Below are 69677 nucleotides of genomic sequence, written 5' to 3' on the forward strand. Positions count from 1 at the left end.
CCCCAGTACTGAGGCAATACCTTTCTAAATACTCTATCCAGCACTCCATTAATTAGGTGATTTTACACTCTGGATTGTGTAAACATGAACTATTTCTGTTCCTGTGTGAATTCTGGGGATTATTCCTCTGCTCCTTTGGAATGTGTCTTCCCTCAGATAAATTACTTTCGTCTGCTGATAAAACACTTATCTGAAGATTTAAGGGCAATTTTGCTGACCTCCTAAGCTTTCTCGGCGTGCAACTCTTTCCTCTTTAGTACTCTGTGAACTCTAGTTCCCTTCGCCCCCCTCAAATTCCCAGCTTTACCACCTCAACTCATAGAGATAGCTGCTCTTCACCAGGTCTCCCTTCCTCCCTTGCTATTTTTGATGGTAAGGGAACTTGGATATGTTCATAGAGGGGGAAAGATCGAGTATAAATTGGAAATGGAAAATCAAAGAAAGAGAAGGGAAAATTAATGGATTAATTTCCTAAAGGAAGTACAAAGGGGAAATAATGAAAAGCTGAGATGGGGTTCAACTTTGGATAGAGATAGAAACACTGCTTATGAAACAGGAAGGTAAGAGGAGAGCAATGGTGATGAAGCAGAGAAATTTAGATGCAGAGTTCATTTGTCAGCTGATATTACTTGAGCTCCTACTATGTAACGTGAATCAATCTCATCTACTTCCTGCGTTGTGGGAGAGGTGATGGAGGAGGGAGAGAGCAAAGTGTGATTCCCAGCACGGCACCCCCATATCACTCTCTTTCCAAAGCCTCATTCCTGAGCTTTCCGTATTCTTGATAGAAGTGAGCGGTGGGTGCCTCAACACTTGGTGTCTCCACTGAACTTTTCAATTTCGTACGCTGTGACACAACACTAGCTAAGGGATATGAGATAAGTGAAAATATAATATCAATTTAGTGAAGCAAGTGTTCTACACGGAGTGAGCACATCAGGTTAGGGAAACACGCTGGGTGGGAGGGGACCCTACATAATCTTCAGTAGCCAGAGAAATGCTGGCATAATGAATTTGCCTTTAGGACCCAAAGGAATTATCCAGAAAACAGATATGGGGTAGGGTGGTAAGAAGAAAGCATGTTCCATTAGGGGGAAGACAATGTGTAAAGGTCTGGAGGCAGGAGAGTTATTGGAACTGTAGGTGGATTAATAGGTCTGGTGGAGGTAAGAGAGTGCATCAGAAGCTATGCCCCAGAAATACCTTGAATGCATTCCAGGGTGTTTGAAATGGACCCTGAGATAGTATGGAGTCCTAGAGAAGTTTTAAGTAGAGGTGTGACTGCAATCAACTTTGTGTTTAGAAATCATTCTGATAGCAGTGTAGAAAATACAAGAGAGGGAAACAAGACTGCTAAAGTATTCATCGTGAGAAGGAATAGCATCCTGAGATAGAGTGAGAACATGGGAATGGAGAGATCTCAATGGATATATCCTGGAGAATAAGATGGTAGGACTGCCAGACCTTATAACTGGTTAAATATGTGACTATCAAGGGAAACACCCAGACGTTTGTGTTGGATAACTGGATCGATGGTCCTGTTTTCAATGCAACAGGATTACTGTTAGATATCCTAAAACTCTTTGTAAAGTAAGAGAAAGTAGGGAAGGTTGGAATGGCTTAGATTTGTTTTCATACATTGAACATATTGTCTACTTGTGCCAAGCTTAGATTTGTTTTCATACATTGAACATATTGTCTACTTGTGCCAAGCACAAAGACAGGCACAGTGAAAGAAGGTATGGGTTAATAAGTGAGAAAAATAGCGGGAAGGGGTGGTGGAGGAAATTGATACCTCAGAATCCTTAAGTCAAGATTAGATAACATGAATTAATAATGGAAACAAAAGTCTTAATTATGACATTTTTTCAGCACCCCTGGGCATTGTGAGAGTAGAATCAAAGAGCATATGCAGATGATGGATTGAATCCATGCTGCAGAATATGGGGCAGTGTGGATAAATTTATAGTAAAGTATAAAATGGGAGGCAATATCTGGGACTATTACAAGCATCTCTAAAATGCATTCTCATAAGCACAGGAATGGATAGAAACCAGAAAAGTCAGAATGGGGTCAGTGAGAGAATTAGGAGGGAATGAAAGGCTGGAGGCCAATGGACTGAGAAAGGAAGAAGAGTTAGATGGACAGAAGATGTCAGCATTCAAGGGAATAGTGCTGGTGAAGTTCCAAGCAATAAGGTGGGTCCAGATGTGATTTCAGCTCATTGAAGGTAGCAAGTGGTTGTAAGGCAAAATTGTTGAAAGTGTCGTGAATAGGAATGATGACATTCCAAAAAATGGGGTCCAAAGGAAGTCTGTGAGCAAGGTAAAGGTCATGTTGAAAGTCAGTAAACCATGGAAACAGGATGGGGAAAGAGCAGAAAAGTGAAACTGTGAAGAGGAAGAGAGAGATATGGGATGAGTGCTTTTCTTTCTTTGATTCCAGAGCTGTTGCCCTCCATTAGAAGGAAATTGGTATCATCAAGAGTGAACAGGTTTTGGTAGTGGTCATGAGAGTGGAAAATCATTCTAGAGGAATACATTTTTATCATTGTAACATTTTTAAATAATATGTTACAATAATAGGAGAGGCCTCAGCGATATTTTTTTATTCCACTGGTCATCGTGGAAGCAGGTAGAAAGCAGGTAGAGTCGGGGATGGTGGGGGATGCATGGTGCAGCAAGGAGGGTGCCGGAAGAGACACAGTGAAGTTTTCCCCTTGGTGGTAATTTTTAAGACACAATTTTTCTGAGTCACTGAGCACTTCTGGGAACTTCAAAGTCATTGTAGGCTTATTCATTGAAATTCTGGGGGTCCATCACTATAGCTGCGCATCTTCAGGGTAAAGAACTTGAAGAGGTCTTCCTTTTGGATGTACTTTGTTTATTGAGAGCTGTTGGGCAGGAAATAAAATAAAATAAAACAATCACGAAAGATCATTCCTTGACAATCTGGATCTAAACACAGAGAGGGTTCATTGATCAACAAATGAAATTTCCTATTAAATAAATACCACACATTAAATGTCAAGAAGTAATGATTTTTAGAGGTGGGGAAGATCAGAGATTTACACAAAACGTTTCACTCACACCCTGTTTTGTGGTATCTACCCTGATGCTGCCACCACACCTATGAGTTTCGCTTATTAAAATAATAAAGAGGTACAATGACTAAAATCTGATGACCAATGCATACAGCTAAACACAGTTCCTCAAAGGCTAAACCTGACAGACAAGATTAGTATTCAGTTTGGAGAATGTCTGGTGATGTTGCCTAATATTTTTTCCAACCTGCTCTACATGTGTATGCTGCTGTGTGTAGTTTTGCTTATTTTCAGCTGATCTTTGAGAAAATTAATCTCATCTCCGTTATTTCACTTATTAAATGTTGACGTTAAAACCAAATATAAAAATGGGGATAAACTGGGGCAGGGAATCCAAACCATACACAGAATCCTTAAAAAAAAAAATCTGCTTTTTAAGCGTTTAAAAGACAACAGCAATTCATAGGTTTCAGACAGGTGAAATCAATAAGTAAAGTTTTATGTGGAAAATATAACCTATGCAACATCATGTGTACACAACAGTGTGATGTGTGCATGTGTAAAAATTAGAAAAATAGTAGTCATCATATCAGCTACCATTTGAGGAGCACTTACTATGAGTTTACTCTTTTTATGTTATGTCATGTAATTCCGATAGCCATACGGAGTAGATAACCTCAGCCCCATTTCACAGATGAGCACGCCCCTGGCGCGCACAGCATTTGGTTACCTGCCTGGCATACACTGCCACTAGATGTTTGAGCTGACCCATCTGACTTCAGTAGGCGACACTGTTCTAGTGGTGTTTTTAAAATCCCACGAGAGTCCCATTTTAAGCTGATCCACTCCACTTTTTGGGTGTGACTGATGACCTTGATTTCACCTTCTGAGTCACAGCTCCAAGACCAGTCTTGCAGTTAAATTGAGGGCAGTGGAGTAGGGGAGCTGTGAGAGTTGGGGGGAGGACAGGTGGAAGAGAATAGGTGGAAACCAGGGGAGGGAAAGAAGGAACAAATAAAGAGCGGAGCGGTGGAGCCGGGCGTCGAGACGCTCCAGGAGCGCTGGCCGCTGGCCGGCAAAGGGGACCAGAAGAGCAGAGCAGGAAGGACCGGGCCAGGTGGCCGCCGCACCTGTGCACGTGACCCGCACTGGCGCCGGGGCGGAGGCGCGCTCACCTGGGCCCACGTGACGGGGCGGGGCCCCGCCTGGCCGAGGACAGCGCTGCCACGCCCCCCTCCCAGGCGGAGCGCCCGGAGCCCGCGGACCCGAGCAGCAGCGGCGGCGGCGGCGGCGGGAGCCCGGGAGGCGGAGGCAGGCGGAGGCGGGCGGAGGGAGGTGGCGGCGGCGCGCGGAGACGCAGTAGTGACAGCGGCAGCATGTCGGCCGGCGGAGCGCCAGTCCCGCCGCCCCCGAATCCCGCCGTGTCCTTCCCGGCGCCACGGATCACCCTGCCCGTCGGCACCGACATCCTGCGGACCTACTCGGGCGCCTTCGTCTGCCTGGAGATTGTAAGTGGGGCAGCCTGGGCGAGGGTCGCGCCCCGGGTGGCGAGAACTGGCAGCGGCATCCTGCCCCCGGGCTGTCTCCTGCTGCGCGGCCCCCAGCTCCCGTCCCCCCGGCGTGGCCTTCTCCTGCACGCCCCCCCCCCCGGGGTCCTCCCGATGCCCAGTGCAGCCCGCACCTGGGCGACGGCGCCACCGCCCTGGCCCTCTCGCCTGGCACCTGTTACGCTGGCACCTGCTCCTCCGCTGGCGACAGAAATGGTCCCGGGAGAGCGAGCAGGAGGCCCCGCGGGGCCGAGGACTGGGGACTTGGAGAGGAGAAGGCTCTTTGGAGTTGGGGTACTGTCAGAGATCCCCGGCGGTTTGGCCAGGGACCGCGCTGGGCTGGAGCGGGAGCCGGCGCTCTCGGCCTCGCCTGATGCTACCTGCCATTTTGTTGGGTGGTGCAAGGTGGAGCCAACGACCGGGTGACCAGGAGGCCGCCAGGATGTGGAAAGAGGGGGCAGGAGGTACCAGGAAGAAGAGGAGGAGGGCTAAAAGACCTGGGCTGTTTGTTTTTTTTTCCTTTTGCCATTATGAGCGCCCTTTGGATTGGGGAGAGGAGCAGGGCTCAGGAGACAGGGCAGGGAAAAGGTGAAGCCCATACGGTGCCCTGGGCAGTGTCTAATCAAGTGGGCTGAGAATGGTAGGGTAAAAGTACAAACGTGGCTGTCACGTTCCTCGCTGCCTGCGTTTGTGCCTTCTCCCTTCCTAGTCTACCTTTGCAACTCCAAACCCTCTCAGCGCACTTTGTTGGGCCTAGGTGACCGTCGGGTCACCCGGCCTGTCGTGCAGCCTTCTTGGGCTGCAGACTTGAACTTTTTAAAAGGCACTTTAATGGAGTTGGGAGGTTTTGAAGCTCGCTGGGGAAAATGTGCAAATATAAATTGGGCAACCTGAGGTTGCATCATGCCCTGAGAATGGCAAATACAGAGTGAACGTTTGCCAGTCAGTGCCTTTCCTGCAGGCTGGCTTTGCTTGCTCGGTTTGGGGTTTTCATATCGTCCCCCTCACCCACACCTTTGAGTTTGCATAACCTGGATTTGGGTCGCTTCGGTTTCACTTTTGTGCTTGTGGGGCTGGAACGCCTTGTGAGCATTGGTTTTCCGCCCCATTATGCTAAGGCACCCTAAGTTAAGTTTAGCTCAGATTTGAATCTGAAAAAGGAGACAAGTGAGTTACAGGCTATGACATCAGTAATCGGATCGTGACTGCGAGGCTAGAAGAAACTGGTTTGAGTCTGAGCCCAGTTCGGAAGCATCTGAATGCTTGGGATGAGGTGCGGGCACCCAGGTGACAAGAGCGGGGAGAGGGTGGCCTTGGGTGGGCAGCCCTACTGTGGGGAGGGAGACAGCCTGAGACCAGTGAAGCCTGGGAAGAAAGATTTTATAGGTTCTGGGCTACATTACTTCCGTGTTCCTCAGACTCCAGTTGTTTGCATACCTCTGTTAGAAGTTTTTGCCGTATTCACCTGTTCTAGAATTTACAGATGGTGCACTTTAAATGCATTCACTTTCTGAGCTTCAGTACCTTACCTTAGCCTCAGCCTAAGCAATAAAAACATGAATTCTCAAATTTGATATGCTGATCATATTTTTCTAATATTTATTCAAATAGGTACTTATATGTTTACATATGTATGTATATATGTAAAAAATGTGACATACATATATGTATATATATATGCAAAGAAGGCCTAGCCATGTGCTATCAAATCAAATGCCATCTCAAGAACCACCCGTGATCATGTGACACTTTTGGAAACTCCACCTAATTCTGAGGAAACAAGTGGAAAGTGGTTTATTCTATTTCCTCCCTCCCACCCCCATATCTCTTTATTTATCTAGCCCATTGGTTAGTTCTCAACTCCTGCTATACTTAATTGCTTGGGCAGCTTTTTAAAATACTGTCGCTAGGCCAGACTAATTAAATCAGACTCTCTGGGGCAGCATCCGAGTTCATTAGGTTTTTTAAAAAGCTCCCGCGAGGTTCTAATGTACAGTCATGTCTGGGAACCACCAAGGGAGGCCTTTTCGGGGCTCTGTGGACAAGACAGCTCTCTCCTGCGAATGTGAACCCTCTCCCTCTGCTAGAACTTCTGCCATGCCCCATCCCAGGAGAAATCCCAGGCTCACAGAAGTATCCAGTCCCTTCCTCTTGTCTCTTCATTTCCTCTGGCTTCTTAGCCCCAAAACACTTCTAGGATCCTTATCTAGATAGAACAGCATCACTTCTGAAAGCCATTTCCGTTTAATTTTCACTTTTTTTGGCCAAATATCTTGATAGATTTCAATCATAGGCCTCCATTACCTTTTACTTGATATCAACCTCCTTCCTCCCCAACCCAACCTGCAAAAAATAAAAGGACCAGAATATTCCAGTGAAACTGGTGACCTTAGAGAAACAAGAGACCACATTAGAGCCAAACTATAGCTCCTTCTTGGCCCTCATCCTTCTGTGCCACTTAGAGCTGTTGGATCATGTGCTTTAAGAGAGCAGAGGTGGAGGCCACCTTGGTCCCCTCTCTCTACCTAGAACAGCCACACGGAGGAGATGCACAGATATAAGCAAAGTAGACACTTTTGAAGCACTTTGGTCCCGGATTTCTTAATATCCCTCTAATTTTCTGATCCCTTGAAATTGTTCAGTCTCCCATGGCTCCTCTTCAGAAATTTCTCTCTGTAAATTAAACGTGAGAATTCACCGGAAGCAGTTCTAAGCTCTGGGTGATGTCCTTTCTGGGGACCCCTTATTTTAGCCTCTGCCAGTGTTTCTGAATATGCCCAAACTCCTTAACTTTGGCTTTCTATCGAATCCATTTGTCCTTGCAATTTCTTTATGTCCCATTGCTGTCTAAAACTGAACACCTGAAAACTGCATCTGACAAAGATGCTGGGCTATCTATAGTTGACTAAGCTAATGAAACCATGATCTTGGAGTTCACTTCTCGCACTAACCAGTAACTTTGCTCAATCATTTAATTTCAATTTGCCTTGTTGTACCACATTCACAATCTCTCAAGTGTCAGGCATTTGTTGGGGAGATGATTCAAAAGATACAGATATTGCCAGCCTCCAAACACCAGGTAAAGTAGTTTATAGCACTGGCTTTATAGGTGGAGATATTGCAACTTCACATGCATGGTGTGGTTTTCTTGAGATAGGTATGTTGTACTGCTAGACACCTAAGTTGTCTACCTCTGGGTTTTTGCACTCAGCTATACTTATCAATGTGTGCTTGCTATGAAGAGTTTAATACTAAGTTAGTTTTGCAAAGTAAAGCCTTTTAGTTTAAGATGGAAAACGTTGCCTTCAAAAGTTATCATTTTCAAAATCTAATGTTTTGATTAAGTGTTTCCTGAATTAATGTTTTGTAAATCATTCATCAGGTGTTTATTGAATACCTGTTGTGCGCCAGACACTATTCTGGGAACAAAGGTATTTAAACTCTGCCTCACTTGAAAGAGCTTATAACCTAGTTGAGAGGATATGCCCCCCAAATAACTACCATTCAGGGAATAAAGACACAACAATGGAAAGTGAACTATAGCTAAAGCACTTTCCAGGCAGGTGTATTATAAGAAAATGACACTGGAACATCTGTACTATTGGGCTAAACAAGCTATCTCTGGTCCTTGTCCTCAATGAGTATTATGCACAAGAAGTTTGGAAGTAACAGTATTAAACATGGAAAAGAATAAAGGTCATTATTGAATTCAGTGTGTTTCACAGTTTCAGTATTTAGGAAACTGTCTACATTCCCCATGATATTCCTGAACGTTTCTCTTTATGGGAGATGGTCTAGGACTCTTATTCACAGGCTTCTAACTGCAGTGTTTTGGATGCGACAGTAATTTTCATTTTTTCAACAAATAATTAATAACCTGGTATGCATCAGGCCTTATCTTATGCCCTGGAAATAGGATAATTAACATAACTCCTGCCCTTAAAAGAAAGTCCTATACGGTAAAGTATAAAGCCAAGAAAGAATTACAGTGCTGCATTTGAAGTGATAAAATTAGTTTATGAAAAGTACTATTGAAAAACAGGGTGGAGTACATCTGGCCACTGGGACGGCCAGGACAGGGCAGCTTTAATGGGATGGTGACATTTGAGTTTAGCCTGAAATGATGAGTAGGGGTTCAGTAGACAAAAGTGGGAAAGAGAATTCCAGGTAGAAACAAGGGCATGTGCAAACCCCAGAGACAAGAAAGACCATGGCATGAAGTTCTGGCAATGGTTGGTGTTTTTCTACATGACTTATGGGAAGGTGGCAGGAGGAGGAAAAAGAGCAGGTAGGGGTCAAGGTGTGGTTTGCTGAGAAATGATAGACCAAGGCATAGCATTTGTTTTCATCTGTGATGGGGAGCTGCTGAAGGACAGGGATAACTTGATCAGACTTGCAGAAATCTTTGAGTAATGAAGTCTGGTTATAAAGCAGAGAGACTGAAGGCAGGAAGGTCAGCTAAAGGGCTTATTGCAGTGGTTTGGATGAGGGGTGGTGAGAACTAGAAGTAGGACAAAGAAAAGAAGCAGAGAAGAGGCACAGATTTGATATTTAGAAGGTCAACCGCATATGTAAAGTTTTGACATGACCTGAAATGATCGTAGACCAAACTTAAGTATAAGATGTAACACAGAGGACTTAACGCCAGAAAAACAAAATGTTAATGAAAGGATGATGGGGAAGGAGGGGCTGTGGAGCAGGCGTGTGCAGTCATGCAGATAGTTCTACGGAAGGGATTTCAGGTTATTTTCAACCTGCAGCTTTGACTGTAGATGGACTAACACATAAATGTTCAGCTGTATAGAGTTCTCTTTTCTCACCCAGAAAATAGATTTCGGTTGCAAAGGGACATTGTGTGTCTGCAGTGGTGAAGAGGGGCTATCTGTGGGTATGTTTTCCCTGCTTCAAAGGGGTTTTAATTCTATAGGTAAAATTTTTACTTTGCGTCTGGGTTAAAAATCTCCACCCATGTGAAAAAAAAGTCTTTAAAACTTCATAAGAAAAAAATGTGCCCCTGCCAAAGATTATTTTCAGCAATCGTTTTCCCTGGCTGGCAGTTCCGTAAGAAATAGGAAGAACTGAAACATGGAAAACTTCAAACCAAGTTGCTGAAAACCTTGACCTTGAGCTCCAAAGGAAAAGGTTAAGGAGAGGAGATTTGTCTTGTGGCGCCTGATAGAAATGTCGTACCCGGTGGTAGGAGCCATGGATGTGGCATATCTGCATTGATATAGCTGAATAGGAAAGACTGTGTAATGACATGGGACAGGAGCGAGGCAATACCACGGACGTTCAGTACTTAACAAATGCTGTGTGATTGTTCTGTAGGACAAACTGAACAGTGTGAAAATATTCTAGAGAAACTGGCTGGAGCGGGGAAGAGCAGCTTTGGAGTACACCCTCTTAAGTCTTGCCCAACTTTTTCTTTTCTTCTAGCATTTTATTTTATTTTTTAACTTTTTATTGAAATATAGTTGATTTGCAATGTTGTGTTAGTTTCACATGTAGAGCAGAGTGATTCAATTATACATATATATGTATATATATGTATTCTTTTTTTTACATTCTCTTCCATTATACGTTATTACATAATACTGAGTATAGTTCCCTGTGCTATACAGTAGGTCCTTGCTGGTTCTCTACTTTATATATAGTAGTGTATATATTTTAATCCCAAACTCCTAATTTATCCCTCTGCCCTTTCCGCTTTGGTAATCATAAGTTTATATTCTATTTCTGTGAGTCTATTTCTGTTTTGTAAATAAGTTCATTTGTATCATTTTTTAGATTAGACATATAAGCTGTATCATATAATATTTGTCTTTGTCTGGCTTACCTCACTTAGTATGATAGTCTCTGGGTCCATCCATGTTGCTGCAGATGGCATTATTTCATTCTTTTTTATGGCTGAGTAATATTCCATGTGTGTATACACTACATCTTCTTTATCCATTCATCTGTCAGTGGACACAGGTGGCTTCCATGTCTTAGCTATTGTAAATAGTGCTGGTATGAACATTGGGGTGCATATATCTTTTCAAATTATGCATTATGTATTATGTATCTTTTCTCTGGATATATGCCCAGGAGTGGGATTGCTGGATTATATTGTAGCTCTATTTTTAGTTTTTTAAAGAGTTTTTTGAGAGGCCCGCGCACCGCGATGAAGAGTGGCCCCCACTCGCCGCAACTAGAGAAAGCCCTCACACAGAAACGAAGACCCAACACAGCCAAAAATAAATATAAAAATAAATAAATAAAAATTTTAAAAAAAGACCTAAAGAAGAAATACATAGAGAATATCTTTTAAAAAAAAAAAGAACCTCCATATTGTTCTCCATAGTGGTTATACCAATTTACATTCCCACCAACAGTGTAGGAGGGTTCCTTTTTCTCCACACGCTCTCCAGCATTTATTATTGCCCAACTTTTAAAATGTCATGACTCCTCTCCAGGAGTTTAAAGTTTGACCTGAATTTCCTGTGTCCTGTTTTATATGAAAAGGCCATGCCCTTTCATAGTCACCATAGATGACATTCCTAACTTTTGTATAATAGCGTTCAGAAGAAGTAAGGTAAAAAGAAAGAAAAGAGGCAATGACTTGTACAGTCCTTGTTGATACTGAAGCATGGGCATGCGTGAACATTTTTAACCTAGGTGATAACTAGTTACCTATAAACATGAAAAGAGGATTTTAAAAATCAAGGGAAATTATAAATGAGAATAAAAGAGGGCCAGAGCATACTTCTCCCCTATAATATGGGCTTTCCATTTTAAGATTAGTATCAGCTTGGTAGCCATAGAAGCACCAAGAGATGGCATCCAGCCAGGGAAGTCTTTCTGGAAGATATAGTACTAGAGTTTAGTTATCCAGCGAAAATTCTGATGGCAGCATGCTGAGCAGAAGCATGGACCAGTGTAACAGACGCTTTGTGTGCAGGGGATGAGGGACAGAGGCTGCAGTGCAGAGATACGGTGGCAGGGAAAGGAGAATTGCAGGGGAGAGGGTGAGCTTGGAGAGGCAGGCAGGAGTATTCACCAGTGCTGTAACCACTGGACTGCAGTCACATCATGAGTGACTTTACACTTTTATGGGCTGCCTTGTAAACACATCTATTCAGCTATTGTATCTGTTGACTGAAGTATGTTCCCACTTAAAAACATTCTTTGGAATACAAGTTGTGTGTAAAATGGAGTTATAGGTAATCTATTCCCTAGAAGATAAATAGTCTGAACATGTTTAACATCCTTTAATCCTATTGTTTCATTTGTAGCACCCATTGAAATAGGAGGGGTGATCAAGAAGATAAGGTATTCTGAACTTTTGGAGGGCCACAAACCCCTTTGTGATTCTGATGAACATTGTAGACTGTGCCCTCAGAAAAATGTATATGCACTTATCTACCCAATTTGATATGATTTTGGAGAATCAACCCTGCCCCTGCCCCAAGCCAATCCATGGCAAAAGTATAGAAACCCTGCTCTAGAATAAACACGAAACTTTGATGGGGACGAACTAACATAATGTTAAGAGCATAAGCTCTGGTAGCCCGTTGCCGGGTTCAAATCCCAGGTCTAACATTTATTAACTGTATAACTTAGAGCAATTTATTAATGGCTCTCTACCTTGATTAACTTCTGTATAAAATGGTAATAATAATAATAGTACTTAGCTCTCAATGTTTAATCTCTCAGTGTTAATCTCAGAGGATTAAATTGGTACAAATAAAACCCTTAGAATAGTGCTTGAACACAAGACCTAGATAAATGCTAGCTCGTATTTCTGTTACCCTCACCAGCTTCGACCTCTTACTCAGATTAACTCTGTAAGCCAGATTGGGAGACATTTTTTTCCTCTAGTCTTTCTGATTTGTTCGTCCTCACTGATATAAAGTGATGAAAAGCCCAATATGTAAGCAGTAGGAGAATTGGAAAGAGAGGTCATATGTTATACACAGAAAGTTCTAAGTATTGAAATGTTTCTCCTTAGGGCAGTCTAACCAGTCCTTTATACCTTCAGCTTCACTTACCTTTCCCTGGTTTCATTCCAAACACTGACTGAAAATAGGTCAGAGTAGGAATTGGCCTGTTTACTTAGTGAATAATAAGAGTATACTAAGATGAAGGTGTCAAAGTGGTTTGAAAATTATTAGCCACGATGTCGGAGGGCATGTTTTAAAAGCACGCTATTAGGAAATAAGTGACAGTTGAAAAGAAAAAGGGTGTTTGCAAAAGGAATCCTTTGGGGACATAGGAAGACCATCCAAATAGGACTCAATCTGAGCAGTCTGTAATCCACGCAGCCAGAATTGCCGCTTGCTCAAGACCGTGGTTTCCCGTGGGGTTACATATTTTTGCCAGTCCACAGTTTCTAGTGAAAACATGTTTTAGCTCCAGCTCTGAGGGTTCAGTTCGGTGTGATGTGTGGATGAATAATACTTCCATGGTGTTCTTATGGGAAGGCGTCAGCCAAGGTACACCCCTTCTGCCCTGCAGGAGCCAAGCTTAAGGGATGAGCATATGCTACAGTAAGCCACCAAGGAGAGCCGTGGCCTTAGGAATGGGTAGCAACTTAATCACGGCAACTCGGGATGTATCTGAGCGCTTGAGGTGTGTGCCAGGTACACCTGAATTTGAGCTCAGGAGGTGAGGGGGTCACAGGGGAAGACTGATATCTACTTGAAGACGTGTTTGCCTTTGCATTACCTGGAAGTAGGGTTGTCTTTTTGTCAGAGCTTGAGATTCAAAGTCATGAGCCCTGACTTGGTTCCTCACAGAAATTTCAAAAGGTGGTGCATTTGGGAGTTTTGTGTGTTATTATCAGACTTTTTAGGACACCAGAGAGTGGTGGAAGGCCGTGATAGACAAGGGGTCAGAGTGTGGATTCAGATCACCGTGGGTGAACAGGGATTCCAGCCTTCTTCAGGGTGTGTGCACTCTGCAGTTGCTACGAAACATTATCAACTAGTCTCCCTCAGATTTTAACCATTTTTGTGCTCTGCGTTTCACTTCTAAAAACAGGCTACCTCCAGAGCCACCTCTACTGAACAGGGATGCTGATAATTAACATGAGTGGTAAATACTCTGAGCTTCGTAATGTGCAGAATTAGGTCAAGGGAATATACTAAGCATTGGTAATGTTATTAAAAGCTCAATTTTTAAAGTTGGAGCCAGATTGGGAAGCTTGGAAGAAAAGGTACCTTTTGGCCAAAAGAAAAGGTAGCTTATCGTGAAGTAGGGAGAAATAACTGTGTCAAGGCCCTAGGGACCCATTCACCAATGTGACCGTCTTGCAACGAGGAAGGTGAATCTCCAGAGTGGGATTATTTCTCTTCTCTGGGCCATCCTCTATGTTCCAAAGCTCCTGTGGTAAGGGCGACTTAAATCTGTATTTCACGGAATCTCTGATCTAGGGATGTAGCGTGTGTGTGTGTGTGTGTGTGTGTGTGTGTGTGTGTGTGTGTGTGTGTGTGTATTTGGGGCGGGGGGGGCATCCATACACCTTCCTGCCTCCCTTACCCCCTTTCCAGCCACACACACACCACAAATGGGGAGGCAAGTCTGTTCTGTTTTCATGTACACACTTAGTTCCCTTTCCAAGCCTTTGAGGTTTGGGAGGGGCTGTAGTTTTGAGTCCGACAAGAAGAGTTCATCTCTACTGTTTCACATTAGCATCCGCTGTGACAGCCCTCGGCTGCCTTGAAAGCCTGCTTCAAAACCTGCCTCCCCTGCCTACCGTCTAGATTCCTGCCGTTCTGTTTCTTCTTCCCTCTCGCAGTCTCTCGGAGCACACAGTGTTGAGCCCTTTTTATAGCACTCGCCACAATCTGCTCCTGAATCAGATTTGATGGTGTCTATTTCTCCCTTATTAGAGCTCCTGGAGATAGAGCCTTGCCTTTTTTTTTTTTTTCTCAGTGTCCTTCTGCAGTGCCTGGCAGCAGATTTGAGGCTGACCAGTTTGAGGTCCAGTTCAGGTTTATTACATGTTATGTTTAATTCCAAGGGATCATATAGCCTCTTCTTCAGAGGTGTGAAATTATCATAATCTTCAATATCATATAATTATGCTTATCTATCCGAGTCTGCCTGTCCCTAATAAACAGTGGCCAATTGTTCTTTATTATTCTTTATACTGGCACCTAGAGTTTCAATAAATGATTCTTGAATTAATAGATGTGTAATAATGATGTATATTTCTTAAACAGTATTTAATGTAGCTTATTTGTGATGGGAGAGTAAGAAAAGTCTACCAAGAAGAGGCTGAGAAAAAAAGAAAAAGTGGAAGATCTTATCAGCTTCAAATATTTATTAAATGGCATGAAAGAGTATAGACTCTTTTACCAGGGACATTATTTCTTTCAGAGCTACTAAGAAGGTTGTGGTTACATTTTTTTAATATGCATTATTACCCATGACTTAGATTTACTTCCTAAAACTTTCTGCGTTGATTGTTCATATTTGATTTAGAATAAGGACTTGAGATATACCACCACTATTATCAATTTATTAGATTGGTGCTTCTGTTATCATTGCTCAAGTGATAATTTATTAGGCTTTCCAAAATGTTTTTCAAAGTACTAATGAATTGTATGGGCCTTTTTTTAAGAAACAAATTAATACTTGTATTTTTAACTTTTAGTGCCTTACATAGTTTGGATATTATCTAGGAAGATTCACACGATTATTGGTTTTTAATATTTGGTGCTCCAGCTGTTCTCATATGGGAACTAGGAGTTTGTTCACTCAGCAAATATCTGAGAGCCTTCCATATGCCAGGCGTACCTGCTATATTGTGTGGGGGGATGGGGGCCGGGGGGGAGGATTGATTCCCACTTGCCTGTCGGTGTCTCCAGGCAGGTGTACCATAGCCTAGGTTTTTGTGTTGCCAAATGTAGCACAGTGCCGGACTGAGAGTTAGGAAAGAATTATTATGTAGATTAATAAATGACATGCGATGCAAGCCATTATAAGGCAGCATGCTGCCAAGAAGATCTAAGAGTACAGTTGGACTGAAAGCCAGGGGCATCAATTACAATGTTTCCCATCGACGTCACAAATCCCTAGTAGGGAGCTTGCCCAGAGGGCAGAGGGGGGCCTGAGCATGGGGTGGAACTCAGGAAGGACCTTTAGGTTGATGTGCTCTTCAGGGTGAGCCGTGCATGGGAGTTTCTCAAATACACACGGGGAAGGAACGACGTTCTGGGCCAGCATATGTCAGGCCACTCAGATGTGAAAGAGCTTTGTCTCTGGACTGTTCATTTCTTTTTCTATAATGTGAGATGTGAGGGGTTTAGTGGCAAGAGACAAGCATGCAAAAGGCAGGTTTGCTCGTAAAGGTCCTGGAATGCCATGCAGAGGGTGTGTAGCCTTTATCTCTCTAGTGGTAGTATGGACGAGGCTATTGCCGTCAGGTTCGTAAAACTGCCTGTGTCTTCGCCCCTCACCACTTCTCCTCCTGTGTCTTCTCACTCACTCCCAGCTGTCCCAGCCAGAAATCTGGGTATTTTCCTTATCTGTTCTTTTGCTGTCATGTCCCACATCTGCTGAGCCACCAACCACCCTCACATCTACTTCTCAGTTTCTCTCTGAGCCACTCACTTCTGTCTGTGCTCAGCTCCTGGAGTCTACTTTACGCTCTGTTGTGGTAACAGTCTCCGCTGTGGTCCCTCAGCCCTCCACCTGTTCCCCTCCAATCCATTGTCACACTCCAGCCAGAGAGAAACTCCTAAGTACAAGCCAGATCATGCTCATTCCTGCTCAAGGTGATCTGAGGCTTCCCATTGCCCTTGGGTGAAGTTCGTCTCCTTGACCTGACCTTCAGGACCCTCCAGCTCCGCCTCCAGCTCGCACCTCTGGCCGTTCTGCACATGGTGCCCGCTGCTCCTGCCACCCTGAGCTCTGCCCTTCAGCTCTGCCAGCCTGTTTCTCAGCTTCCCCAGACCATCTCAAGACGCACCCCCCTGCCCTGGAACAGCCTTCTCTGCCCTCTGCTACTCTCCCTGACCCTGTCCTTTGGATTGTTGCTTCTAGAGAGTGTTTCCTGACTTTTCAAATCTGGATTTAGAGCCCTCATTGTGTGGACTTGCAGTGCCCAGTGTTTGCCCAGTTGTGACTTGTGTGAAGCAGCATTTTAGCGACTTGCTTAATTTTCTCTTTTCTGTAAGAGACTGTGAATTATGTGATGGTGGAGACCATCGTTTACCGTTTTATTCCTAGCACCTGGCACAATGCCTGACAGTAGGTATTTATTGAATATTAGATCTGTGAATATCTCAAGTACCTATTCTCATGCCCAGCACATAGAAGAGTGTCAGTAAATGATGGAAGATTTTATTGTTTACTGTCATGTACAATAGCTGCTATTCTGTATATAGGCAATAATCTCACCTGTACAAGTAGGTCATGATAAGGACTGAAACATGGCCATTAGAAGTGACAAGTTAGGACGTAATGGCTGATCTTTGTTAATAGCCCCTCTGAGAAATGGTGAAAGCAGAAGCCAGTGGACAGTGGTTTGAAGAGTAACAGCAAGGAGAGGAGGCGGAGGCCTAGCAAAGATGAATTTGTAAAAATGGTGAACTGAAAAAGGAAATCCTTAGAGAGGGCAGTAGTTAGAGAGGCAGCAGGGTCAACGGAAAATACTTTATTTATTTTTTTTAATTTTTATTTTCTATTAGAGCATAATTGATTAACAATGTTGTGTTAGTTTCAGGCGTACAGCAAAGTGATGCAGTTATACATATACATGTATCTATTCTTTTTCAAGTTCTTTTAAAGGAAAATGCTTTTAGATGGTGAAAGAATACTGAACCTGGCCATGGGCTGAGGATGAGAGTCCAACAGGAAGGCAGGTGTGCAGAAATAGGCGTGGAGTCAGATCAGGTCCCAGAGTAGCAGTGCTGGCCTACACCTGAGAGAAGAAAGCTCTCCAGTAACGATAGAGACAAGTCGCTGGCGGGGTTGCAGGAACACGTGCAGAAGTCTGGGGAGGAGCAAAGGCAGTGATAAACCCGATGCAAGCATGTTCAGTTCTGTGGCCCAAACCTATTACCGTGTTTCGTTTTCCCTTTAGGTGTTCGGGGGACTCGTGTGGATCCTGGTCGCCTCCTCCAACGTTCCTCTACCTCTGCTGCAAGGATGGGTCATGTTCGTGTCTGTGACGGCTTTCATCTGTTCCCTCCTCTTCCTGGGCGTGTTCCTGTCTGGCGTGGTGACTCAGATTAATGCCAATTGGAACTTCCTGGTAAGGGATATTTAAGTCTCTTTCAGGAAAATGTGAGAAATTTATATATATCTCATTCTGTCCTGAAATGCTGGATGCCCTGTTCTATCTGTTGCCTCTAGCGGGAGAGAAAAGGTCAGAGCACAGAGGCCGCTGTGCTGCCATGTGGCCGGCCTTGCTGGACAGCAGGGTCCCAGTTCGTTCAGATCCTGTGGTGACGGAGCCGAGCCATCTCTCTGTTATTCCTTTATGAGTTAGATGACCTTTCCGCAAAGACTGTTTTATTTCATACAACAAATGAATCACATTACAGTTATTGAACTATTGAACAGATGCCTTTGGGAGATGGATACTGTGCCATATATCTTAAAATTTTCCATTGATTCCTGCTTCAGATACTAAATACATATATTCTTTTCAGAAAACAAGTAGCTCTATATTTTACTCTCCAAATACTTAGAAAAGGAAAGAGGATATTTTATATTTATTTTCAATGCCTGTCCTAGACTAGCAAGAATTGCTACGTTTTAAGAAATGAATTTCCGATCGACACCATTTTAAAAATTATGCCACCATTAAATTGGGTCAACTTACTTTCCCTTTTTCTCGTATAATATAGGGAGCCTCTTTCACGTTTGTGGTTATTCATTCTCTGGGACTGTCTCAAAATGGTCCCCAGTGGAGCATGAATTGCAATGCCTGGTGGACAGTGCTTTAATGAAGTTCATGAAGAATCACCATTAGGTTTCCTTCACACTTTGGTGGTTAGGAACTTAAATCAGACCTTCAGTCGGGCTTTATGTATGTTCCTTTCCGGTGTGGTAGTATTTTATTCAGCAGCAAGGATGATATTTGTTCTTGTCTTATTTATAGACCATAAAGAGAACCATCATCCCAAATGTTATCAGCAGTGAAGTCTAAGCAAACGTGGCTGTCCATTCAATCGGCCCGGGGCAGATGGCAGGGGTTAGTGTAGAGCTGAGGAGGAAGAGTGTAGTGTGGTGGTTATACTGATGCACAGGCTTTGAGGTTAGTCTGGTTTGCTTACTAACCATGTAGCCTTGGGCAAAATATTGAACCTCATTTCTTCCTCTGTAAAAACAGTAATAATAATACCAACCTCACCAGATACTGTCAAGGAATAATGGAATTCATGTAGGATAAAGTGCTCAGCTTTGTGTCTGATTTATCGTAAGTGATCAGTAATCATCATAAGTCCTTAAACACGCTGAGGCTCGCAGTTTGAAACTTCGAAAAGTCCTATTTCTTAGGTTGCTGATACAACGTATTTCTGCATGTTTGCCTTGATTTCTCGTTAACGATGAGAAGATATTTCTAATAATTACTCAAGTGACGAAGATCAAAAATCCCTATTTAAGTTACAAATAGATGCTTAATCTCCTTTTTCTAAATGCCTGGCTCTCCTAAAATAATGCATGAATGAATCAGTCAATCCCTAATGTTGATGAATGCCACCAGGCTCTTTTAATATCAGGCTTGAAGATGGTATTTGGCCAGTATGTACCAGTAGTATAGCCCTACTGGTACTTTGGTACTGGTTAATACGTAGCCATTTCCCCAGTCTACTGCCTCTTCCTAAGTGCTTTGCTCCCTCTCACCCTGGCCCTTTCTTTGAGACCTTCCTGGACCTCCTAATAGCCCAGCAACTAAAGAGTTAATATCTGGAAAAGTAGTGAGTCTCCAGGATCCTGCAGTGCTCAACGTTCTGTCTAACTGGTTGATGCACACGCCTTACCAATGTTTAAATATTTTTCCAATATCACTCCTGGTTTTATTAGACTTATGTCCATACCCTCTTCTTTCCTTTTGCTTATATTGAGTCTTATCTTCGATATTGAGTACAAGCATTAATATTAGGTTTCCTAAATTTATTAGGTTTAATTAGGTTTTCCAAATTTGTATTTCTTTCCAATGTGTAGCATTGTATCTGATGTTCAGACAATAAAACGTTGGGGTTTTTTGTTTGTTTTTTTTTTAAATTAAACCACTTTATGAAAGGGACAATTGAAACTGCCAATCTGTTCCATAGGTCACCTGCAAAGTTTATCTTACGGCTTTCTAGCTGGAGTAATCTACTCTTACTGAGGGAAAAATGGGGACAGCGACACACAGGACACAGTACAGTGGCTGTTAGTACACAATCTTGTCATATGGTGGACATACTTTCAAAGAGCCAACTCTGGCCTTCAAGGACTTTGCTTATACGCTAACATTGTATTTAGAAAGGGCTCCCTTTTTTTCCCTATTCTTTTGTGATTTTCTGCATACTTAGTCATTTTTGACCGCGTGGCTGCTTTTGATAGATTTTTAAATTTATCTTGTATACTCTCAGCCGGGTAAATTTTTGAGCCATGCATATCATGGAGTTGTCACCAGATGGTAACAAGTTTTAATTGCTGCATTCTGGAATTGTTAGACATTAATTGCTCAAAAAATTATTGCTTCCCACCCATGCCGTGATAACAGTTTAATGTCGCCTGTATGCCATGCGTGAAGGAAGAATGCGTGTTGAATTTATTTTCTAGAAGTATTCATTGTGAGATTACCTACAGTATGTATAGCTCCTAGTTTTTGTTGATCATGAGATTAAATTAGTATTCATGGTTGATGTCCTCAGTATTTTTTCCCAAGCTTTCTAGTGTTGGTGTAAATGGTGAAATAAAAATATGATATGTAATAACACATATTAAGTGCTAAAAACTTGCCCCCTTCTAATTTGAGGAAAGCAGCAGATTTTAATTTTGAGATGCTTTTTCTTCATTGTTTTTATATGGACTGGCAATAATACCATTTCACCTAACTTTAAACAGATGTCATATTTATTTTTCCCTTTTTGGAAGATGGAGTGTTAAGGAAAGAAATATGTTAGAGAAATAAAAGATACCAAAAAAAAAAAAAGGCCTTGTACAATTAAACATGTTTCTTCCCTTTCTTCCCCCAAAGTGTAGCTGGCACACGTGACCATCTGCCTAGTGTGGAAATCACTTAATATTTTAAAAATGTCCTGAGCTATGTTTTCTGTCCCCACATTCATTTACCTATTTGACCTTACGGAAAACGATGGTTGTCCTCATTTTTACAAATCAGAAGACTACAGCTCAGAGGGACTATTATCTCTTTTTCATGTTGCCATTGTGTAAAACAGGATCCCCCTATATACAGCGTGGCTTTTTTTTTTTTTTTTTTTTTTAAATAGTTAGTGAAAGTTTGACCTTGAGCTGAGAAGCAGAACATGGGCTGGAGATAAGAATGTGGGAAAGAGTTACCTGCTGCTGAAAATATTCAAGGCATGCTTGAGGCTGAGTTTACTTGAGGTGACGACAGGTGGGCTGCACTCGGGGGTGCGTGAGTGTTGGGAAGATTGGCAGAAAAGCAAGAGCATGTGACGGAGACTCAGAAAGGGGAAGGGGTCCTCTGCTAACGGGGGAGGGCCAAGGGCTTCGGACAGGTGGTCCACAAAGGGTGGTCCCTGCCCTGCAGCACCAGCATCGCAGGGGAACTTGTTAAGAATGCAGATTCTCAGATTTCACCCAGACACATAGAGTCAGAAACTCTGGGGTTGGTGCCCAGTAGTCTGTGTTTTAACAAGCTCTTCAGGTGCTTCTGATACACACTAACCTTTGAGAACCTCTGGCTTAGAGCAAATAATCTGCATTGTCCAAAACAATGAGTGAAATTGTGAGTGAGGAAGACCTTTGTGCACACATCCCACACATAGCAGGAATTAGAATAAGATGTCCAGGGCAGCCAAATGTCAATGTGGGTGTAGCTCTCCAGTGATGGGGGATATTTAATGAGCACCTAGTATATGCTTGATCCTATGTTAAGACCTAGAAATACAATGGTGTACAAGACAGGCCTGGTAGTGGCTCTCAAAGAGTTTGTTGGAGTAGACAGTGGCAGTGAGGAAACGATTACACAACTGGCAGAACAATTATAATTATGTTAATGGCCAAGAAGGGAATAAGAAGAGCGTACGTATCCTGTCTGGGCCACTGGGAGGCAGACTCTAAGACGGATTTAGAAGTATAAGAGATTTTTTTTTTTTTTTTGAGGGAAAGGGGAGGAAATAACACCTTCAAAAGAGGGAGGATGTAGGATAAAGCAAAAAAGTCTTAGAGAGTGATAAAGTCCTGGCCAAATTAGTGAGAAGCTCCAGAGCACAGCCTTCCCTTTAAGACTCTTGTGTTGGGGGAAAGTGGCCAAGCACCAGTAACCGCACTGGGCCATCACTGGCTGAGGGCGGCCCAGGAAGAATGTGACCTTAGTTCAAACACAGCAGCAGATCTCAAATCCACTGAAGCCAAAGCTGTCAGCTAACTCTGCTCCTCACAGCAGAATGCCAGGTTCTTTCTGGAAGGGACACGTGTGCAGTGCGTGCCGTGGATGCTCTAGGCCTCTTCTTGCACCACGTGGTTCCACTTCGCCATACGTGTTTGTGGCCTCGCTGCTCCAGGGTTCCAGGGTGCCTCTCTTCCTGAAGCAGAAATTAAAAGAGAGAGGCTAGAGGGACAAACGGCAGCCCCTCTGACAGGAGTTGGTCTCAGAGCCACAGCTGCTCTTGGTCACCGCCCTCCTGCACTGACCATTTTAAACTCCTCTTGTTCAGCACTCATGTCTGCTGGTCTCCGAGGTTTACCTGATAGTGTCATGCAAACCCTCCCTCGTGAGAGAGTGTAAGCCCCCTGGTAACTTTATCCTTTCAGGCCAGTATTGCTGCAGTTCTCCATTTTAGTCACAGTTGGGCAAGAGAGTTCTAACAGGGCCCCAAGTAGATCACCCGAGTTCCACATTGACTCCTTCCTGCCCTCCTGTGTGTCAGCAACCCTACCTTCTCTTGTCAAGATGGTGACTCCTCCTCTTGCCTTTTGATCCCTGAGCACAAAGAATCCAAAGTACACAGGCAGCAGCCATAGCTCATAGTTCAAGGGGATGCTTGCTGTATCCTCTAGCAAGAGTACATGCCCCGGGGACCAGGACCTCTGATCATGCAGAGCCCAGAGTTGTGGGGACAGCAGTCACAGTCTTTCATCAGGTCAGTGGGAGTGATGACGGTAAGAGGAGAAACTCCTTCCCCCCCTGGTTCTCACTCTTGCAATGAGGACACAACACCATACTGAAAACTCTTTTTCACTGTGTGTATCGCATCCCGAAAGATGGCCACACATCCTCACAGGGTGGTGCCTCCAGGGGTGCCTTCAGCCAGCCATGCTGTCGTGCTGTCAGGCCAGCGAGTTCTAGATGGTGCAGCATACAAGGCAACTCATGGTCGTGGGCCCATTCCCACTCCTCCTCTGCTGAGAAGTTGGTCCCTTGGTCAGGTGCTGTGTTGAGTAGACGCCTATAAATCAGGCATTCTGTTAAGTCCCTGGATAGTCTTGGAGGCTGAGGTTCTGCAGGGAAGAAAAGCAAATCCATACTCAGAATGAGTGTCTGTTTTGTGAGAATGAACCATTATGTCTCCCAGGGAGGTGGGAACTGAGTTCCGTCAATTTGGTACCAGGTGCGAATAGTGCCATATCAGGCTCTCAGAGTCAGTCTCTGTTGCTGGCAGGTTCAGCATTAAGAAAAGGCGGTAGCTAGGTCAGCTTTGGCAATTGGGAGTCCGTGCTATTGGGCCTCGACATAGCCTCCTCCTCCCAGCCATGGCCACTCTGTTCTTGTACCCATAATGCCACTGACTGGGTAGCTGGTGACAAAGGCTGGTTGCATCAGCTGGCCAGGTCATTTTCTCTACGTGCCATCCCATGGTGGATGCTTCTGGTGGGCGTGACCATGTAACAGAAAGGTCACACTTCACACTGTATGCTTAATCCCATATGTCCATCTCCCTGCTCCATACTTCCTTGTCTCTAAACTTGTAGCCTCTTATTCTCCACGGCCCTGACTAGCCTGCCAGACCATTCACCACTGACCACAAGTCTCTGTATGTTCTTACCTTGGGCCGCTTTGCTTTCTTAACAAAGTGTATGACATGCTGCACCACTCATCGTTCCATCCACTGGGAAAATATCCCCTAACCTCTGTCTTTCAAAGCCAACCCTGAATGTGGCTATAATGCACGTGTAATGCAGCTGCTGTCCCTTTTCACCTTGCAACAGCATAGCGTGCCATCAGAAACAAGTACAGGTGTTTCCTTTCTCCTTCATCTGGACCTAAGGGCTCCTCCCCCATGTGGCCATAGGTGTGGGCTGAGGAAGGAGGGCAGTCCCATCCTGGTGGGTGACACGGGGGCCTGCGCTACCTGCTCGCGCAGCAGACCTGTGCCCTCTAGCCCAGCTCAGCTTGGTCGCTGCTGTGCCCTTCCCATCTGAAGAAGCGTTGCTATGACTTTATGAGTTGGTGGCTTTGATAGAACTCCATTCATAATGAGCAGTTCCAGATACTTAGTCACTTGGTGTCTCAAGATCAAGTGTTTCTTCTCTCCAAGGGCCCAGGAGGACACCGGGAGCTGCTTTTCCAAGATGTGTAATTCCCCAGTACAACTTACATGCCTGACTTTAGAACCCCAGGAGCCTACATAGTGATTTTGTCACCACCATTGCCATGAGTTCCTTACTACGTCTTTTCCTCCATCTCTCTAGAGCGCATAGGACCCTAAGGCTAGTAAGGATAGCTGGATAGTATGACCCAAGCCATACAGAGCTGGACGTGTAAGAAGCTTATTGGATGGTAACACCTATGAAAGCTGAAGGGGGAGGAAACAGGACTGGACAGGGAAAGCCTTCAGCACAACTCAGTTGTGATACTCCTGTAAAGGAGGAAGGAGGCAAAACTAGGCAGGAATAGAAAGGTGGTATTATTGGGGGGGATGGTGTGGAGGGCTGGGGGACAGGTAATTGGTTGTGGGAAGACTCTTTCTGGTCAGAGACGCTACCATGCGTAAAGAGTATCAGCCCTGAGGTACAGAGTGATTCCTGGGGACCAAGATGAGACCAGAGTGGCTGACGTTCAAAGGGGAAAGAGGGTGGCATCAGCTGAGGCTGGTGAAGAAGGCACATCATACCGAGAGTCGCAGGCCATGTCACCAGACGTTTCCCGTTCCTTTTAAGATGACAGCTTCAAATGGAAATAACAAATGGTGATTGTAAGGTGTATAACAATAAATGGTAAGTACCTGCTGTAGGAACTGTTAACAAAAATACACAGCGGTGTGTTGATGGTATATTAACTCACGTAAGACGATGTGAATTTTGAGTTGTGTGTCACATCAATGCAGCGAGAGATAAATAACTTAATCACAACTGAGTTTTGTATGAAAATTTCCTCTGCTTTTTGTAGAAGTATATGTTTGTTTTGTTTTTTAGAGTATCGGGAGATATGGTATTGAATTCAGTGATTTCGTAGGCCCGTAGTGTATGGGCTGACAATCTAATGGATAAAAATAATAATTGCTCAAAAATAAAATGATTATAGAATGTGTATATAATTATATAACTATATAATATACAATAATAAAATAGATATTATAACTCTAACAAGATGTAATTTAAATGCTATTTTACTTGAATTTTAAGGGCAGGAATTCTATGGTACCTTAGTCTAAACTGAAATTATATATTTTATTCTAAAATTCAGTGGATCTGAAGGTTTGCCACTGTGCCAATTACAACGGGTCAGTTGATTTTCACTGGTATTCTAACAGCTTGACATTGCTGAGGGAGCCAAAAGAAATGGCAAATGCAGTTAAAGACTGTTGAAGTGTTCTAATTTTCCTGAATGTAAACTTCATTTCAAATAAGGAACGGAAGAAAAATCTCTTCTTTTTCACTGTAGCCGTCTCCCTTTTCCACCCTCTTTCAGGATCTCGCTTACCATTTTACAGTGTTCGTCTTCTACTTTGGAGCCTTTTTGCTGCAAGCAGCTGCCACATCGCTGCACGATCTACGTTGCAATCGAACCATGGCTGTGCAGCCGCTCTTGAACGATGACAAGTATAACATCAACGTGGCGGCCACAGTAAGTGTTTGATGAATACAGTTTACCAGCGCTTCCCCTCCCCTGTCAAGGTCTCCAAGAAAGTCCTCCGGCAACAATAGTTTTCTTTAATAATAGCCATCAGCATTAGACATATAATAGCTGATTATCCGTACAATAACCTTATGAGCCAAGTTGTTACCCCAGTGCTGTGGATGATGAAACTGAAGCACCAGGAGGCTGACATTCATGTAAGATCATACCTGTCAGCAGTAGTAGTTGACCTTGCACAACAAAGTCTACTTTGTGAAAAGAATTAATTGTGCTTTCTACTTGGTGTAACTTCAGACATGGTTAGGGAGATTTGTCCTTCCCTTTCTCTGTCTAAGTGAAGCTGCCCTAGTAAACCTCTACATGCTTCAAGTTCTACATTAATCCCCATTTCATCCATACACTCCAGTAGAAGTAAATCTTTAGTTTCTGAGTTTTAATGACAGAAACTAAATGCATGAGCCATTCATTTGTGACATTCCATTGAGTCCCTCACTTTTCTTTTTATTTCAGTATACCTTAGAGAGAGGAAAACTCCTTTTCCCTAGTAATAGGTATCAAAAGTGGTCATTCATGCAGGGGCCAGGCCAGCCCAGTGTGGGTGAGTGAAATCAGCTGAGCTGACTCACAACAGGGGAACAACCTCGCTGATCAGATCATCGGATGAACAAAAGCATAAGCGAATTCCTAGTCAAAACAGAAACTCTCTCCTTTCGGGTGTATACTCAACATATAATTAAAAATGCACCAGGCTTTTTTTTTTTCTTTTTTTGATGGGAGTCATTAGAGATGGAATTTATCAGAATTCCTGTGCTTATAAGGCACAAACTAGAGCAGTACTATAAACAGAACTAGGGGGGAGCCATGTGTATGTAGCCCCCCAGGATTCTGATATCACTGAGGGTAACATAAATTCATAATCTGCCACTGCAGAGAAGACATGGAGGACAATTGTAACTACATATGAGCAACTCAGAGTGTAGTTAAGATTTACACTTTGAGATTTATCATTTAAGGGTATCATTGCTCAAGAAATTTTGAAATGTCCTGAAATTTTATAAATCGTGTATGAAATGTGATAGAGGGTTTCCCAAATTTGACAGACCTACACAGTTTGCATGTCATTACAAATACGGTATAAAACTGAAATAAACTTTTCTAAGTTATTGAAATAAAACAAATTTTGATCAACCATGGAAGAAGAAATACTAGATTTTCTCCAAGATTACGAAATCTCTCTAATGCCGTTGTCTCATGAAGAGCACACTGTCTTGTGAAAAGGATATCGAAGAAAGTGGGTTTCCAAAACTAAGATGTATCAGGCAGGTCATAAAACAAAAATATTGTTGTTTTAGATTTGGGAATATTTGTGACATTTGTCAGCTTTTCAGAATTCATGGTTGTTGTGATTTCTTGTTCTAATTAAATATTCACATTTGTACTTTAAAGTGGTCATTCTCATGCAACAGAAAATGCCTAGATCAGAGATGTATCAGAGAGACAACCAGGAGAAGAAGGGTGGGGAAAATAGCAGAATGGTAATTATGCTGTAAAAATGTTCTGTAGGTGGATCTGATATTCCTTCTCAGAGCTCTGGTTTCCTTGTAAAGGATTCCTGTACTACATCATAATGTTTTAACATATTTAACTGCTCTGGTAGTTTTCTATGAATCATAAACCCCAAAAGGGTGAGGATAATACCTATTATTTGTTTATATGTACCAAATGTACCGATGTATGCATAGTTGGTGCTAAAGAAATCCTTGTTGAATATAAAGGACAGTGATTCAGAGCTAAGTACAGACTTGAGGACTGTCTCCCACGCCAATCTGATGATTCATTTCTGTGGATTTTCTCTCTTCAGCTCTAAGGTCACTTTCCATTGTCACAGAAATGATTTGTTACATCCTCAAGTCCTGACAGCTGCACTTTGCTTGGCTGTGAGATCACTGTGCAAATAGACGTCTCATGGTGAAGTTTTGAATATGTACCATGTTAGGGGTTTCACCACTGCTTAACAAGCGAGTCCAGTACGGGAAAAAAGGCTCAACCTAAGGCTGTCCACAAATGAGAAAATTATTAGGGGCTAGAACGTTTAAAAGAAAGGTTAATGGTGTGAGGGGATAAAATCATCAAGAAAAGAGAGGAATATAAACGATTTTCATTAGCGTTGAAGTATCTTTAAGTAGGCTGGTCAGTCTTCAGACAGTTGTTCCTTTGGACGAATGTTTTCTTAAAGTCAGGGTTATAAATCTGATGTGAATTGTTGTTTCTTTTTTCTTAGATTTTTGCCTTTGTGACGACAGCTTGTTACGGTTGCAGTTTGGGTCTGGCTTTACGACGATGGCGACCGTAACACCCCTTACAAACTCACTGCCTGTGTGTTAGTTTCATTTGTGTACTCTTTATGTCTGATCAATTTGGAGACCATTTTGTCCAGATATAACAGCATCCGCAAGGTAATTTGTTTAGTATATGGAGAGAATTTAAGTATAAATTTTGGTTCATTTCATGGATGGAATTTTAATTTTAGTATGATGTTAAACAGAGAAATAGCCTTTAGTTTTACATCTGTCTCTTTCTCTTTTTTTTTTCTTCTTATTTTAAAGAAAATTTCCCTTCACATCCATAAAATACACAGATATCGTTCGTGAAAAAAGGGGTATCTCTTGTGTTTAGTTACTGAGTTACCTGAACCTTAACTTTAATAGGTAACTCAAACTCCTGAAGAAAAACACATTTCAAATAAACTTCCCACTGAACTCTGTTTTAGTGTAAAACGGAGATCGACACTCTTTAAAGGTCCAGATAGTAAATATTTTAGGCTTTGTGGGCCATTCAGTCTCTGTCACAACTACTCACCTCTGCTGTTACTACATGAAAGCAGCCATAGACAGTAAGTAAACGAGTGAGTGTAGCTGTGTTCCAATAAATTTTTATTTACAAAAACCGGCAGCAGGCTGGATTTGGCCTGTGGGCTGCAGGGTATCGTTTGCTGACCTCTGGTGTAAAACCTTGGTTATGGGTTCTGCATTTTATTGAACTGATCCTGAAAGGTAGAAAGCGAATTAGACAAGCCACATAGTATTTAGTCTTATGCAGTAATCACATTGCCTTTAGGTTAATGGTCACATACCCTTGAAGGGGCTATAGTTTCTCAAGCTAATTCAAGCAGAGTCTTGGGTACAGGAAAAAGTAATTTATGAAGTGAACCCTAGTTGCTTAATCCACCTAAGTGTTTCCTAACAACTGAGCAAAATGCTCATCTGGCATCCTTAAAATGAGAGCCCCAGAGACCACTAACCACTCCTGGAACTGGTATCTAGCTCCTGATGTCTTACTTTGGGTTTATTTATGCTTCAAATACAGCTGTTTACCCTGTGCGTGAATATACAAATATTTATGTGTGGATATGTGAGGCTTTACCCAATAGAGCTCCCCAAAGGGTGCACTTTTTACTTCTAATTCTTTTACATGACTCTGAGTTAAATTTGAATAGAGTATGAAATATAACTTAAAGTTGTATATCCTCACATGTTTAGAGAACAGTCCTGACATCTATTGAATATGAATAGCACAGAAAAGTATTTTAACCCACCTCAGAGACCCTGGTCGTGGTAACATGCCAAAATGGCTTGAAGGGGAGAACAAGTTAGAGTTAGGCCCGCAGCTCACACCACCCGTCCAAACAAGATACTTATCTCTTGCCTCAAGAGGGCTACCTCTGGGAAAAGAGGGCTTTTGAATATTTTATACTTTCAACCGTTTGCTTTTTGGGTGAATCATCCACTACAAGTGCCATGTATAAGCTGGGCTGTTAGATTTCATGGAACATAGAACAATCCTGAATGAGTAGCATAATCAATGCTCAATGATCAAATCCTGTTTATGTGATAATCCCTTAGAAAGAAGAATCTGATTAGGGTTCGGTTTGTGATGTAATTACAGAGATAAAAGGTGTATTTACTATGCGGCAAGAGGATATCAGTCTTGTGACTTTATACTGATGTCATAGCTTTTCTATAATATCCAACTTCCCTGGTTTTTCTAGCTCCATGCCACACTCTTAACCCTGAATTATGAATTGTATATTACAGAGTCATATATGTGCCATAAGGATATATTGTCCATTCCGGCTGGAATTGTTAAAAGTTAGTCTGCTAGATTTAGTTGTGAGATTGTATTTTTGTTTCCAAGGTATAACAGGTCCATGCTTGGTGGCATTAAATTAAATGATTTCATGAATCTGCTTTGGTGACACTTTTCTAAATGGATTGCTTCTAGAACATTAAGAACCAAGCCTAAAACTCATCTAACTGTGAATACTTAGAATTGTAAATTAATCACGATCTAGATTTGTGAGTTGACTGACAAAGCACTTGAACAAAAATTATGGCATTTGAGAATTTCTTTATATATCTTAGCTGTAAAAATGAGGACGTGTTGGTTGGTTTTAAGATCTGGTAACTCCATGATGAAAAGAAATTTATTTTATAAGTGTTATGACTCTAATAAAGTATTCATTTGATAATCTTTTGGGGTCATCTATTTTTTATACAATTTACTTTGAAATTCAGTTAAAGGTTTGATATAAACTTGACAGATTTGGAGCTTCTAGACTCATAATATATAAGAGTTCTGCTTTAAACATATCTATGTAAAAGACAGTCTCTCAGGAAATGCCAGTAAATCTTTTTTCTTTGGTGAAGGTTCAGGAGGTGAGTCTTTGGAGGTAATATTATAAAAGAAGTTTAAATGTACTCTATTTTATTTAAAAAGCATTTATATAGGCATAATATATGCCAGGCAGTGTTCTAAGCATTTTTTCAAATATTAACTCACTTAATCGTCATCGTGACAACTGTATGGAATAGGTATTATTGTTGCATTTTAAAGACGAGGGAACCAAAACACAGACCTTAAGAACACCCAGGGTCACGTACCTAGCAAGTAGGAAAGCGGGGATTTAGACCTCAGCAGTCTGGCTGTAAAGTCCAGGCTCTTCACGGTTGTGTATCACTCAGTTCTCCCTGGTTTTACGTATTTTATATAGCCAAAAATATGACCCTTTTCTCCCAAAGAAGTTTTTAGAAGAATGTTGAATACACAAAACTGTTGATGACAGATGTCATCTTTTAGAACTTCTTTTTTATCACAACCAAGGTCTCATGAGTTTAGCTGTAAGAACTTAGGCGAAACCTGCATGATAGGGAAAAAGTTAGGTCGCTTTGGTCTGCAAAGTTCTCCAGAGCGCTTAGCTGCCTGAATTATTTCTCTGGTCCATTAATTCTGGTTATGGACCATGTGGCTTCAGTCTGCTCCATTGCCTTGCATCAGGCCAGTCCTTTCCTGAATGGGCTTGGCTTTCTGATCACCCCCTGGAACTGACATCAGAAGGGTTCTCTAGTCTGAGATATACCATTAGACCTTTACCCATAGAGTATGAATTTACACCTCTGCATATGTCAGAATCTGGAATTCTGGGTCATAATCACAAAGGTTCTATCCTCAACGTCATGTTTCAAGTTTGTGACTAAGTGAACCAGTGTCTTAGGTGGCAGCTTAATGTATTCATGGGGGAGGGGTCCAGGGTTTTGGAGAGAGGTGATCATCTTTAGAACATACGTGTGTGTGTGTGCGTGTGTGCGTGCGTGTGTGTGTGTGTATTTTAATGTTCGGAAAGCTCAGCTTTTTAGAGTGAGCGTGTATTAAGCTGTGCCCCGGGCAATAGGTCAATACAAGTTCCTCTCTCCAGAGCCCTGTTTTCTCGAGTCTTTCATGGCTTGCTTCCTCACCCTGTTTGGGTCTCAAGTCAGTTGTTGCCATTGCAGGGAGGCCCTCCCTGAGAACTGAGTTTAAACTTGAACCTCACACCAGCACTCCCTGTTCTTATTTTCTGCATTTTCTCCATGGCACTTATGACATATATTTTCAATATAGCATATATAACATATATATTTTGTTTATCCTCTTCTCCACTGGAGTGTAAGACTTATAGAAAGGAATTATTTGTTTGGTTTACAGCTTTATCCTCAGTGCCTAGAATAGAGCATGGCAAATAGCAGGTACTCAGTAATTATCTATTGAATTAGAGAATGAATGAATATTAATGACAGTACCTTACTCTTGTGTTCCAATCAATATATTCCATAAAAATTGATCTTATCAGCACTTGAAAATTTCTGGTATAAAATGGCTAGGTGTTTTTCACCTAGCTCTGAATCTATTTCAAGTGAATCTTAACCTTACATGTTGTCTACTAATTAAATGTATGTATCACTATATTACAAAAATATTATATAATCAGTCTTCTGTAGCAGAGAAAATAATACATATAAAAATTAAACATTCCATGTAAACTCATTAGGTCTTTATTCAAACATTTTCAAAGATGTCACTGTGCACTCAACTGACTTAGATAATCCTGAAAGCATCATGAGAACTAAGAACTAATTGTCAAAGACTGTCATTTTTCTATAATTATGATGGGAGTGGAGGGCTATGGCTAGTAGTTTTGGCCAGAAGTTATGATAGTTACTGTTGTAAACCTAACAAGAGGTGGAGGTATCTATATAATGTGGCATTTTGATTTTTCATGTCTCCCAACCCCAAGCTTTATCCTTGGATATGTATGTATGAGAGATATTCTAGATGAAGGCTATTGTTGAATTCCCTGTATATAGTTTAATGTGCCATTCTAAATAGCCCTGATGTCCTGAGTCAATGTACAGTTTAGCTGAAGCAATGACATTCTGATGCATCAGTATACTGGGCCGCATTGCTTTTTCATGAAATTATGCATGTTATTGATCGTTAACTATGCCATCTTGCTGAATACATTAAAACTTCTGTGTGGAAATTTTTTGAAGTGTGAATAAATTCATTTATTTATATACATAAGCATATAAAATATTTAACAGTGGTTGAATAAAGATTTGCTACTTTTAGGCAATTTATTTTAACAGTTGTCTCAATTTTTGAACTTAATACCCTATTTATGTGTATGAAATGTATGAACTAGTGTTAACCTATATTAAATATTAGTAAAGCATTTTAATTTTAAATCATAAAACATAGTTAAAATATTTTCTTTCATCATTCTGTGTAAGATGTTATCTTCAATATTTCTTAAGGTGCAGATGCTCATTTAAGAGGCCACAGAAATGGATCATTGATTTGGAGGTCAGGAAAGTGGATTTATCTCCTTTCCTAGTTTGACAGATGTGTTAAATAAATGTCTTATTTAGACACTTATTTAGATAAGAGAGAGAAGGTGTCTATTTTAGGGTCTGGCAGCCATAGGCATTGACTTTTCTCAATACCTTTGCTTTGGTTTCCTGGTGAGATGATAGCTACTCCATTTCTTTTGAGTGGAAAAGTTGTCTAAATCTCAAAAATTAACTCTTGGCCAAATAAACTTTTATGGGACAAATAAGTTCTCAGCACATGGATATGCTACGTTCTCTCCCAATGCTAGTTGAGTATGAGTTGCCGCAGACAGTTTTTTTTACAGTTATGCTTTCAGTGTTGATTAGGAAAGTATAATTGGCACATCAAAGGCATAGTTTCATGGATATTATTCAGCATGAAACTAAATAAACATTCAAATAGGAAGATATATTCCATTAAGAGCTGTATGGTTTGAGGTGAGCCCATTTATCCAAGCCTATATCCTCATCGATCAATGGGGAGCATATTTACAGACCTGTGGCAGTAGGTCCTTTGGGAAGAAGAACCCAAGAGAGAGTCAAAACTACAAGCAATTTGTTGGAAGTAATGCCTATGAAAGATAAAGAAGAAAGGGAAAAGGAAGTGATAGTAGGCAGGATGAGTTCCAGACTGGGTTCCAGCTCTGAGAAAGTCTCAACCAAACGCACCACGGAGCTCCAGCGCCAAGGTTACGCATAGAGGAATCCCACACTAGCTAAAAGAGATGAGCCCTTGTACCTACTCCAGGCATTGGCTGTGCATTGCCCAGAAGGAGTAGGACCTCAGCTCACTGGCTTAAAAGCTAAAGGAAGATTGAAGGCACCTGCAACTGGAGGCTGTCAGATACCTGCACTCCTTGTGGTTGGCTCTTTGTTGGAATTCTGAACAGCACCCTTGGTGACTGCCACTTTCCACTCCTTGTGCCAAATAAATCCACTTCTCCATGCATGTCACAGGAACCACTTCTCCAGGGTTCCTGTGGGCCTCTTGTCCTAAGGGAAGAATTAGAACAAGGAAGTCAGACAAACTACTAACCCCAGCACTGCAGGTGGTCTTGGGACCATAACCGATGCTCATAATCTCTCTGTGATTATCCACCTTGAATTCCCCCAGCAGCTATCACCTTCCTCTCCAGGTCTTGGTCATCTCTCCAGTATTGGAACCCAAATCCTCATCCCTGAGGGGTCTGCACCATCCCCTGGGGTTAAGGGATTCTTTCTTATCCAGTCTTATGTTCTTCTTTTCTTGATCAAGCATCCTTCAAATCCAATGCCATTGGTACTCCCCTGGCTCCTGCAAACACATGCTAGTTAATTTTTGCAACTGCTTTGGGGTATAATCTCTTTATTCTTTATCAGACCCAACATGAATTCAGCTGGGCTACCCTGAGGGAGATGTCCAGGAGAAAGGTGGGGACATGTCCTCGGGCAGAGGTCTCTGCAGGGGAAAGTACTAACTTTAAATAAGGAGGGATGAGCCACCTCTGCAGCTCCAAGTATTTCAGGGAATTCAGAGGGCCACAGTCTTTGACAGAATCTGTTCAAACATCCCCATCCCATGTTGCAGTGTCCCAGGCTTTCCTCACCAGGATGCTGACCTCAGTGTTACAGATTTGCCCTAGTGGAGCCTCCTTTGAAGTTCAGTAAACCTGTCAGATCTTGAGTGTGTGCTTTTAGCTGCGTTTTTCTCCCATTGTTTCATTCCATGTGTTATTTCTTCTGTGTTTTCAAAGCCCTGAATTATCATATCGCCCAGAGTATTCCTCTCCATTGGGACATTCTCCTATGTTAGGGAGATTATATTTACCCAATAAGATATTTGTGATTTTTATTTTATCAGCACCACTGACTATTCTTACAGAATTGAATATAAATGTTTAATTGTGCTTGCTACTAATCCAAAAAAGCACTATTTCACTCTAGGGTATCATTGCTAAATTTGCTAAGATTCCAATAACTAACCATAACATGTTTTTAGTCCAGAGATTTGAGTAGATTTGGTTTCCAAACATAGAAAAGAAATCCAGATGACTCGCTAAAACAAAATTGAGGAAAGATGTAAGGGCTTCCCCAAATTAGCATCAGTCTCCTTCAGACAATTCTATGTCACCTGAAACCATTCACTTTTACATCTACTTACGGTATTTGTTCATTTTGTTTTGATAGTGAGAACTCTCATCTTGATAAATTATAAAAGGTCTCCTCCTGCCTCTTTCTTCTCTCTTTTCTTTCTCCTCTTCCACTTTTGAACCTATTGGTTATTTCAGGTAAGTCTGACAAGGGTATTTAAATTGTCTAAATATTTTATGGTGGTTAATTCAGGGGAATGCAAATAAATTGTTAGTATATTGAATGCATTCACTAGCTTTTTAAAAGCTAACCTAGTTTGGTCATTTATGTCATTGACACTGGATTTCTTTTTTGTCATTTGTGTCAGTGGAAAAAGTAGCAGACTGATTTAAGAGACTATTCATTCATCCACTTATTCAACACATATTTATTGCATTCCTTTACATGTCACCTATGGTTCTAGATGCTACAGAGACAGGGAAGAAGGCAATGTCCCTGTCCTCATAGGGTTTACATTTATTTATTTATTTTCTTTCTTTTTAATTTTATTTATTTTTTTTATACAGCACATTTTAATGTGAGGAGAGAGACAATAAACAAATGCAAAGCACATATATGAAATGTTAAGCTATTCATGAGTGCTACGGAGATAAACAAAACAAGGTAAAGAGTATAGGAGGGTCAGAGGAAGCAGAGTTATCGTTTTAAATAAGTTGCGTAGGGAAAGCCTAGCTTAGAGGCAATGAGCAGAATCCTGAAGCTAGGGGAGGGACACAAGCAGGTGTCTAAGGGAAAAGCCCTTAGAGATTTGAACAGTTCCTCCAAAGGACTGAGTTCAGAGCATGTCTGGTGTGATCCAGACTCAGCAAGGAGGGTAGTGGGTCCAGAAAGAAGTGAACAGGAGGAGTGGGGTGAGATGAGGCAGGAAGCAGTGCTGGCGGATGCAGCTTATATAGGGTCTTGTATTCAGATGAAAGGACTCTACCTTTTTCTGTGTTGGTTGCGAAGCCATTGAAGGGTCATGAGCAGAAGGGTGGCATGATCTGACTTAAAGTTTTAACAGGATCACGCTGGCTGCTGGGCTGAGAACGGGCTGTATGGGAACAAGGGTGGAAGCAGGGACACTCGTTAAGGGACTACTGCAATAAACCAGGTGAGAGAGATGCTGATGGTCAGACCAGAGTGGCAGCAGTGGAGGTGGTGATAAGTGGTTGGACTCTAGGCACGCTGTGAAGGTAAAGGCAGCAGAGTGTGTTGATGGATTGGGTTTGGAGTGTGAACAAGAGAGGAAACAAAACTGAGATCAAGGATGAAGTTGCCATCTTCTGCTTTACAAGAGACTATGGGAGCAGTGGTTTGGAACAGAATGAAATGTTAGGTTTGGGCCACTGTATTAGTTTCCTAAGGCTGCTGTATCAGAGTACCACAGACTGGTGGCTTAAAACAGCAGAAATGTATTCACTCACATTCTGGAGTCTAGAAGCTTGAAATCAAGGTGTTGGCAGGACCCTGCCCTCTCTCAGACTCCGATAGAGTTCTTTCTTGCCTCTTCCTAGCTTCTGGTGGTGACTGGCAATCTTGAGGTTCCTTGGCTTGCAATTGCATCACTCCGATCTCTGCCTCTGTCATCTAAAGGCACTCTCTCTGTATTTTTGTCTCTTCTTCTTAAAAAGACACAGTCACGGGGCTTCCCTGGTGGCGCAGTGGTTGAGAGTCTGCCTGCCAATGCAGGGGACATGGGTTCGAGCCCTGGTCCGGGAAGATCCCACATGCCGCGGAGCAACTGGGCCCGTGAGCCACAACTACTGAGCCTGCGCATCTGGAGACTGTGCTCCACAACAAGAGAGGCCGCGATAGTGAGAGGCCCGCGCACCGTGATGAAGAGTGGCCCCCACTTGCCACAACTAGAGAAAGCCCTCGCACGGAAACGAAGACCCAACACAGCCATAAATAAATAAATTAAAAAAAAAAAAAAAAAAAAAAAAAAAGTTACTCAAAAAAAAAAAAAAAAAAAAAAAAAAAAAAAAAAAGACACAGTCACATATATACACTACCAAATGTAAAATAGATAGCTAGTGGGAAGCAGCCACATAGCACAGGGAGATCAGCTCAGTGCTTTGTGACCACCTAGAGGGGTGGGCTAGGGAGGGTGGGAGGGAGACGCAAGAGGGAGGAGATATGGGGATATATGTATACGCATAGCTGATTCACTTTGTTATACAGCAGAAACTAACACAACATTGTAAAGCAATTATACTCAAATAAAGATGTTAAAAAAAAAAAAGACACAGTCACATTGGATTAGGACCCACTTTAATGACCTTGCTTCACTTGATTGCATCTGCAAAGACTCTGTTTCCAAATAAGGTCACATTCACAGGTATACTGGAGGTTAGAACTTCAGCATAATTTTTTTCAGAGGGAGGGACACAATTTAGCCCATACAGACATGTCAAGTTTGTTTTTAAGTTTGAGATTCCTTAGGTATCCATTGTTGAGAAATGGTTGGATATACACGTCTGGAGTTCAGATGCAAGATCCAAGTAAGAAATGGTAAGTGTTGTCAACTCTGGCACCCACTCGTTTACTGAATAAGCCTGGGAAAACGATAAAGCAATCATAATTTCCTCCGCTATGAGATTGGAAAATACAATCCCTGCCTGTAAAGGGCTATTGTGAGAGTCTAATAGGACAGTGAATGTGAAGCCCTCTAAGACGTTTCAAGTACCACCGAGCAAATGAATCAAAGCCCCTCATATTTTGCAGATAGCTCTGCATGCAGCTATCATTAGTTGGAACAAGTATTTTCAGAGTATAACATGCTTTAGTATATCACTGGTTGTATTTGAAGCTAAACTGTCAGCTTGCTTCAGGGCAGCTGTTATATACAAATAATGATAAATTATACATTGGTGGAGACTCTTAAAAATAAAAGAGAAGAAGAATTCTAGAGCAGTTGTTGACTTCAGGGCTTTTAAAGTGTTGACATTTCCTTAAGCAATGCCCAAAGGGTGACCTCACCACTAAGGTAAAATCAACCACCAAGTGAACCTGTCAAGTAGAAATTCTGGATTATTCCTAGGGAAAGTAAGAGAGTCTTTTCAACCATTCAAGATATACATGGAGAACCTATTTTAGGACAGGCATTGTACAAGAGATGAAACTATGATGATGAATAAGACCCAGCAACTGTCCATAAGGAGGGGGAGTCTATAAATAAATGTGCAATAAAGATAGAAAAAGCTAATTTTAGAGATAAGCACAGGATGCTATGGGAGCACGAGAGAAGGCTAACTAACCTGGTTGTGAAGGGGAGAGGTGTTAGAATGCTTCTTGCTGGAAGTGATATACAAGGGATCTGAAGAATGAATTAAGAGTTAGTCGAGAAAGTATCAAGACAATAAGGAGAAGGGCATTCCAGGCAGAAGGACCTGAAGCCAAATCTGGCTTCTGTACCCTGACACCGAATTAAATCTTGGAGACAGAGTTTTGGGTGAAGTAGAAAAGAATAGCTTTAATTGCTTTGCCAGGCAAAGGGGGCCACAGCAGGCTAATGCCCTCAAAAACTGTGTGTCCCAACCTGGAGGGCATAGTGAGGAGTTTTACAGTAAGGGTTCAAAGAGGGCGTGATCAGCTCGTGGACAGTCATCTGATTGGTTGATGGTGAGGTAAGTGGGAGTCAGCATCATCAACCTTCTGGTTCCACCAGGTCTGGGGTCTACATGCTGGTGAGCACCATACCCTTAACTTCTCCCGCCTGGTGGGGTTTCAGTACCTGTAAAACAGCTCAAAGATATCGCTATGTGTATCCCTTGAGGGGGAACCAGGACCCTGACCCAAGGCTGCACTATTGTTTCTTTTGACTGTTCCTCCCCTTTTCTCTGCGTCTTCTCCCTTCCCTAGTTAGTGTCTGTTTGAACCTGCCCTTGGAACTCATGGAAGGTCATGGAGGCTGAATGAAGCCTATTTCCTGTAATCAAGAAATGGGGGATGGAGAAAGGCTTTTGTGCCCTGGAGCCCCACAGGGTCCTGCTCGGTATCAGACTCACTGGTGTAGAGGTCCAACAGAAAAAGAGATGCTGTGTTCAGGAAGCAAAGTGGTTCGGTGTGGAGGCAGCTTGGAATGTGAGATAGTGACGGATGCAGGGATGATGCTGGAGCCGTTAGCCGGCTCCCATTAGGAAGGTCCTGCCGTGTCATGCTAAGGAGTTCGGGCTTTGCCCCAAGAGGCTTAAGCCCACTCTAAACCAAATTGCACCTGCCCAGCTAACTTGTCGTAAAATTCTCTTTCTTCACACATAGAACTTTTTTCTGCTCCAAGCGACTATAGAAATTTTCCCGGTTGCCCTGGAAGAGTTTGTCCAAAAGTCTTGGCTGTACCACGTTAGTCTGAGAATTTTAGTGTTTCATTTCGGAAACGTACAGCAGTGCATCCTCTGGCAATCAGAGATAGCAGGTCCTATTTTTGAAGTCCATCTTCCTTTCTCTTTCTACTAACTCACTCTCCTAATCCCCTGATCGGCTGCCAGCTGTCCGGTGACCTGGTATTCTAACATGGCAACCTCACCTAGCACACAGCTATCCTTTTTTCGTTTCTGAAATGAAGAATGGCCAGAAATCCCTCTCCCTTTTCAATTTTTGCTAACAGGTTCGAGAGCAAAGGTGCACATCTGATATGTGGTATAGTCACGTGCCAAGTCTTCTTTAGTTTAAACTATTGGAATGATGCTAAGACAAAAGGCAAGCACACATGGGGCCACCTTCCTGTCCACGTGTATAAGTGAAGCCCTTGAGCGGTACTTATCGTTGCCTGGCCATTTTTTTTTTTAACGTTTTATTTTATATTGGCGTATGGCCAATGAACAATGTTGTGATAGGTTCAGGTGTACAGCAAAGGGACTCAGCCATACATATACATGTATCCATTCTCCCCCAAACTCCCCTCCCATCCAGGCAGCCACATAACATTGAACAGAGTTCCCTGTGCTCTGCAGTAGGTCCTTGTTGGTTATCCATTTTAAATATAGCAGTGTGTGCATGTCGATCCCTAACTCCCTAACTATCCCTTCCTCCCATCCTTCCCCTCTGGTAACCATAAGTTCGTTCTCTAAGTCTGTGAGTCTGTTTGTGTTTTGTCAATAAGTTCATTTGTATCATTTCTTTTTTAGATTCTGCATATAAGGGATATCATACAATATTTCTCTTTGTCTGACTTACTTCACTCAGTATGACAATCTCTAGGTCCATCCATGTTGCTGCAAATGGCATTATTTCATTCTTTTTAATGGCTGAGTAATATTCCATTATATATATACACCACATCTTCTTTATCCATTCCTCTGTTGATGAACATTTAGATTGTTTCCATGTCTTGGCTATTGTAAACAGTGCTGCAATGAACACTGGGGTGCATGTATCATTTTGGACCATGTTTTTCTCCAGATATATGCCCAGGAGTGGGATTACAGGGTCATATGGTAGCTCTATTTTTAGTTTTTTAAGGAACCTCCATACTATTCTTGATAGTGGCTGTACCAATTTGAATGTGCATTTTTCTTTTTTTTGCTCTCTGAATATTAGACACGTTAATGTCAGGGAATGATTTTATGGCTCCTCTGTGAATGAAGCTTTTAACAGAAGTTCCCTCTCTTTTGACTGTAGAATAATATTAGCAGCTAACATTTATTGAACATTTACTATGTGCTAGTCACTGATCCAAGAATATTGGATGTATCATACTTAACCCTCCAAATACATACCAAGACATACCCTTATGATCACCATTTTCCAGATGTGGAAACTGAGGTCGCTGAAATTTGGGGACTTGTGTAAAGGCATGCAGTCAGGAGCACAGCCACACTTCCAACCCAAGCGATATGGTTCAAGAAGCCAGGAAGTGCTGGTACCTAAGACAGTTTACAATTCTGAATCTAGTGCAATGAGTTGAGTAAATTTATACTTTTTAGATTTTATCATGGCCATGAATTTGGTAGATAAACACTGGAGAAATGCTAGAGCATTTTACAGTGAAACACAGAACTCCAGCCCGATACCAATCTTTTTTTGCACTCCAGCCTGATACCAATCTTTTCATCTGCCATCAGGGTTCAACAAAGGGCACCAGGCTATGAAGTGAACAAATGAATGAAAACAAATGCAACATTGGTGTCCCGAGGCTCCATTGCATCCTGTCCTACAGTTTAGGGGACCTGAGACAAATCTACTCAGAACTCAGATGAGCTCTGGTCACTCACAGTCGATAGCTGTGGGACAACCTTACTGATCCAATGACCCTAAAGCAAGACTTCAGTCCAACACTGGGATGCTTTTTCATGCAATTTGTTGAGTCTGGGTTTATATTTACACTGCAAAGTGACAAGTGAGAATTCTTTTTCTGTCCCATTGTTTTTCTCTCTTGACCACTTGGTAGTTTCCATTTCTATTAAATTCAGATTAATCAAAGAGCATTCAAGGCTGAAACCAATGTTCATCACTTTTCTTTTCGCTGTTCTCCCATCCAACCAGGAGAGGGCAGTCCGAGTACATTTTAGAGACGATAGGCAGCTGCTCAAGGTTGGGAAACTTCAGAAAGATTTTCCATTTTAATATGACACACTCTTGAGTCCCTTGCCTCAAGGTAACGTGTAAACCCACAGTTTCAGGCCATAGGTAACATGCTGTTCTAAGTAAGGGCTGAGAGTTACGGCTCCTTTTGAGTTATTAAGCCAAAACTTAATCATTAAAAACCTAGATAGCAATAAATGTCATCATAATGCCTGTTTCCACTGGGTGGGGGTAGGAGTGTGAGGGGAAACACTGAAAACATCAGTGCCTTTCATGTCCTTGAGACACTCACTATATTACAATTACAAATCATCTTTTTCAACACCTTTCAATATTTTTCGCGGTTAATCAAAATACGATTTGGGAACATATCGAAAAATACGATTTGGGCTCCCCGTTTGCAAATCTTGGTCATTCCTTCTACTGAGGATGGGCACTGCTCTGTCAGCCTTCACTTACAGCCTTAGCGGTGATTGAATTATTAATAACACACATTTAAGGCCAGCACGCATGCTATGTAATAAGCAAAGTAAAAAGAAAAAGTGCTGCATCTTGTCGTAACCTTCTACTTTTGTCTTTGTCCTCTTGATTGAAGTCACAGTTATTTTCACGACCAGCTTGGTTGGGTGGTGCCATGGAAGGAGCACAGAGCTGAGAGCCAGGTAGAACTTGTTTCATATTTTGGCTCAGTCGTGAGATTTGGGGCCAGTCTCGTAATTTCTGGGTCAGTTTTTTCTGCAGTCTGGAAGATGAGCAGTGCTCTGATTTTACTGAGCAGTAAGAATTGAAGCAGGAGCTCCTGCTGCTGTTTTTGCCACTGTTATTCGACCAAACTAGCCGGGTAAAGACCTGCGACGTCCCCTCCAAGGGGTAGTGCAGCCTTTGCATTGTTCTAGTAACACAGACATTAGCCCAAATAAATCTGGCTTTTATCAAATAAGTCAGTTTTCAATATAAAGGAGAAAAATTCAAATCTGTTTTCATGCACCCCAAAATAGTCATATTTCTCAAATTACCTCTTCTCTATAAAATCCCTTTCTTCCGTATGCCTTCTTTCCATTCAAGAATACCAACAGCAAAAGCAACAAGAAATAATAATAAAAAACCTTCTCCGTACTTACTTGCAGTTGACTCTGAGTGTAAGGGTTACTTACATCTTAGAAAGGAACCTAATTTGGTCTTGAAGAAACAATGTTTTCAGCAAATACCACAAATATAAAGAAAATCTTTCTAACATGCTTTGCATATTACACTGTGTTTTATATGTGCAAATTGCAGACAGAAATAAAACTATCAATTTAAACAAGACATTTTCACAAGTGTAATTTATTTACAATAGTCTTCTAAGAAGACAGGTATTATTCACATTCTACCAAGAAATAAACGGATGCTAAGGGATCACACCATTAGCTCTAAATAGGTCTCAGAAGACAGATTTTCAGATTCCTAGTCCAGTAGTCTTGCTTCAGTCTTGCTTGCTTTTTTTTTTTTTTTTTTTTAAAGTTGTGAGTTTATTGCATATGTAACAAAATGAACCTGACTGCCGGGGTCCAGCCTGCTGTACAATCACTGTTTGTTTTGTTTTTATAGCCTGATTTCAGGCAATTTAAGTAAAGGTACATTTATAAACAATCAACAAGCGTCCCACCCCTGTTCTCAGCAAGTGCACCAGTGTGACATCCTTGATCACCTTAATACTACACAGCATATTCAGCAATCCCACTCCTGGGCATATACCTGGAAAAGACAAAAACTCTAACTTGCAAAGATACATGTTCATAGCAGCAATATTTACAATAGCCAAGACACAGAAGCAACCTAAATGTGCATCGACAGATGAATGGATAAAGAAGATGTGGTACAACTTCCCTGGTGGTCCAGTGGTTAAGATTCCAAGCTTCCACTACAGGGAGCACGGGTTTGATCCCTGGTCAGGAAACTAAGATCCGCATGCCGAGAGGCAATAAAAAAATAATTATGATATTGCTTATATGTGGAATCTATAAAAAGGGTACAAATGAACTTATCTACAACAAGAAATAGAGTTACAGATGTAGAAAACAAACTTATGGTTACCAGGAGGTAAGGGGGGGATAAACTGGGAGATTGGGATTGACATATACATACTACTATATATAAAATAGATAACTAATAAGGACCTACTGTATACCACAGGGAACTCTACTCAACACTCTGTAATGGTCTATATAGGAAAAGAATCTAAAAAAGAGTGGATATATGTATATGTATATGTATATGTATATGTATATGTATATGTATAACTGATTCACTTTGCCGTACACCTGAAACTAACATAACATTGTAAATCAACTATACTCCAATAAAAATTTTTAAAAATGTGCAGCTGCAGGTATGAAATAAATGTTAGCCATCCACCAAAAAAAAAAAAAGAATATGTGGTTTTATATATAAATATATATACACATATATATGGGTGTGTGTGTATGTGTATATATATATATATATATATATATATATATATATATATAAACTTATACAACGGAATATTACTCAGCCATAAAAAAGAATGAAATAATGCTACTTGCAGCAACATGGGTGGACCTAGAGATGATCATACTAAGTGAAGTAAGTCAAAGACAAATATCATATGATATCACTTATATGTGGAGTCTAATAAAATGATACAAATGAACTAATTTACAAAACAGAAATAGACCTACAGACATAGAAAACAAACTTATGGTTACCAAAGTGGGAAGGGGGGTAGGGATAAATTAGGAGTTTTGTATTAACAGATAAATACCCTATATATAAAACAGATAAACAACAAGGTCCTACTGTATAGCACAGGGAACTATGTTCAATATCTTGTCATAACCTATAATGGATAAGAATCTAAAAAAGAATATATATGTGTATATATATATACATATACATATATGTATGTATAACTGATCACTTTTCTGTACACCTGAAACATTGTAAATCAACTATACTTCTATTAAAAAAAAATACTACACAGCATAGTGGATTTATAACACTCCATCCCTGGTACCTAAAAACGGCAAATTCTTTGATCTTCAAAATAATAGTAACTCTGAGTGGCTGTTTAACTGTTGGCAGTCACAGCAAAGCTCCACAGGACTGAGGACTATACCCTGCATGCCATCATTTGAAAGATGAGAACTCGAATTATTACCACAAAGAACAGAGTTAGAACTATTTAGTTTTTCCATGTGATTGATGGGCACGTGTGTGTTTGTTACAATGTTCTTTACGCTCAGGGTATCCTAATGAGTGAGGAATGCCACTGGCACACTACACAGGCACAGATAATTAAAAAGAGATTGCTAATGAGAGTGTCATAAAGGTGTCATATGTATTTTTAACCATGTGCCACAATAACATCAAGAGCCCAACCGTATGTCAGGGCAGTGTGCTAGGGGCTTTCCATATATTGTTTCATTCACTCTTAATGACAACCCTAAGAGATAAGGACTATCATTATTAAGCCAGGACAGATAAGACACAGAAGACTCAAGGAGGACCCCTTGGCATGAGCCAAAGGCTTTCACAGGGAGATAATGAGAAAATGAGGTCACAGTGGAGGTCAGGGACAAATGATAACAGGTCTTGGATACTAAGCTATAGCTTTAATATTTTATTCTGTAAACTCTGGAGAAACACTGACATGCAAAAGAGTGTTTTAACGGGATTATTCTAGCTGTAATGTGTAGAGACGATTGAAGGAGGAGACACGGGATAGCCAGCAAGCTAGTGCTGTAATCCAGACACACAGAGGTGATGGTTAGGGTGATAGGAGCAGGGAGAGGAAGGAAGGAAGGATTCAGATGATGGGGTATGTGGTGGTCCCGGAAGGGATAGATTGGGAGTCTGGGATCGACATGTACACACTGCTATATATAAGATAGATAACCAACAGGGACCTACTGTATAGTACAGGGAACTCTGCTCAATATTCTGTAATAACCTAAATGGGAAAAGAATTTGAAAAAGAAGAGATATATGTATATGTATAACCGAATCACTTTGCTGTACACCCAAAACTAACACAACATTGTTAATCAACTCTACTCCAATATAAAATAAAAATTAAAATACAAAAACAAAACAAAACAAAATGATGTAAAAGCTGAGAGAATCAGGGCTTCTGATGCTGATGTAGAAGAAGTTGAATAAAATAAACTTATATTGATCTAGAAGTTGCTTTTTTTTTAAATCAACATGTGATATTAAACTGTGTGCTTTTACTCATAAATCTGAAGTTCTAAGTGTGGAAAAACAAACTAAATGTCTTCATATCTAAAATTCTGCTGGTCTTCCCATACTCCAGATGTTTCATGATTTGGGCACATGGTGGGCTTGTGCTGCTTAAGGCCCAGGTGGCCTCAAAGATTCCGGATTGCTTTTTACTGCAGAATAACCCCACCTACCCTGAACGATATACTAGTCATCTGAGTCATAAAAAATCAAAAAACCGTTTCCTAGATTTAATGGGCCAATATTTTACATTTTAGGAAAGTAAAAGAACATATTGAATACCTTATAGGAGCCTTAATATGTGGGGTGTGAGTGTGTGTGTGTATATAAGTGTGTGTATGTGTGTTCATTCATTCTTTCATTCAACAAAAATTTATTGAGGGATATTACGGCTCAGGCAATTTTCTATGTAATAGGATATGAACTTCTTAGCCTCTGCTCACAAAAAGCTAACAATCCCGTGAAAAACTATAGACATTATAAAATATGTTGTAATGAGGTCATAAACAGAACGCTATAGGTATGCAGAAGAGGACCCTGATCCCAGCTGGGCATGATCAGAACAGCTTCCTGGAGGAGCAGCTGTCTGAACTGAGTCTGAATCACAAATGTAAGTTAATCAGGCATTTGAGGGGATGAGCGACTTAGAAAGTGAGGATATCGTGGACAAAGGAACAAGGCAAGATGGCTTGAGCATGTTGGAAGAACAATAAACAGTTCCTAGGATTGGGGAAAAATGTAGGAAACAGAAGTGAGTCTAGATATTACAGGCTAGTTCATTTGGAGTATTTTCCATATAAAGAAGTTTGGGCTTGATCTTGAGGGCGAGGAAAGCCACATGATTTGAAACAAGAGTCGTGGCTTGATCAGATTTTTGCTTGAGAAGGATTTCTCTGATACTGATGGAAGTGGTAACTGGAAACAGGGAAGTGAGTTAAGAGACCTCTGAGTCATCTAGGCAAGAGACGATGAAATTCAGAATTAAGACAGTGGCAGAGTAAATGACGGAGAAAAACAAATGTATAGGGAAGATATGAACTAGGTACACTTGATAACTTAATAGTACTCAGGATTCTGTCTCGAGTACCTGAATGGATGGTGGTACCTTCCACTAACGCAAGTTGCGTGCATGGAAGATAAGGGGAGGCAAGGTTCCTGCTGAAACGCATCCGCGCATTTGAATTTGGAAATGCCTTATCGACTGCTGGTTCTGATCTCAGAAGAACCACAGGAACTAGAGACACAGCTTTGGAGATGTGAGCATCCAAGCGGTGGGCGATGCCTTGGGTAGGTGATCTATTAGCTCACCGTTGAGAAATGCGCAGAAGAAAAAGAAAGAGAAACACCAGTACGTAAGGGTGGGTGGAAGAAAAATAGCCCAAGAAAGAAATCAAGGAGGATGAACCAGAGATTTAGATACAGTGTGGCTTGACACAAGTCAGCGAAAGATAGAGCCAGGAAAAGTGATCAGCTTGTCAAATGCCGTAAGGGCATGAACCTGATGTGGTCCATTCAGTGGAGAAGTTGAGGTAATGGTAAGAACACAGCCAGTGAATGGAAAGTATTCATTTCACAAAGAGTTACTGAACACCTACGAGAGACTAGGCACAGATGAAAAGACAAGGATGTAAATTCTATGTCCCTTGATTTTAATAAGGGAAACCAATTCAATTTACTCACTAATACTCCAGATTCCATCTCTTTTCTTTATCTTTTCCAAAATGATCTCAATCAACTCCAGTACTTATAGGTCCATAGTTAGCCATAACTCCAAAATCCAAAAAATTCTGAAAACACATTTTGTTTCTTTTTACAAAAATCTGACCTGATCTATTGAGACTATTTTTAGTCTTTATTTATGTCTCAATGTGAACATTGATGTGTTTTACTGCAGAAATATTGATACAGATGATTACAGAGTGCTACACTATATCCCTCTTTTGGTAATATATGGTACATGTTCTGTATTTGTTTTTTTTAAAAAAAAAATTGGATTCCAAAACACATATGACTTCAAGGATTTTATATGAGAAATTGTGAACATCTAGAATCATAGCACTTTATTAAAACACCTCCAAAAATATACATTTTTTTCCTTTCCGGATTAGGAACTGCTGATGGGAGCCATATATAATATTTATTCGGAGTGTGAAACTTTCTGGCGGAAACCGAGTTATTGCACCAAACAACAGTCTATTTATCCCTTTCTATGGCAACTATCACCGCTGCTCCAGTGCACTCACCCCCAGAGTACTCAGCAGAGACTGGAGGGCGCTCCTCAGCTTGCAGAGACATGTCCTGTCCCACAGTTGACCCTGCTCCCCTGGGCATTCTCTTTGCTTCATTCACTCTATGGCCCAGGGTCTGCTGGCTTTCTTCTGCCCTGCACCTGGGCCTGCTTCCGTTTTCTTTTCCATGAAATCGTAGGCCAGAAGAATCTTCCCATTCTCATTTGGCAAGTTTGGGATCATTACCATTTCAGAGCTGGAAGAAAACTCAGAGAGAACATCAAGTTCAATCCCTTCCTTTTAGAAATGAGGAAACTGAGGTGCAGCGAAGTGAAGGGACTTGGCGCCATCAGCAAGGTAATTTATGGCAAAGCTAGGACTTTGATCCAGGCTGCTATTCCACTTTCCCAGTTCAAGGGATTCAAACATCAGATGAATGGGTGCAGAAGGTTCTAGGGTGGACATTTTTATTTGGCTTTGTTTGTTGGAGTATTTGTTTTAGTATCCAATTTTCCTCTGGAATATCACCTCCCCATCTCTATCTCTGTGGTTCAAGCAAAATTCACTCAAATCCCTAGTTCCACATAACTGGAGCCAGGCCAATCAGAGAATCACACCCTTCAAGCACAGTGATTGGCTCAGAAATGAACTCCTGACCCAATCAGAGATCTGGGGAGTCTGGAAACTATTGCCAAAAAGTTCGTTAGGGTTTTTCCATAAGGTGTTACTGAAAAACCCAAACGAATTTTTTGGCCAACCCAATATAACTGAGAAAGGGGCATGTGTGTGTCTCTTTAATCCCCCATTGGACTTCAGTGGAACCTAGGAACACGTGGCTTCAAGCTACTTAAAGCCACCTCGCTATTGCAAGAAGCCAAGAGAGGAAGCCAAAGCTTAGAGGTGGAAGGACACAGGGTTCTGATGACATTGCTTGTCTCTAAATTCTCCCCTGCCTGAAACTCCCTTTACCTCTGACTTTTTCAGTTGTATAAGCTAATTAATTTCTTCTTTTGTTTAAGCCCAGTCTGGGTGGATTATCTGTCACTTGCAACGCAGAATGCCTTAACCAATAAAATGACCTTTTACAAAGTCTCTCCAAACACTGTCAGTTTATGATTTGATAATTTTTTTCTAAAGGTCTGGTATTTCTGGAATCTCTGAAATTCAATAACTCACTGAACTGAGGTGAAGTGAGAAAATATGCAGAGTGAAACTCTTGCATCTCGATAACATGTTATAGTTTTCTACTCTATGTAAAAGACACCATTGCTCATTTTACCAAAGTCTGATTTTCTCATTAAACCATGAATGTGTGAATCTATTTGCCTAATTTGAAACTTACACAAGCACCATCACTTTTTATGTTGCAAACTGAACTCTAGCAACAGGCTTTTCTGTTTGTGTTTATAAAAATCGTAATTTCCTGTTCTTAAGAACAAAGAGAGCTAAAAGGGCTTTTAAAAGTTAAATAGTTGTTTTTCAGTATAAATGTCTCAAGAGGTTTCTTAAACTTCAAACCACTGTAAAAGAATGCTATGCTAAATGTAAATGAATCAGAACCTTCCAGATTAAATTTGCCTTCAACTCCATATGAGTTTATAAACCAAAGGGAAACATTTTGATTTCTAAGAAACCCCATGGGAAGATGGACAAAATTTAACTTGTTTGTCTACACTACATTAGGACATTTTTATTGAATAATTATCTTAATTGCATATGGAAAGTGTCTCCCCAGGGCCTCCCAAACAGGAGTTTTCCTGAGTAAAATCAACAGAGGAAGGTCTGAATTAGAGAAGACAACTCATATATCACTGCTCAGATGGGGTGAGCCAAAGGTCATAAGGCAGTTTCAGGTTTAGGAGAAAAGGACATGGGTTACTTAAAGACATCAATAGTAACTGAAGAAAAGGGACTTCACCTCTCTCATTCAGTTGCCTGCTCATTTCTATTGTCACTCCTGGTTTTGGCCACTTGCTTCTCCAACTTTACTCCATGCCACTCTCTGATTTTCACTCCTATTTAACTATATATTATCCCCCTTTCTGTATTTTGAACTTGTCAAGCTCTTTCATACCTCAGGGCTTTGCATTAGCCATTCCTGCTGCCCAAAAGACTCTTTCCATGGCTCTTTGCAAATTTGTCCATATGCTATTCTCAGAATGACCTCTGCTCATCCCATCTCACAAAGCCCATACCCCGTTATTCTCTCTTATATCATCCTGTTAACATTCTATGTAGCTGTTATAACGATTATATGTATCTTATTTATTTATTTGTTGTACTGTCTCTACTTGTAGAGTATAAACACCTAAAATGCAGACATAATTTTCTTTTTGTTCACTTCTGTATCTCCAAAGCCTTGAATAGTGCCTGCCACGTAATGTACAAACAGTAGATATTTGTGGAGCAAATAACAGGGTAAAGGAATGAAGGATGAACCTGAACAAATATGCCTCTTTTCCATCTTTCTCCAACAACATTTCCCGTTCACCTAAAGAATTGTTTGTAGAGGGGAAAGGTTACTGTACTTAAATATTAGCTAACATAGATAGGGTAGAAGGAAGAAGACTTTTCTTTACCTGTTTAGCTTCCATTAAGTTCCATTAAGAAACGCAGCATGTGCCATGATCTCTTGTCTCACAGCCTAATCTAAAAAGATTAAAACATCATAGTGAATTCTTCCACCAATGACCATGTACTGTTCAATTACCTCTACAAATTAGGAAAAATCAAATATCTAGAGTTCTAGACTACTAGACCGAGTTCTGTGATTTTCCCCCTGGACTTTCACTTAGGGATGAACCAGTTGTAAGTTTACCCCTAGGTTTGAGGACAAATAATAGTTGCCCAGAGGAACAGCGACTCAGTAGCAATGGGAAACAGGAAAGGTGTCATGCCGGATATTGTCCATGATGAGGTCAATCATTTCAAAATCATATTAACTGACTTTCCCATCTATGTGCACTCACAAAATAAATTCAGCATAAACCACAATACATTGTTTCATTTGACTTTGTGATAACTCGAAGGACAAATGTCATAGTATTTCATATGCCCATTTTCCATGGGAGAAACTAACCTCTCCCAGGGTTCCAAGCCAGGAATCCTGATGACTTACAACAAGGTTCCTACTAAGAGACCAGAACACTAATGATATCTGGAAGCCAAATGAAAAGAAAAGCTTAAAAGAAAGAGATAATAAGGAGCTATTCTTTCTATTTCTCATATAATTAAAAATCTATAACTTACTGTGCGTAAAGTTTATGCCAGCTTTGGTGGGTGATATAAGAGCATGTAAGACAAAAATTTCCTGACCAGGAGCTGTCAGCCTAGTTGGTAAGATCAGGTAGGCATGCATGCATAAAAAATTTTATAACACTACAGAGCATAATTGTATACTGTAGAAAGAGAGTCAGATCATCGGTGTTAAAGGAATTGGGAGGAGGTGAGAAAGAAGGGCACCAACTCCAGACTAGAGTAGAAAATGAAAGCACTTCATGGAGAAGGAGGATATTCAGCTCAGCAGAATCAACTCAGACACAAAACTTTGATGGGTAAAGTCTCAGCATAAACAAACACAGTGACAAGGGGAAATTGTGCCATGCTTCAGGAAAGGAACTGACTTGGACAAAAGTCCACCTTGGTGGAGAGGAACTGGGTTATAAAGGACATTGAAGCCAAACGACAGAGGTCAAGTTTCCCGGGGGGGGGGGGGGGTGGTGAGCTTAGAGGAAAACGTGTATACAGCAGAGGAAGGGGAAAGTGAGAAAAAGGAAAAGCCATTGACAAGAAATGAAGGAAGGAGAGAAGAAGGGGTGGAAAAAAGGAGAAGGGAAAAGGAAGGCAGGTTTATGATGGAAGGTGAAGCTGATTTTTAGAAACCGCCATCGTTTTTCCAAGACACCATGTTTTCTAAACCAAAAACATGGGGACAGGTGACTGAACTGTTTTAGGAAACCCTGAGTACACAGCTACCATGTTCATAGGTCACACTTCTTAAGTGTGTAGGCTTCAAGGCATATGATTTTAGGTTAGAGCCTGGTGGAGTTTTTGTTGTTGTCATTGTTCTAATCGATACATGCATTCTTCAAGAAACTATAAATTTTAAACATATTTTCCAGTAAATCAGGCTGTTCTTGGAGACATCTACTTGTATGTATCTCGGCATTAAAGGAATGTGAAGTGGGGGTAGAGGCACCAGCAAACTGGGAATAGGATTAGGACTGCCTAATTTGGAAAAATGGAGAGCTGACCATGGGAGGTGGACCTGGGCAGTGTGCTCTGGAGATGAAGGGATTGGTTGCCAGGGAAAGGGAAGTCAGTTATTGAGGACCTCATAGGATGAGTGCTGGGTGAACTTGTTCAAGATCACATGTGAAGTGGTAAGTCCAGTCTAAGTCTTAGTATTTGAGCAATCCTTTCCTTCCTGCTCACCCCCACTGCCATTATCTTGTTCAACTCACTATCAGCTCTTGCCAGGATTTCTACAACTTTTCACCACAGTAGTCCTGACTTCAGTCCTGTCCCTCTTCAATCTGTTCTCTATTCTGCAGCCAGAGTGAAATTGTTAAACCAGAAATCAGATCACTTCACTGTTCTTCTGAAACCCTTTAAGGACAACATGTCTTTCTCTGACGAAAAGGGCAGACTTCTTGGCATTAGCTATAAGTGGGCCAATCATACAATGTATTACCCAACCATAAAATATATCATTTTTGAGAGTGAAAGGAGAGTCTATTAAAATTCATCTGGGGCAACAGTCATGAGCCAGGTTTGCCCCAGGTAAATTGTCACATGGAGTCACTCCACTATAGAGCTTTTTGTGACATATTCTTAACTCTCCAGTCTTACCCTTCACCAATTTCCTCATGGCCTTCTTGTATTCCTGCTGTATTAAGCTACTGGAAATCTCTCCATCATGTTCTTTTTACTTCTGGAATCTTGGCATACACTTTTTCATCATCTCATCCCTCTTTACCAATTTTTCTTCACCCATTTAATTGCTACTGTCCTTTAAAACCCAGGTCAGAATTTACTTCCTCTGAGCAATTTTCCCCAACTCCTCAAGGCTGGATTCAGTACTGTTTTTTATGGGTTCCATTTCACCATGTGCATGCCTCTAACATTACATTTAATAGACTACAGCAAAATTGCCTATTTTCTTGTACATCTTCTCTAATTGGATGCCCTTTTAGACAGTGGTTATATATTACTGTAATTATACACCTGGCACATAGTTCTATTCCTAACATACAGTAGGTGTTTATATAGGGAGATTTAATAAACATACATTGAATGGACAGATGGGTAGATGGATAAATGAAAGGATGAATAAATAAAAGATATTTTCCAAACTTATAAACCTCTAGTATGATTCGGTCTTTGTATCCTTCAAGGCAATGCTTTCCTAGCCTGGTTATGCATCACTTAATTGGGGTATCAAATATTGGGGCTAAAGGATCTGTATTTTTAGCAAGATTGCTGGGTGATTCTTATGCAACCTTAGTCCAGTTGGTCTGGATTTAAGAAACTACATCTCTGCAATGAGCAGCTCATAGATTTTATTCATTCCTAAACACTTTGCTTTGATGGAAGGAAATTTTAACCTTTAATTTGAAAATTAGAAGGAATTTGCCTTAAAGTTATTAGGTTACAACATCTGTAGTCTCAGAGTCCTTGGTACACTAATGTAGTTTTCTTAGAAGAGTTTGGTATACCCAATTGACATAAAATGAACAAAGGTAGGTCTATTCAGATACATATCCTAGGGTTCCCACTCTGAATATTCATCTCTTCAATCTGGAGCTAGGTCCTACTGGCTCACTCCTAAGGTCAACATTTGTTAAGATAAGAAAGAGTCCTTAGAATAAGTCAGCAGCTAAGAGTGGGAAGAAGGTAAGGGTTCTCCTTGGGGAATACACTAGCTGAATTTTAAAAAATCGCCATATTTCCTATCTTTAGCATTTGAAAAATACTGACTGTACTAAAAAGTTTTAAATTTATGGCAGGTTACTAGGGATTTCTCAGTGTAGCCTGATCCAACTGTTCCCTTTGAAGTAGTGCCTATAATATAGTGCACTTCACCAAAGAAAAGAAAAATAGCCTGTCTCCTTGAGAACAAGAACAAACAGCTTCAAACATGAATGGAAAGCCTACTTTCTGAGTAGAGGTACTGAGCTGTACAGAGCAAGTGACCAGCAAATCCATAACCTACCTCCGTCCCTCATTCAACTGCAGCTGGGAGACAAGGTGGGCCAAGACGTCTCTGTTGACTCCTCAGAATCATGAGTCTCTGGTCTATCAACCTGCAGATAAGAAATCTCAAAAAAGGGAGAGTGGGTGGAACTCTTAATGACGGCAGAAAAATGAAGGTCAGAGGACAGACTACACCACCTCTCCGGCTGCCAGTTTGTTGTAAGTGTAGGATGAAACACTCGAGTTCTGGGCTCAGTATTTTATCCCTTCATAGAAATAAGCCTTACAATACTTGCCCAACATGCCAGGCCTAATTACCAGAATTCAATGCCATAAAATAGTTTGCATTCCTTGGTGAAAGCTGCTATATCAAAGGTCAAGATACCAGCCTGGGCTTGTTTTGTTCTTTGGATTCAAATTTTGAGATTAAGAATCTGACATGATTATTTTTTAAAAACCTCTCATACAAGGCTAAAGATAGAGAAATAACCATCTGAGTCTTTGGTGATTTCACCCATAAGCACTTGGGTGTATCATGAGCAAGTATAATGACAGGCTTTTTGTCTCCATGTAGCAGGAAATTGGTTGTGTATAAATCAAAAGGGTCTCTCTGTAGAGTATAAATTAGAGGGCAATTGAAACATGAGAAGCTGTACATCAGAGGAAGAAGCATGGGTGGAATTTAGAAAAAGCAGATGAGTGCATTTAAGTGGAAATTCTAGGCTAGAAAAGGGAAAAACTCTGATGTAGAGAATCTGAAAGAGATTATAGATATTTAAAGATAGGCAAAAAGATCTTATTCATCGGTCTAATTAAAAAGACTTACTAAGCCGGTATCTTTTTCTTTCTCTTTTGAAACAATTTTAGATTTACAGAATAGTTACAAAAATAGTAGAGCAAATTCTCATATACCTATCACCAAGCTTCCTCTAATGCTAATATCTTTCATAACTATAGTACAATTATTGAAACCAGGAAATTAACACCGCTACCATACTATTAACTAACCTACAGACTTTATTTAAATGTCCTTGGTTTTCCCACAGTGTCCTTTTTCTGCTGTAGGATCCAATTTAGGATCTTATATTGAAATTCACTGTCAATCTCCTTCTCTAAATCTATAACAGTCTTTCTTTCCTTTCATTACCTTGTCACCTTCAAAGAGTACTGGTCATTTATTTTGTAGAATACTCTTCAATTTGAGTTTGTCTAATATTTCACCATGTTAGACATGAAAGATCGAGAGTATTCATTTTGGGCAAGGATGTCACAGAAGTGAAGCTGTGTCCTTCTCAATGCATCAGATGGGGTACATTATATTGATATGTCTGACTACTGGTGATATATAAACTTTGATGAATTGGTTACCATGGTGTCTTTCAGGTCTGTAAAGTTACTCTTTTCCCCATTGTAATTAATGAATAGATTATGAAGAAAGACTGTGAGATAACGCAAATATCCTTTTCTTAAAAAAAAAAAACTTTATGTTTTTAGAGCTGCTTTAGGCTCACAGCAAAACAGAGATTTCCCATCTATCTCCCCCCCCCCCCGCCACACACACACATGCATAGTCTCTCCCATTGTCAACATCTCCACCAGAGTGGGACTTTTGTTACAGTCAATGAACCTACATTGACACATCTTAATCACCCAAAGTCCATTAGGGTTCACTCTTCGTGTTGTACATTCAGTGGGTTTGGACAAACATATAATGGCATGTATCTAACACTGTAGTATTACACAGACCATTTTCACTGCCCTAAAAATCCACCATGCTCCACCTATTCATCCTTCCTCCATCTAACCCCTGACAACCACTGATCTTTTTACTGTCTCCGTAGCTTTGCCTCTTGCAGAATGTAGTTGGAATCATATAGTGTGTAACCTTTTCAGACTGGCTTCTTTCACTTATTAATATGCATTTAATGTTCCTCCTTGTCTTTTCATGGCTTGATAGCTTATTTCTTCTTAGTACTGAATAATATTACACTGTCTTGATATACCACAGATTATTTATCTAGTCACCTACTGAAGGACATCTTGGTTGTTTCCAAGTGTTGGCAATTGTGAATAAAGCTGCTATAAACATTAGCGTGTAGGGTTTTGTGTGGACATGAGTTTTCAACTTCTTTGGGTAAATACCAAGGAGGGTGGTTACTGGATCATACGGTAATAATATGTTTAGTTTCGTAAGAAACTTCAGGACTGTCTTCCAAAATGGCTCTACCATTTTGCATTCCTGCCAGCAGTGAATAAGAGTTTCTGTCGCTCAACATCATCACCAGCATTTGGAGTTGTTAGTGTTCCAGATCTGGGGCATTTTAATAGATATGCAGAGATATCTCATTGTTGTTTTAATATACATTTTCCTGATGACATATGTTGTGGACTATCTTTTCATACAAATATCTTTTTCATTATATACTTTTGCCTACTAATTTTAGCATTTATCAAGGGTTCTTATCTGCAAAATTATTGCTATTATTGTCTAAAGATAATTTTTCTATTTCCCTCATTTCTTCTACTTTAATAATTGGTATCATACTCTGAGGAAGAGTATACTATTATTTCAGTGAAGCTTAATGAAATGACTTTCTGAGACAAAGACCTTGTATTTTACAGCAAGAGCCTTATTCTGCCCCATGGTAAGAAGCTTCACATTCTTATTTGAGTTCTTTTCACCAAAAATGGAATTTTCAAACTCTCCTAATACTTGGAATAAATAGGATTCACTATGCCCACTGAGAAGTTAAATGGAATTTTCATTTAAATGGGCACATGGCAGACTGCCTGAAATAGCAACTTGAGGATAAAATTTAAATTCTCATAATTTTAGGCCCTTCTTTATTTAAAAATTCAGCAGTTAATCTTGAATTCCATAGTTAGTGCTAGGTACTATACAGATCACTGGAGATACAATAAAGACTAAGACAGACATGCTCTGAAACTTCATGGAGTTTTCAGTCTAGCAGAAAAGGCAATTAATATAATTAATTGAAATTACAATCAGTTCATAAATAGAGAAGAGAAGAACACTCTTTAGATCAATCAAAACTACCTAACCTAGTCTGAATTGGGTAACTGGTCTGATCTATAACGGTGTCTCAGGCAAGAAAGAGTTGAAAGAGCTGAAATGATGCTAGTATATAAAGATGAATCAGGGTGTCAGGAACTGAGAAATCATGAAGGGGAAAATCTTACAGGTCACTTGGGACATATCAGAACTGTCCAGAGAAGCAACGCAAAGTCACTTCAGGGCTTTTAACAGGGTGTAACACATTCATATTTGTAATTTCTAGAGACTACAATGGCAGGCTGTGCACAGACTGGGTTACAATTGGGGCAATAGAGACTATGAAAGACTATTTGGGAAATTATTGAAGCAGGTCAGGCAGAAGATGAAAGTATTTTTGATTTGAATAATTGTAGTAAAACTGGAGAAAAGAGAAGCTTGGGAGATACTACAAGGTAGAATCAATCTGGACTTGGTCATTGATTGGATGTGAAAGGTGAGAGAAACAGATGTGTAAAAGATCGTTCCCAGGATTCTCGCTTGGACAACTGAGTACACGATGGAGCATTCACTGAGACAGAGCAAGTAGAGAAGGACTTTTGTGAAGGAAGCTCGTGACTTTCATTTTATTCATAAACAATTTGGGAAAAAGCAAGTGTAAGGGTTAAATGGGGACTTGGGTATACTGTCTGCAGATCAGGAAAAAGTTGATGCTGAAGTTGTGAATTATTATAAACATATAGGTTCTGTTTCAAAGCCTGGAAGAGGTGGGGCTGCCTATCATGAGAGTGTAGGCAAAAAAGAAGAGACAGTGATCTGTGCCCGGTGGAGTGTCTCCTGGCAATGTTAGGGGAAGATGGGAGCAAAGGACAATGAGACAGAGTGTTGGAAGTAGGGACAGAAACAAGAGAAGGTGATTCTTAGGAAAGAGAGTGTTTCATTCTTCTCTCCCACCAGTGTAGTTCTTGTTCCCACTGTTCTTTCCCCGCTTGTCTACTTCTGCTTCTCCATTTCTTTATGTTATGTAGTAAAATTGAATGAGCACTTCTTGTCAGTCTCCATCTAAAATGGATTTTCAGCAGCCTTTTATAAAATTAGCATCTCCCTCATTTCCAGTTATTGATTGCTATGTAACAAACTACCCCAAAACGTACTGACATAAGTTATTGTCAACAACTTATTGTCTCTCATCGTTCTGGATTGACTGGACTTAGCTAGCTGTTTCTTGCTTACAGTCTCTTATGCAGATGCCATCAGAAGTCTGCTGGGGCTGCAATCATCTGAAGGCTTAAATGGGGTGAACAAACAGGATGGATCGTTTCCATGGTTGGCAGTGTATGCTGTCTGTCAGCTGGGAGTTCAGCTGGGGCTATCTACTGGAGGGTCTACATGGGGCCTCTTATGCCAGGTATCGATTTGCTGTCACTCAGCGCCAGATCTACCCTTCTCTGCCTGGCTTTGGGATACTACAACTGGAACCTGTGAACAGTTCTCCATTGCCAGCTGGTGAAATGCTGGGCTTTTCATAGATGGCATTAGGGTGACATTGGTACCACTGGGGTGACAGCAGCAGGAATACATTTTCTTTCAGGGTTGGGATCCTCCATTGCTAACATTCATCATGGGATGTCCACCTGGTGACTCTTGTGGACAAGCTCCAGCTGCACCCTCAGACCACATTCCGCCCATTGGCGACCACTTGAGTACCTGCCACAGGCAGCGTCTGCCATAGCTCTGGCTGTACCCCCAGACCACACACTCCCCACCAAGGCCTGTTCTGAGCAGTCCCAGCATCCTCCCACCCCTCCTCCATCACCTGTTCGCTACTTGCAGGCTCTATTTTCCTGTAGTGGTTTCAACCTCTTCAAAAAGGTCTAAATCTCAGCACTGGGAGAAGGGACCCTCTCCTAGCTCTAAATTCCTTCTTGTAGCCTACAGGTGGTAGTTTGCACCTGCTACTTCTGGAACTCTTAAAATCTTCTTTCCCCCCTTGTAGTGGCTAACCACCTCTACTAGATAACAATTATATATAATTATTATATATATATAAAATATAGTACGTTTTCCCTGTTCAAATATCTGGTGTGGTTTCTGTCTCCTGACTAGACTAGTTGATTTACCTCTGCACGTGGTGTGGCCCAGACTTCTCGCAAGATGGGTTCCTAGAGAGAATGACTCAGGACTCATTCCTAGCTTAGTTTGTCTTCCCTGTATACGTCTATCCTTCAGTTATCTCATCCAGGACCGTGGTTTAAAATGCCATCCATATGCTCATTCCCAAATTGCACCCCGGACTCATGCCCTACTGATCTTCAACTCGTCATCTCCATCTAATAGATTTGTCAAACAAAGCTCTTCGTATCCCACATCCAAAAATAAATTATTTAAAGAAGGCACCACTAGTTGTTGAAGCTGAAGGAAGAGAAGTCATTCCTCATTGTTCTCTTTTCCTTCATTTGCCCTCCCCTGATTCCAACTCATAAACAAATTGGTTCCCTTTTCCCTCCAAAGTGCATTGCAAAGCCACCCACTTTTCTCCATTTCAAGTGCCACCACCCTAATCTAAGTGCTAATCATCTCTCATCTGACACCCCAGTACTCTTGACCACCTCTAATGTTTTCTTTATATACCAGTCAGAATAAACATTTAAAAACCTAAATCAGATCATGGCACACCCTGCTTAAAACCCCTCAACGATGTTCCATTGCAACTAGAATAATTCCAAATCCCTTAGCCCAGGCTTCAAGAACCCAAACCATCCGATTCATAGCTACTCCTTTAAACTTGTCTGATGCTTCTTCTCATCACTCTGCTCCAAGCACACCACCCCTCTTTTAAATTCCTAAAACACCTAAAGTCCTTTCTTTCCTCTGGATTTCCAGAGGCTGTTCCCTGCCTGTGATGTTCTTTCTCTGCCAGAGCACATGGTTCAGGTCTCCTTCAGATATCGCTCCCTCCAGTCTCCCTAAATACGTTTTCACTTTACTCTGTGTTTCCTCCTAAGCAGGATCAATCACAGTTTTCAATTAACTCAGTTTTGAGAATCTACTTACTCATTTATGGAATGTGAGCACCATTTATCAATTCCACAAATACTTCCTAAGTTCTTACTATGTTTCTGATATTTTTCTGGGCACTAGAATACAATGATCAATGCCCTGCCTTCCTGGAGACTGCATTTGATGTAGATAGTCAACAAATATCAGAGTGTAACAAGGAAAATCCAAGTTTATTTAATTCCAAGTAAAAACAAATAGCAGGGCCTAAATCTGGAAGGAAAGTGTCCATCTTGCTTATATTGCTAAGGCTCTTTGATAAGGTTTAACTTTGAGCAGTCACTGAAGGGGCTCTGGTAGACAGAGAATCATCCATGTGAAGAGACTGAACTTTTGTCTCTTATGCAGATGCCATCAGAAATCTCTTTCTATTTGCCTAATAAGATTGTATTATAGGCTGTTTTTTTGTATGCAAAAAAATATATCTTTTCTCACTTAGATTAACGTTCTTTTCTTGGTTCCTAAGGTAACCCTCCTACATTCTTGGTGGGAAGAATGTAAATTGGTACGACCACTAAGGAGAACAATATGGAGGTTCCTCAAAAAACTAAGAATAGAACTACCATATGATCCAGCAACCCCATTCCTGGGCGTATATACAGAGAAAACCATAATTCAAAAAGATACATGCACCCCAATGTTCACTGCAGCAGTATTTACAATAGCCAGGACATGGAAGTAACCTAAATGTCCATCGACAGAAGAATGGATAAAGAAGATGTGGTACATATAACAATGGAATATTACTCAGCCATAAAAAAGAATGAAATAATGCCATTTGTAGCAACATGGATGGACCTAGATATTATCGTACGAAGTGATGTAAGTCAGACAAAGAAAGACAAATATCATATGATATCACTTATTCATGGAATCTTAAAAAATGATGTAAATGAATTTGTTTACAAAACAGTAACAGACTCACAAACTTTGAAAACAATTTCATGGTTACCAAAGGGGAAACATAGTGGGGAGGAGTAAATTAGGAGTTTGGGATAAACATGTACACACTACTATGTATAAAATAAATAATCAACAAGGACCTACTGCATAACACAGGGAACTCTACTCAATATTCTGTAATAACCTATATGGGAAAAAAATCTGAAAAAAGAATGGATATATGTATATGAATAACTGAATCACGTTGCTGTACACCTGAAACTAACACAACATTGTAAATCAACTATACTCCAATATAAAATAAAAATTAAATTTTAAAAGAAACAAAAAACCCCAAAAACAAAATAAAACAAACAAAAAATGTGACTTAGAGTAAAAAATAATCTCCTTATATGCTTTATATGTTGCAATTCTGTCCAGAAGGAAAGCTCAATGACTTGGGGATTATTTCACCATCTGAAGCACTTACAATGGCAAAGCTCAAAAGAGAATAGCTTCCTCTTTCTTTGACCTGAATTGAAAGTGAGAATCTATTTAGTATTGCTGAATATATATAAAGGCTGAATGTATTGACCTTAGCTGTGAGGTCTAAGAAAGTGCTGTCATGTACAATAAGTCAAACTTTTAAAATTTGACTACTGGCACTTTTAATGATAAAATTAAAATTTGGAAATTTTAATATTTATTCTTGTGTCCTGGAAATTCAGTCCATAAGGTGATATTAGTCTTCAGCTTCAGTTCTGGCCAAACATGGATTTTAACCCTTGGTCACTTAGCATTCAGCCAAAATGTGTATTTGGGGACCCTATCCCATGTGTTTCATGGGCTTATCCAGGAAGGTCTGCCATGTAGTATGGTTTGCACTGTGGTGAATAATCAGGAAAGAGCAAGATTCTTGACAAGGAAGTTCATGTATTTAATTAACATAATAATCACTCTATGATATCTGAAATGTGTCTAAGAAAACCATCTGGGGAAGAAAAAACACAGAGAAAGCCCCTGTGTCAAGCTGAGGTTCTAGTCGATTCTACTCAGAGAAGCACTTTTGCAATGTCCAATGACAAGAAAAATATCCCTCTGAATTCATGGCACGGCCCTTGCCAAAGGAATAAAGAATATTGGAGTATGAAAAAGCAATGTGGTGTGGCTATAGGTGCAGGAAAGAGAGTGAGTACAACTAAGGCAGATAGATGGAGGAGGGGGTGACAAATAGAGGGCCCTGGAGGAGGGTTTGGCCTTGGGTAAGAGAGAGGTCACTTCCCTCCAGTTACTGATAGAACAGAGTGATGGACTAGCTCTGTGTTTTATCATGTTTTGCTTGGTTTCCATTTTGAGATTGAATACATTTGAAGCTGGGTTTCGTCTTCTGAGGACTGATTTGTTTCCAGTTGACCCTCACATCCAGGGTGTGGCCTTGTAAGGCTCCAAAGTCTAATTATTGTCCTGCCAGCCCTATGTTTAGCCAAACTATCTGCTCACCTCCTCGACCTCTCTCTTGCTTTCAAATTTACAAATGCCTTGGAAAAAAAAGGGGGTGCCCAATGTTCCTCCCTTGGATCTTGGACCCACGAATCTTGGCAGTCTTAAAAACACTCAGGTACCTTCAAATATTTTTTTTTCTTTTCCTTTATTCAACTATTCTCAGAGAAAGGTTTGATCTGATACAGCTAGTCAATTGGTTTGCAGCAGTCTAACAGTGTATTTTCCCCAATATTACATATAATTCTCTCCATGAACACATATGCAAAGATTCTGATCTGGGATCACGTATAATTTTTTAACAACCCATGGGAGATTCTGAATGGCACCACTCCCCATCCTCATCCTCCTCCATTGATGGTCTCGGGTTCAGAGACTCATTTCAAGAAGCAGCCTGGGACTCAGACATTGGCAGAGGCCTAACAGATAGCCTTCACAGCAGCTAAACTTCCCCCAATCTCTATCACCTTCTCTTTAGACCCCAAAAGTCGGCGGATCACACTGGCCACCTGAGAGTAATTATTTCCAGGTAAAGCCAGGTTTTAAAAGAGCCTTTAAAATGCAGGAGAATTTTTTTTTTTACATTAAATAATTTAATTTTTCTTTCTGTTTCCCAAAAATCTCCAATAGAAGTTTCACATTTCCCTATGTAGTTTATACATTAACTCATTTGCCTCAGAGTGTTTTGCCTAGAGGGCAAAATAGATACTCTTGGATTTGCAAAATCACATGCCTCCAGCATCACCAAGTCGGAAAACACCCTGCTCTTCCATGGCACCTGACAGGTGACTGGAATACATGCATCAATTTTTCTGATGCATTCAGAAAGGAAGGACATGGCCTCAGGAAGAGCTCAAATAGCCACTTACCAAATAGGAAAATAAACCTTTCATCTGAAAGATATAGATTACAATTTCTAGCTTCCCAGAATTTTTCTAAGTGACCACAAAATAAGAATTATTGGAAAATATGGTTTTTTTTCAACCTACTTTGAGAAAATCCCCTGAAACCTTATCAAAAATACATAATTGTATTATCCTGAACTCTATACCTGGAGATTTCCTGTCTTAATGCCAGAAGCTAAGGAAAAGGCAAAGCAAAGCAATCATTCCCCCAAAGAGCTGTGCTGCTTGCGGGGATGGGGTGAGGGGTTCCATTCAACTCATATTTTATGCTAGTGTGTCAAATACCACCCCCTGGAATAAAACCTCAGATGCAAGGTGATCACCATAAACCCTTTCTCTGAGATTTAAATAAGCCAATTACTGAATCCAAGGACTTAAGCCGGCTTTTCTGAGACAAAAAAAAAAAAGTCATGTTGACTTAAATTTCATAGCGTGACACAGAAAGAAGCCTTTTCAACTGAAAGTCTGAAATACACAGCATCCATGAAAAATATCTGTAAAATTCTCTTTCAAAATAATCCATATTTTTTTCATGACACTGCACATATCAAAGAAAATCTAGACAAGGACATGATTGTAACTAAGACCATCTATTGCTGAAAAATATCCTTACCTTTATAATATACATAGATCTCTATTTCCCAATTTTCTACAATAGCATTATTTTACATTTACGACAAGAAAAGTTATATGTAAAAACCTTTTAAAGCTTTGAGCTATTCATCTTGGCTCTGTGCTAACGGGTCCTATTGTGTCAGAGTGAGCTTGGCAAGCTTGACTGAGAAAAGCATTTATCATCGAGTTATCATTTGAAGCTCCTCTGCCGTGTCCTGCGCAGCATTGACAGGACATCCACTGTGAGTTAATTGCTTGTCCAAAACTTAAAAATATGTGATAAGCTCACCTATCAGCAGGGCTACTCTTCCTGATCTCTCGAAGTAGAAAAGAGCTTGGACTCTAGCCTACTGGATTCTCAACAAGAGAACGAAGTCCGAGAACTCAGCCTCTGCTTTGTCACCATTGCAGAAAAGAGCTCATTCCAAAATGATCCAGATGCATGTTATCCATAATGTGGATTAACCTGGATCCAGTCTATACATAGGAGCCAACTGGATGATGTAACCCCAAGGGTATCGGGCAAAAACGTCTTTCCAAGAGGTTATCATTCATATTAGTCATTCCTTTGTATTATCCTAAGTTGGCTCCTAGCTAACATTCAACCATGTTTGCGCATATAAGAAGGGCTTTATTTACATGCACCATCTCATTTCTCTTCACAAAACCCCTATGAAATCAGGCACTTATTATTATTGCCATTTTTAATGAGGAAACTGAGAATTAGAAAGATTAAGTAACTGCCCAAGGCGACAGAGTTAGTGAATGGAAAACTGAAACTCAAACTAAGGTCTGGCCTGACTCCCAGGATTCACACTCATAACCATCTTGCTTTACTGCCTCTTTCCGTGGCCCCTAGGAAATTTCAGGAAAGGCAGCAAAAATAAATAAGCGTGTGAGCTACTGAATGAACCTGGCAAATTACTTAACCTCTCTGAGTCTGAGTTCCCTTAGTCGTGAAATTGGCATAGTAACAATTCTTATTTCAAAGGGCCGTTGTGATTATTAAAATGCGATGACATACACAAAATGTTTATGACACAGCCTAGCAGGCAGAATGTTAGATACAAAAATGTTAGATACAGTTTTTTTGCTGCGAAGATTAGCTCATTAACCCATTCTTACCACTTGCAATATAAAAACTCTTACAAAATACAATTTAAGTATTAGAGACATCGTTGCTGTTTGCCACTAATCTATTCAGGGCCAAACTGTAACTAGTTCTATGAAAAATCTTGAGTAATGCTACCTGGACTTCCATTTAGCCCACCTTTCTCCACTGGGTCTTTAAGGAACATGGGAAACTTCATTACCTTCTTTATCAAACTCTAGACGTACTCTGTCAAGGCTATTCATTTTCATGATGAGCCTATCCAGTATAGAAAACTCATTAAAAAATAAAGAGAAAGGAAAAGAAAGACATGAGGAGAGCTTTCTCTGTATAGGGTGGAAAAACACTTCAGGCTTCTCTAAATTAATACATCCAAAGCTTAATCCCTTATCCTTGCTTAGAAATTGGTTGTTCTTCTTTCCTTCTGTCACACTTAATGATACCATCACCCAGGCACTCGGACTAGGAACAGGGAAGTCACAAAGTTTGCTTTTTGTTCTTTATCTTAAATATAGATAATGAAAAATTTCAAGCATATTTATAATGAGAGAATAAGAAACACTGTGTACCAACCACCATTCAAATTTGCCAAATATTAATATTTTGCGATATTCACTTCAGATATTTTTTTCAAAAAAATACATTATAAATACAATAAAGTTTTCTGTGTAAAATTCCTGACTTCATTCTTTTCTCATCTTTCCGTCGAGATAATTATTATCCTGAAATGTTGTTTATCACTGTATGCTTTATAAATTTTGCTACACATGTCAATATCGATAAATAATACACTTTATTCTTTTGCATGTTGTGCAAAAGGCATCATACCATACATATCTTTCAACTTTTTTTTTAAACTTTATATTGCATTTTCCCTATTTTAAATTTTGGAAAATCTTTTATGTGTGTGTGTATATTTGATTCTTTTCCTTTACCAGTTTTTAGAATAATGAGTTTGTTTTCTTGCAACCTCCAAAAGTGACCAATGATATTTTTAAAAATATCTTTATAAACTCATGCACCATATTTGGTGCTTTCATTAATTGCAGATATTATTCTCTTTGATGCTTAGATTGGTATCATACTCTTAGGCACCATTGATGGAAGAAAAAACAAAATAATTGGCTCAAGTCAGCCAGTTAATAACTTAAAGCATGGTGTGAACGTCAGAAGGCCTCTTTAATGGCACTTAAGAGAAGCAAAACTTCAGAGAAGCCTGAATTAGCAGCCCCGACAAGCTTCTAACCAAAGTCAGAGGCCTGATCAGAAAAGAGTCAGACCCAAAGATTTAGGATAGGGCAACAGGGTATACGTACTTGAGAATATTCCCTGGAGCCCTCTGTGTCTGCATCAATGGCTACTTCTTTTTGCTAGAAGACAGCACTCAGCTCCCCTAACGGCCCCCCAACTGCCCTCACCTTCCTGCCTGAAGGCTATGCAAAGGCCTCAACCAGTACCTTTCAGGATCTGCCTCCACCTCCCCTACTGACCATTAGGGCAATAACTAAGTTCAAGTATCAGCATTGCATAGCTGGGGGTAGTGCTGCCTTGCTAAGGTAGGGAAGAGATTGATTATTCACCAAGAGAGACTACAGAACTTGGCTACTATAAACCAGCAAGAAATGAGAAAGCATGCCTGGGAGAGAAGCTTGAGGATACTGAAAAGCAGTGACAAGGGAGAGGGTGTATAGAATGATACAACAGTTGATAAGGCATTCTGTAAATCCTTGGATGGAAGTTTCGGCAGAAACATTGCAAACAGAAAAGACAAAGCCAAATGCAGAGTGACTTTTCCAGCAAAAACAATGAGCTATCTCTTCTGTGATGAGAGTGGCCTAGTGCAATTAACCTGCCACCAGGTAACTAGCTGGGTGATCACTCCAGGGAATGATGTCCCGAATGACTCTCTCTTGCTTAATTTGGGTTTCTACTCAATGCAGGTCTTTGCCCTGGAAGGGGGTATATCCTGATTAATTTCAGAACTTCATAAGACCCAGGCTGCCCCAGCATCATCTGACCTCTCTTTGGTCCTCACTCCCCCATGAATTGGAGCCTATGTGGCTTCCTCCCAGTCTTAGCTACTTATTTCTAACAGGGTCTCCCAAGAAGGCCCTGTCTCTGGGAATGACTACTTGTTAGTGATTTCTGAGTGCTTCAGGTCAAGGGGCTTCAGATATTCTGTTTTTTCTTTGCTTTATTCCCCACTTTTTTAGTATCACATGAGGTATTTTGGGTTTTGCTAGTTTGACCCCACTTATATTTTGAAATTCATGAGGATATTTTGTTATCTAATTTGGCTGAAGATGTTTTCTGTGGTTTTGTGGTGGTTGCTTTGTTTTATTTTCATTTAATTCAAGGAGATTTAAAAACTACTCCCCTGACACCACCACCTTTCTTATATTATACTATATTATATCATATCACATTATATTATATTAAATTTGTTCCTATTAATACAGGGAGTTCTGGTTTGTTACTTTCTGTTCTTGTGAGATGTTTTATTTATTTATGTTTTCATTTATCTATTCTCCAATCGAGTGACAATTATTTTCCAAATAGTCACATTGTAAACAATACTGCAATAAAAAATTTTAAACATGTATATGTATATATATTTTCTTTGCACAAATGAGTTTCCCTAGTGTTTTAAGCTAAACGTGTTTAAACGTTTAAATGTTTAAACTAAACTGGAATTTAGGATAGGCACACTTTCAAGTTTGTAAATATCCCAAATTGCCTACAAAGATGTTCTATATCAATTTACATCCTAAGCAGTATCAGTCAGGGTTCAACAAGAGACATAAACCAGGGAATTCCCTGGTGGTCCAGTGGTTAGGACTCCACACTTCTACTGCAGGGGTGCCTGGTCAGGGAACTAAGATCCTGCAAGCCGCATGGCCAAGAAAAAAAAAAAAAGAGAGACACTCAGTAGCAGACATATATTAAGGGATTTGTTGAAAGGAATTGGCCTATGCTATTGTGAGGGCCTAGTTAGGTAAATCCAAAATCCATAGAGTAGACCATCAGAAAGGAAGAACTGAACTCTTGGACACAAGCTACACCTGCAGTAGACAGGCAGAATTTCTTCTTTTTCCAGGGAAACCTTAGTTCTGCCCTTAACGACTGTCAATTGATAGAATCGGGCACACCCAGATTATCTACAATAATCTCCTTTACTTAAAGTCAACTGATTATGAATGTTAATCACACTTACAAAGTAGCTTCACAACAACCCCTAGGTTAGTGTTTGAATGAATAACGAGGGATTATAACCTAGCCCAGTTGACACATAAAACTGTCCATCATAGCAATGTATGAAGTTTCCACTATTCCACATTTGTATCAACACTGGAATGATCAGACCAAGGGAATATGTATAGGAATGGATCCTAACGCTGTTGAACCAGAGTGAAAGAAGTATGTTGATATCATTCACTGACATGGATAAGTAGAGTCGGATTCAGTGCACTATTTCAAAGGTCATGGATTGGCTTTTCACTTCACTTGGTTGGTTGACTCAAATCTCAACCTAAAGGTAGCGTTACACTAAGTAAAATTTAAATGCTAGAATTTTCTTGTGTACTGTAGAATAATGCGTCCTAAGATTTAGAATGCCTTTGGAATGCTAGGGTGGAATTTTCAAGTAAAACCTGCTCACCCAGCACCTAACCGTCTTCCTCCAGTGAGTTCAAAGTACACTCCCTTGAAGATCTATCTGATAGCTCTTCTCTGCAGCATAAGTACGACAATGGGAACCACCGAACAGTGCTCCCTGAATTCAATCAATTTAACCTATTTGTTATGTTTGTAATTTATTTTTATTATATTTTGGGTAATATTTGTCTGTGTGGGATTGGAAATTTTTTAAATAAGTGGGCCTTTTCCCCCAGCTGGGTTTAGAAACGCTATTGTAAATATTTGTACAGTAATCCTTCAAGGATTCCTATGTGATGCAAAGCATACAAAACACCAATTATCTAATTACCTAACATTTAACAGGCACAGTGGATATACTTATGTTCAGTACACAATGAAACTACAAGAATTTTTGCAAATTGTTTTCCTTTTATACTTCAATGAATATAACTATAATGTAAATAAGCAATGAAATATGGTAACATGTTTAGGGTGCATAAAGAAAGCAAATAACATTTTTAAAATTTCAGGAAAAAACCTGTTTAGTACTGATTAAAGAGTTGCTTGAGTGAGGTTTGGGTTAAGAAGGGGGGGGATGGAGTCACTGGAGCCTTTGGTGGTGACAAAGT

At 40.6% G+C, this 69677-nt stretch overlaps 1 protein-coding gene and 2 long non-coding RNA genes across 3 annotated transcripts in view; 1 reads left to right on the forward strand and 2 right to left on the reverse strand.

The window, feature by feature from the left end:
- Positions 1–2587: 2587 nt before the first annotated feature.
- Positions 2588–4151, reverse strand: LOC309646830. Its single transcript, XR_014255617.1, has 2 exons — positions 3774–4151; positions 2588–2893 (listed from the first exon to the last, which is right to left on the reverse strand). It is a non-coding gene; the product is annotated as an uncharacterized lncRNA (long non-coding RNA).
- A 141-nt stretch (positions 4152–4292) lies between these two features.
- On the forward strand, positions 4293–30334 carry MAL2 (mal, T cell differentiation protein 2). The gene is made up of 4 exons (XM_082433488.1): positions 4293–4551; positions 17663–17833; positions 25637–25792; positions 28086–30334. Exons 1-4 carry the CDS (start codon positions 4420–4422, stop codon positions 28155–28157), a joined length of 531 nt encoding a protein of 176 aa, XP_082289614.1. The 5' UTR covers positions 4293–4419; the 3' UTR covers positions 28158–30334.
- A 17561-nt stretch (positions 30335–47895) lies between these two features.
- The window catches only part of LOC309647024, a 22140-nt gene continuing 358 nt past the window's right edge, over positions 47896–69677 (reverse strand). Inside the window, exons 1-3 of the long non-coding RNA XR_014255738.1 lie at positions 54349–69677; positions 50714–50783; positions 47896–48390 (exon numbers count right to left, since the gene is read on the reverse strand). The exon at positions 54349–69677 is cut by the window's right edge and continues 358 nt beyond it. This is a non-coding gene — a long non-coding RNA (uncharacterized lncRNA). The remainder of the gene's footprint in view (positions 48391–50713; positions 50784–54348) is intronic.

This window comes from Balaenoptera physalus (genome assembly GCF_965194825.1).
Source record: "Balaenoptera physalus genome assembly, chromosome: 17".
NCBI classification, from domain to species: domain Eukaryota; kingdom Metazoa; phylum Chordata; class Mammalia; order Artiodactyla; family Balaenopteridae; genus Balaenoptera; species Balaenoptera physalus.

Excerpts from the sequence above, each read along its gene's own strand:
- MAL2 (XM_082433488.1), top strand. The coding sequence starts at position 4,420 with ATGTCGGCCGGCGGAGCGCCAGTCCCGCCGCCCCCGAATCCCGCCGTG. Across the intron at positions 4,552-17,662 it reads CCTTCGTCTGCCTGGAGATT|GTGTTCGGGGGACTCGTGTG; the intron begins GTAAGTGGGGCA and ends TTTTCCCTTTAG. Across the intron at positions 17,834-25,636 it reads ATGCCAATTGGAACTTCCTG|GATCTCGCTTACCATTTTAC; the intron begins GTAAGGGATATT and ends ACCCTCTTTCAG.